General features: G+C 43.7%; 5 protein-coding genes across 5 annotated transcripts; 1 reads left to right on the top strand and 4 right to left on the bottom strand.

Moving 5' to 3' along the window:
* Nucleotides 1-14,005: 14,005 nt before the first annotated feature.
* LOC120379911 (olfactory receptor 13A1-like) lies at nt 14,006-14,941 on the bottom strand. The gene has a single exon (XM_039497427.1). The coding sequence runs from the start codon at nt 14,939-14,941 to the stop codon at nt 14,006-14,008; it is 936 nt and encodes a 311-aa protein (XP_039353361.1).
* Nucleotides 14,942-21,291: 6,350 nt separating this feature from the next.
* Nucleotides 21,292-22,224, bottom strand: LOC120381083 (olfactory receptor 13A1-like). Its single transcript, XM_039499148.1, has one exon. It carries the CDS (start codon nt 22,222-22,224, stop codon nt 21,292-21,294), a length of 933 nt encoding a protein of 310 aa, XP_039355082.1.
* An 8,574-nt stretch (nt 22,225-30,798) lies between these two features.
* Nucleotides 30,799-50,199, bottom strand: LOC120380743 (olfactory receptor 13A1-like). The gene is made up of 2 exons (XM_039498674.1): nt 50,064-50,199; nt 30,799-31,747 (listed from the first exon to the last, which is right to left on the bottom strand). The coding sequence occupies exon 2, from the start codon at nt 31,729-31,731 to the stop codon at nt 30,799-30,801; it is 933 nt and encodes a 310-aa protein (XP_039354608.1). The 5' UTR covers nt 31,732-31,747; nt 50,064-50,199.
* Nucleotides 46,591-50,165, bottom strand: LOC120380742 (olfactory receptor 13A1-like). The gene is made up of 2 exons (XM_039498673.1): nt 50,064-50,165; nt 46,591-48,214 (listed from the first exon to the last, which is right to left on the bottom strand). The coding sequence occupies exon 2, from the start codon at nt 48,196-48,198 to the stop codon at nt 47,263-47,265; it is 936 nt and encodes a 311-aa protein (XP_039354607.1). The 5' UTR covers nt 48,199-48,214; nt 50,064-50,165; the 3' UTR covers nt 46,591-47,262.
* Nucleotides 50,200-69,893: 19,694 nt separating the features above from the next.
* On the top strand, nt 69,894-70,823 carry LOC120379910 (olfactory receptor 6F1-like). The gene has a single exon (XM_039497426.1). It carries the CDS (start codon nt 69,894-69,896, stop codon nt 70,821-70,823), a length of 930 nt encoding a protein of 309 aa, XP_039353360.1.
* The last annotated feature ends 983 nt before the right edge of the window (nt 70,824-71,806 follow it).

Below are 71,806 nucleotides of genomic sequence, written 5' to 3'. Positions count from 1 at the left end.
TAAAGTGAATAAATGAAGACTCGGCACACCACTTCTCTAAGGTTGCCGACCCCTGATCTAGTCCAACCTTCTGCTCAAAGCAGGACCAACACCAGCTAAATCAGCCCAGCCAGGATGTTCTCAAGCCAGGCGTTAAAAACCTCTATGGATAGAGATTCCACCACCTCCCTAGGTAACCCAGTCCTGTGCTTCACCACACTCCTAGTGAAATAGTGTTTCCTAATATCCAACCTAGACCTCCCCCACTGCAACTTGAGACAATTGCTCCTTGTTCTGTCATCTGCCACCACGAGGAACAGCCTAGCTCCATCCTCTTTGGAACTCCCGTTTAGGTAGTTGAAGGCTGCTATTAAATCCCCCTTCCCTCTTCTCTTCTGCAGATTAAACAAACCAGTTCCCTCAGCCTTTCCTCATAACTCATGTGCCCCAGCCTCCTGATAATTTCCGTTGCCCTCTGCTGGACTCTCTCCAATTTGTCCACATCCTTTCTGTACTGAGGGCCCCCAAACTGGACACGATACTGCAGTTTTGTGGCCTTACCAGTGCTGAATAGAGGGGAATTATCACTTCCCTCAATTTACTGGCAATGCTCCTACTAATGCAGCCCAATATGCTGTTTGCCTTCTTGCCAACAAGGGCACACTGCTGACTCATATCCAGCTTCTCATCCACTCTAATCCCCGGGTACTTTTCTCTAGAACTGCTGCTTAGCCAGTTGGTAACCAGCCTCTAGCGGTGAATGGGATTCTTCCATCCTAAATCCAGGACTCTGCACTTGTCCTTGTTGAACCTCATCTGATTTCTTTTGGCCCAATCCTCCAATTTGTCTAGGTCTCTCTGAAACCTATCCCTTCCCTCCAGCATATCTACCTCTCCCCCTGGTTAGTGTCATCTGCAAATTTGCTGAGGGACCAATCCATTCCATCATCGAGATCATTATTAAAGATGTTGAACAAAACTGGCCCCAGGACTGCTTGATACTGGCTGCCAGCTAGACATTGAGTGTTGATCACTAACCATTGAGTCCAACAATCTAGCCAGCCTTCTATCTATCTTATAGGCCATTCATCCAATCCATAATTTTTTAATTTTCCGGCAAGAATATTGTAGGAGATTGCATCAAAAGCTTTGCTAAAGTCCAGGTAGATCACATCCACTGCTTTCCCCATATCCACAGAACCAGTTATTTCATCATAGAAGGCAATCAGGTTGGTCAGGCATGACTTGCCCTTGGTGAATCCATGTTGACTGTTCCTGATCACCTTCCTCTCCTCCAAATGCTTCCAAATGGTTTCCTTGAGGACTTGCTCCATGATTTTTCCAGTGACTCAGGTGAGGCTGACTGGTCTGTGGCTCCCCAGGTTCTCCTTCCCTTTTTTTAAAGATGAGCACTATATTTTCCAACCATCCGGGATCTCTCATGATCACCATTAGTTTTCAGAGATAATGGCCAATGGCTCTGCAATTACACCAGCCAATTCTCTCAGCACCCTCAGATACATTAGATCTGGATCCATGTCCAGCTTTTCTAAATGGTCCTTAACCTTTTCTTTCATTGCTAAGGGCTGCTCACCTCCTCCCCATACTGTGTTGCCCAGGAAAGCACTCTGGGAGCTGACCTTGTCTGTGAAGGTTGAGGCAAAAAAAGCATTGAGTACCTCAGCTTTTTCCACATCCTCTGTCACTAGGTTGCCTCCCCCATTCATTAAGGGTACCACACTTTCCCTGACCTTTTTCTTGTTGCCAACATACCTGTAGAAACCCTTCTTGTTACCCTTCACATCCCTTGCTAGCTGCAACTCCAATTGTGCTTTGGCCTTCCTGATTATACCCTTGCATGCTCAAGCAATATTTTCATACTCCTCACTAGTCATCTGTCCAAGGTTCCACTTCTTATAAGCTTTCTTTTTGTGTTTAAGCTCACTGAAGATTTCACTGTTAAGCCAAGCAAGTTGCCTGCCATATTTGCTATTATTTCTGCATATTGGGATGGTTTGTTCCTGGGCCCACAATAAGGTTTTTTTTAAAATGCAGCCCACTTTCCTGGACTCCTTTCCCTCTCATACTAGCCTCCCAGGGGATCCTGCCCATCAAATCCCTAAGGGGGTCAAAGTTTTATTTTCTGAAGTCCACGGTCTGTATTTTGCTACTCTCCTGTCTTCCTTTTGTGTGTGTGTGTGACTCAATGCACATGCTAATTGTTGTATCTTCAATAAACATGGTGTATTGCCTTTCCCCCTGAAAAAGATCCCGAGTGCTTCTTAGAAGCATAACATTTGTGGTGGAGAATAGCAAAAGGGGGAAGACATACCCTTTGATTGTAGAAAATCCTGCTAAAAGGTATACCATACATATAAAGTGATCGATCATTCAGGTGTGCACCCCTCTGGTCGTAGAGGTGCCGAGCAATAAAGGGAGGATTAGACTCCTCCCTCTAACCCGTCTGTTGCAGAAAATTATACAGTTAAGATATATGTTTAAACTGTTTGTACAAACTGTCTAGGTATATACACCCCCAGTCGTAGAGATACTGGGGCCTATAGGGGAGGATTAGAGTCCTCGATCCTTCCTGTCTGTTGGGAAAAAATTGCCTAGGTGAATATACCCTCGGTCGTAGCAGGATCGAACCCAAAAGGTAGGGGTTGCATCCCCCCTCCTGCTCTGTCAGGCAGATTTTTTAGTAGATATAGATTTTTTGTGCTTTGTAAGTTCCAGCACGAGTGTGGGCACAGAAAAGTTATAAAGATAAAAAAGATTCATAAAGAAAATATGTTCAGGCAAAAAGAGTCCCTTAAGGACAAAGCTCAATAAGAGCAGAAGAAATTGCCATTCATACAGGAAATTACTCCTTTTAAGACAATTTTGCAAAAGTTTGGGCACAGCCCATGGACTGAACAAGCATTAGCCAATGTGCATACTATAACTGATTTGGCAGATGGATTTGCAATATATCTGTTAGTCTACAGGCCATCGACACCGATAAAAAGAGACTCGGCTGCAAGTTGTCTATTGTGGGAAGAATTCAATGAGGCATTCCTTTGCTTGGCTAGCTGCCGAGAGGGGAACGCTGCACTGCATGAGAAATTTGGTGTATCTGAACAAGAAACTGTAAAATTGAAAATACTGGCCACTGGGTCCAAAGCCAGTTAGACATTCTCAAAGATACCCTAAGAGAAGTTAAAATAAAAGAGAAGAGATTATCTGAACAGGTAGAGGAAAAAGAGAAAACACAAAAAGAGAATCACATTTTACAGGGAATGGTAAAGAAATTAACTTTAGAACAAGGAAATCCCTTGTCAATCACAACCGCTGTGAATCTATTGTTAAATGTCTCAAAACAAAACTGGGGTTTGCAACCGGCCAAATAGTGTCTGTGGTGGCAGGAGAATGGGAATCAAGCCCAATATGGCGAGATCCCTGAATGGGAGGGAAAATGGGACCCTAGTGAAGCTTGGAATGGAGATATGTGGGATGAGCCCCAGGGATTGGAACCTATTCAACAAAACCCTATTGCAGCAATATGACGAACTACAGTCACAACACCCACAGAGTGTGGGGAAGAACCACTGTCCCTGTATCAGCCACTGACTTAAAAGCCATGACTGATAGTTTGGGACCCCTAAAAAAAGACCATTTCTCCAGATGGTGCTCTAATGCATTTTTGCTCGCAATAAGGGAAGAGCTGAACACCACTGAAGGGTGGTGTCTGCACAGCTTCAGATATTCGGGGAGTCCGAGATAGGATTAGAGTCAATGAGAACAGCAGCATAGTGTCTTTAATGGGACTTTTGGGGGAGCAAATAGGCAGGCACAATTTCATAGCACAAGCCATAGCCACAACCCAAAAGCCCAATAAATACCCCGAGAATTATTTAACCCGATGGGGTCTGAGGCAGATAATGGCCGGCTTACCATCATTGGGCAAGGCCACAGCACTGGATACAGTGACATTCACCATAGAATCCTAAAGACACTGTGCTGTTTCCCTAACCCCCTACTACTCTGGAAGACTTGGAATTTGGCAAGAGGGTCGCCCAGCTACCCTAGGGGAACTAAGAGGCTTGGTCCAAACAATTACTACCCATTCTGGACCACAGTCCACTATAAAAAAAGAAAGAGCTGCTTATGTAGCTGCATTAGAACCAGCAGTTACATACACCAATGAAAGCGGAACAAAGGGAATCAGGGAATCCCGAGGAAGATATACTAGAGGCCACTCCCATGGATGGGGAAATCGGGGGCAACAAGGAGATCAGTTATACCCAGACCTCTGGCAATATCAGACAGCCTCCTCCCAGCAATCAAAGGAGGGAAGTGAGCACACAGAAAATGAAGTTCGCCAGATAGCCCGGGGCAAACCGAGAACAGTGGAATGGGACCCTCAAACTAGACCTAGTCAGGAAGGCCATGAGGTTGAAAACTCCACCAACAGAGGTGACTAACATAACTGCTAGTATACCACCTCTTCTTCCTTGATGCAATGCTTCCCGGACCCACACTCTTTTCTGGGACAAGAATAGAGAGGCCCACTGAATGAGGAACCCCCACCACCAGTAGCAACACAGAGGTGGAGGTTCATAGGCATGGTCTCCTGGAATCCTGAGGGACGACTATGTGTGTACATTAAGCAGGGTGGATATACCCCTAATAGATATAAGAGCTGCTGTATTCTTAATGAAAACAACCCCAAAAGCAGGAAAAGATTAAAACAGGTAGCTTTGAAATCCTTTCAAGGGAAACCTAGTCTCAGGTGGGAATGGACCCAAGCCCCCTTTTTGTTACAAGTGTTTTTTTACATTAGGGGATTTGATCCATACTCCTGATATGGTTGATGAAATTATTCTGGGATCTGACTGGTTGTTGAAAAACAATGTGGTGATTAATATGCCTAGAGGTACTCTTTGGAAGTTAGAAATTCCTCCTCCACATTCAGGAAAAATTGGGCAGGATGTTATATGAACAAAAGGAGGAGAGAGTCCAGTAGCCACACTTCAGCTGAACAAGCTGAAAAGTGGCACATACAATTCCCTTCAGTATGGACTCTAAAGAAAACAGATTGCAGTAAAATTAATGCTTGTGTTAATTGTGTGGGAATTTTGTGCAAAAACAAAACAATACCTTAGGGAGGGGAGGCAGATCAGCAACCAGTTAGAATTAGAGCAACAAAAAAAAACAAAAAAAAAATAACTCTCCTTTAACTCCTTTTGTGCTAAGGCAGACAGCCAATCCCTGCTCATAACAATTGATTATAGAAGAATCAATAAAGAGCACCATTCCCATCCTATTGCTGTATTTATGTTGATATGACATCAAACAAAAGTGAAAGTGAAAGCTACAAAATTTCTTGATTTGGGCCACTTGTTTCTTTCTTTTTTACACTACACTCCCGGACTCACAGTTTGCCTTTACAATAAATACAATAATAATAATGGTTTGTTTTGTCAGTTGCCCAGGGATATCACAGCAGCATATTGTATATATTGTACATATAGTTGAGTCCACAAGAACAAGAAAGGTTTTTTATGTTGTAGATGATTTTTTGATATTTTTTTGGAAATGGAAATAAACTACAAAAAAAAAATAAAAAAAAAAAGTAAATTCAAAAATCAAAAATGGGTTAGAATAGTATAAGGCTAAGCTCAGTTGGTTGCTCCTCTCCTGGGCATTGTCATTGGACAAAGGGACAAGAAAGAGGAGAGACAGGTCGATCAGGGGGAGGGTAGGCACTGGGTAGAGAAATCCCACTCTTCCAACGCCCTTCTCTGAGTTCTGTTCTTATTTTTCTTAATTTTTTATTAATTTGGTGAAATAATAACTCACCCATTGAAAAAACTAAGAAAAAAAAAAAAAAAGAAAAAGAAAAAATGGGAATGGAGGAAACCCTCCCCCCCTTTAACAACCTCTCAGCCTCTCAGCTCTGCCTCCCTTTTGCATTTCCTCCTGATTTCATAGCCTTTTTTGGTGGCCATTTGGGCTAATGTTGTTGCCACACTACTGTTACAAAAAAACAAAGGAAGAAGAAGGGAAGCAGCGGAGCAATCAAAAATTTCCCGGAAAAGAAATAAATTTTGATAAATTTGAATGCGACTGTCTAGAGCCATCTCTGCAGTACAATCTTTTAGGCCCTCCACAGGAGACTATCTCTATCCACACCACAACTCCACAGCTCTCAAGTACATTTTTTTTAGAGGGTGATGGGAGGTCAAAAAAAGTCTCAACTCAAAAAACAAATGGCTTAATTTTTATTTATTTGAGGAGAGACACAGGAGAGACAGTGTCAAACCGCATGCTATAACACAAAGCCCTAAAAAGAAGGAAATGGACATGAATGTCCAAGTCACAAGCAAAGAAAAGAATTGCTTTGGGAGACCACTCCAACAAGAAGAGAATTAGATGTGTGGGTGAAGAAAACACATCTTCTTTATTATTGATAGCAAATAGGTAGTAAAAGGAAAAGGATGTAGGAAGTGCATAAAAATTAGAGAAGAAGTTTATAGAAGAAGTTTGGGATGGTGTTTTGGATACAGTTATGGGGTATTTGAAATAGTAAGGATGGCATAGAAGGTAGTATGGAAATATTGCAATTATAGAGAGTATTGGGTAACAAGATCCTAAGTAGATAAAAACACTGGTATGGAATGGTGGGAGAGGAGTACCTGGATAGGATAACAACAGCATGACATAGCAGTTGTAACCAGAGGTCAGAAAAGGAACATCTGTGCTGACACAACTAAGCCAACAGATGGCACTGCAGACTGCCCTAACTGAGTTCCAGGAAAAATAGAAAGGCAGGAGTTATTTAATGTATCCCATCAGTTTATGCATGAAGGAGTGGAAGGGACTTTAAGAAGGCTAAAGCAAGAAGCAGAGTGGGAGTGTATGGAAGATTATATTAAAACATGGGTGCAAAATTGTGTGTGGTGCTCTCAAGACAAGGTTCGTCCTCCACACTATCAACTCATGATGCACAAACAAAGGCTTGGGCTGTGGCACAGAGTTCAAATTGATTTTATTGCTAAATTGCCAAGGAGTAGGGAAGGATTCCAGGACTTATTGGTAATAATTAATTCCGTTTCAGGATGGGTGCAAGCATTTCCCACCAAAAATAACAGCACCAGGGTGGTAGCCAAAAAGTTCTTTAATGAGGTAGTATGTACATATGTCACCCCCGAAAAAATACTGACAATGGGGGAGCCTTTGTTGGAGAAATATTTACAATAATGATACAAACCTTGGGAATTAAACAAAAGCTCCATATACCATACCGACCTCAGTCTTCAGGCCAAGTAGAGCTCATGAACTGCACTATTAAGAAACCGCTCCAGAAGGTATCAAGTATCAGAGGGGTAGCCGTGTTAGTCTGGATCTGTAAAACATGCATCTGATGAAGTGGGGTATTCACCCACTAAAGCTTATGCTCCAATATGTCTGTTAGTCTATAAGGTGCCACAGGACTCTTTGTTGCTTTTTCCCGAAAGTAGTAAATCACAGAGGAAAAGACTGGCTGGATAAACTGCCCAGGATTTTGACTGTCATCCAGAGCAGTAATAGACCAAGGACAAAAACTCAACCCTTTCAAATTCTGTTTTGACATCCAATGCGACAAATGATTGATCCTAGTTACCTGGTACAGGGGAAGAAGAGAGCTCTAATAGAACCCAGCATGACTATTTCAATGGCTCAAACAGGTACAAGAAGATAAAACCACCCTCCAGTATAGGGTTAATCAGGTCATTGAACACATGAACAACAAAATTCAGAAACAAAGGCCCACAAAGGCAGCCCTGTGGGAAACGAGACCAAGTCATGTACCTTAAAATGGGAAAAAGGGGCCGCTCACTGGAATCAAAGTGGATATGCCCTTACTCCATAGTGGGCCGCCTAATGTTAAATTCTCTTGGCTGCTGTATAAACAACAAATAGAATTAGGAAATAAAACTGCCTTGGCCATAGGATGTCCTGAGATGCAAATTCTTAGTTTAGCATCACTTGAACACAAAATGTTTTGGGTAATACCTGAGAATGTTCTGGTATTAACACATCTTTTAAAACAACAGAAGAGGTCCTTGTTTGACACCTACAAATATGAATGGATGCAATATATTTCCAGCATGGTTAAGCCTGGTTCGTTATTGAGTGAGATTATTGTTAAAATTTCTCACCAACAGTCTGTGGAGACAGAAATATGGAAAGTAAGCCCATTCCCAAAACTGACCATAGGATCCTTCTGGCTCCCCCAGGTTATGGGTCAGTGGATCCCATGTGCTTCTAAAGTTAACTGGGTCTGGGTGGAGTGTGGTCACTGTCCCTGTTCCACACTCCCTGGTTCAGATCCCTGGTATCCTGTTGCCTCCTGATTCTGGAATCAGTGTCCCAGATCCCCTGACCTACTCTATTTGCTTAGATGCATTCCCCAAGAGTTCCATCCCACCATGGTCTCTCTGAGCTTCTAGTTTAACCCCATCAGGGAAAGCATGGCAGGAAAGCAAGGCCAGGCAGAGGGATTTATTAACCAGACTCATTTTACTCTTAAAAGCACTCAAGAGTTTCAATAAAAAAAAAGATACTTGTCTGATCTCACTCCTTCTGGGAGTCTGAGGTTTGGAAGGAACTGAGCCCAAGTACAGTTCTTCCTGGTCTATCCCTCCTTCTCTTCCGGCTTAGATGATGTGATGGGCAACTCCTCGATCACAACATTGTGCTGCTCCTACGTAGGGGTGATAGATGTGGCAATTTCCTGCAGTATCCAGAAAAAATTGATTAGACTGTGTTTAAGTCTCTTTGGCATCCATTGCATTAAATGCAAAGGTGATGGACTATTGTGAGTCTTGGGAAGTATTATGAACTTCAATGGACAAGAATGGACTTTTGAACAAACAGTGTCAAATGATTTCCCTGGGGAATTTCTAGGAGGAGGTGACTGCAAATTTCTGCCTCTGGTTGTGCAAAAGCCCAGCCTTTTGAAGCTACTCCCTGAGGAAATGACCATTCCCGCTGATTACCTCTTCCCAGAATCTTAAGATCAAAGGCCCACACTGTATAAAGGAAAGACTGACCTATGCATGCAGGTTTTTCTTCTGAGCTAAAACTGCTATGAACTTGTTACCACAGAAAAAACCCTAGATGGAGTTTGAAGGACTGAGGTGGGGTGATTGCTGGTTGGCTCATTAGCATCTGCATAGGTTCTTTTATTGTTTTAAGATGTTTCCTCTGTAATGATTTCACCTGAACAATAAATGTGCCTGCTTAGAAAGGGCTGTGTGGTAATTTATGACTATGGGCATTTACAGGCCTTTTAGGGCTTGCTGGAAATAACACAGGATAGTCAGGGCCTTTTGCAGCCTGGAAAAACCCTGGTCAGGAGGGACAGATATTTTGAAGAGAGGTGTCTTTCTCTTGAAAAACTAGTCAATTTCTATAAGTTATTATTAAAAGTTTTAATCTCTTAATAATAATGGAAGATAAATATCTTTTTTTTAGCTCTAGTACTATATGAACTTGGCTTTATTATGGTACTTACCTGCTGGAGCTGTAGTGATGTGAAAAACAGCTGTTCAATAAGGACTTTGTCTAACATCTGAGTTGTTACACTATTGGGTGAACAGTTTGTTTTATGGGATTTTCACAAGTGCTTGAGCAGGTTGTGCACCTGGGGCCAGAGTTTGAAACATGAGTTAAGCACATGGGGCCAGATTTTTTATTTAAGCACTCAGTAAGATTTTCAAAACTATCTGGGGACTAGATTTACAAGAGGATTTAGGCATCTAACTGCCACTTTAGGCACCTAAATCCCAGAATCAGGCCTCACTGGGATTCACAAACCCCCTGAGTAGCCACCGCCATACACTATAGGGACCTTTGCCAGGCACGATGTTTTTGCACTGTAACCCTTCTGCTATCTGGAGTCAGCAACAACAAGGGCTGGGTTCAATGTCCAGGGTCCCTCTCACCAATATAACACAACCCCGCCTCCCCTCAGTAGTCGGGGAATATTAAACACACACACATGGGTGCCTCTAGGAGGCAACACTTCCCTACTCACAAGTACTGAGTCTGTGTACAGCAGAGAAAAATTTAATGAAAAGAGGAAAGGAACATGGCACCAGTTTGGGAAAACCCCACAACCATGATTCAAATATATCCAACCATGAGCAAAACTCCCTCTCCAGGGGACTTTGAGCAGTGGCATTTGCCTCCATATCTTTCACCTTATGGTGTGAAAAGCCAACAGACAAAGGTCCCTTTAAGATGCCACTTCCCTCTCCCTCTACTGCCCCCCTACTCACAGCTGCTGTGTTTGACCTGTGGAGAGAGTTCAGAGGTGCATTCACATGAGTTCACCTTCCAGCTGGGCGGTTGGAGGGCGGGGGGGTGAAATGTCCAGCAATGTCTTAGCTGCCACGCACCACTGCAACTGTCTCACAATTGATGCCATGCACTCTGCCTCGCTGCCTGCTGCCACCGCTGAGCCCTCGTTCATCGTCCCTTCATTCGCTCCATCGCGCCATCGTATGCTCTGTCACTGATGTCCCTGCACCTTCATGTTCCGCTGACACCTGTCTCTCTACTGTGACCTCTGTGAGTATGTCTCCTGGGGTTTCACCCAGCTCTCAGTGATTTCAGCTCTCAGCCCGGGCAACCTCGCTGCTAGTGAAGGCTGCGCTGTCTCCTCCACAGAACTGTTGTCCCACAGCCAATCTAAGCACTTAGACCTGATTATCAGCGATTTCAGCTCTAGTGGTCACTTAACAAAACAAAACACTCTCAATGGAGCCTAATCAGCTCTGCCTTTAGACAGGGGAGTGGAGCAGGTCAAATGGCTCCTATGACTCTTAGGCAGAGCTCTCACCACCATGCAGAAACACCTGTCCCCTCTCTCTCTCTCTCTCTCTCCCTTTTACCCATGCGATCTGGCATCCAGGCCCCCTGCCTAGTGAGTTCAGTCCAGTTGAGGGTGACCCCCTCAGTCTGGAAAGGCTAATCAAAGTTCTGCTTCCCTTTATTTGTACAATCATAATGTAACCCTTCTGCCAGGCTGAATTGATAGCAGCAAGGGCCGGGTTCAATACATAGGGGTCTCTTCCCTACAACGTAATGCAAAACCAGCTTGAGCCCCCACCAAGTGACCTGAGAAAATCTTACACACACCCCTGGGCACCTCGAAGAGGCAATACTTCCCCTCTCGCAAGCACAGAGTCTTGGTGTAGCAGAAAATGGTTAATAACATCAGATAAACAACATAGCATTAAATTGGGAAAACACCTCAACTAGAGTTCATAGACCAAACCATGAGCAAAGACCCACCCCAGGAAATTGGGCCGTGTCCTCTTCCCTGGGCTCTTGAGTCCTGCAACCCCAAAATCACCCCAAGACTCCAAAGTCCAATACCCCAAATGTCCCTAGAGTCCAGCAACACAAAGATCACCCACAGTCCCCAAAGTCCCACAACCCAAAAGTCTCTGTCCCGGGTCAGTGCAGCCCCAGAGTTCAAGAGTCTATCTGCAGGGGTTTCCCCCCACCAGCCTGGGTAGAAAGGGGCACCTTACGTGGTTCGGGGCCGACTGCCCTGCCTCTCCGTGGGATTCTGCTTCCACCTTCCCCATGAACTGCTCAGCTCTGCTCCGCTCTGCCAGCTGCTCTGCTCCACCAGCTGTCCTGTGATCCGCTCCAGCTGTCCCCGCAAACTGATCAGCTCCGCTTGCTCTGTGGGCCGCTCCTATCATCCCACAAACTGCTCTGCTCTGCCAGCTGCTCTACTCCACCAGCCGTCCTGTGATCCGCTCCAGCCATCCCCACAAACTGCTCAGCTCCGCGGGCACTCCAACTGACCCACAAACTGCTCCACTCCGCCTGCTGCTCTACTCTGCAATATAGCTTCAGGGTCCCCCACTAGTTAGCAGATCTCTTTAGAGATTTCAGCTCTTAGTAAGTTCAGCTCAGAAACCTGTCACTTAGATTCCTAAGGAATAAAAAATCAGCTCTAGTATTCAACAGTGGAGAGAGGAGGAGGTGCAACTGACACTTCTGGCTCACACAAGGAGCCCACTCCCTTGTCTAGCGAGTGCCACTCAATTGATGGTGAGATCCCCTGTCACAAAGCAGTTTCACAGTTCCTCATCCACACAATCAGGGTGACAACACTCCACACCTCTCGCCCCAACAACAAAGGAACTGAGGATCCCACAGCTGCCAAAGCAACCATCCAAGGCTTCCGTGGGCTATGCCAGGCGGGGTGGGTGTGCCTATGTAAACACGATCAGCCCATGAAATTCTTTTCCACACCCTCCATAATATACCACCAGATGTCAGGGTAGAGCTCATCCTGACTCTGCTTACAAGAATAACAACATTTACTGAACCCTGCATTCAATACTAAAGTGATTTTTAACCCAACACCAGCCAACATCGATCACTTTGGCAACACAACTCTGTCTGCTGGATCCCTAGGCAAAGTATGGAGTGTTCATGTAAACACAGTCTGGTCCTGAAGCCTTTTTCCTCCAGCTCAGAGGAGATCTCATTCAGACTTTGCTTACTGTAGTAAAAATTCCTCAGCACCTCTGCTGCTGCATCTGAGCATGCACACCGCTGCTCCAGTCAAGGTGTCCAGAGCAATGCAAGAACTGGGAGAAGAGAGATGTCCTATGTCTATGCCAACACTTTGTCTCTCCTCTTTTTTATCTCTCTTCATTTATCGTTAGTCTAGGAAGAGTCTGTCTACAGTGCTGTGGGACTGTGACCAAAAAGACAGATAAAAGCAACCCCTTAACAGCCGGACCCTGGTTTGCCAGGTGTAGGGGTGGCTAATCACACTGTATGCTGTGCCTGGGTTTCTTTAGGCTGAGGTTGCAAGTGTGAGTCAGTAAAGGAATGAGAAGCAGCATTGCCAATCTTTGCTGTCTTTTTCTGTCTCTTTTCATGCCTGTTTGTCTTGTTTCATTATCGGACTCCAACAACAGCAGATCATGGCCGTCAAAACTGATGTTTTCTCTTTTCTAAGATTATCTTTAAGACCATTAAAAAACAACCTCTAAACAGAGGTTTTGCATATGAAAGTCTCTATATATCTAAAAGGAAAGAGAATAAGGGAAATTGTTGCAATGAAATCCTTCTTTAATACATTATTTTAAATATCTCTGAACTGTTTTTGTTTGTATGTTTCATTTTCTGGGACTGTAATAAAATGTTAAAAAAAGAAATTCAATGATGGCTGTTATAATAAGTCAGCAGCAATAAATGGACATGAAACCCCTGACCTCAGTGAATTGTTTACAGTTGGAACAGTGAGCAGCAGTTTGATTAATATCTTATACATTGTTGGGATTGAGACATTACCTTACTAACAAAACCTGTCTTTTTTTTAAAAATAATTAGATGATAGAAATTCTTGAATTGAAATCTCTGATCTGAGTCCATGTCACGTGGAGTGGAGACCTTAAGAACTCAACAAATATGTGTTTGAGAGGTTTCTGGGGTTTAATGTCTCCCAAGGAAATAAGGGACAGAGAGAAAGTCAGTTTGATATTTTTTATCATATTTCCTCATGGAGGCAGAGAATGGAATATTGTGATTCTATGAGACTGCATTTTCCATAATGTGATCCACAATGAGTCAGATTTTTATCAGTATTTCAGAACCTAAAGGGTTTTCCTGGAGCACCTAACATGCATTGAAATCAGTGAGTATTGTGTGCCTAGGTGATTTTGAAAATCCCACTGGGAATCTAAATACCTTTAAAGTTCTGACCCAAAATGACAGCCCAGCTAGTGTGACTAGTACATTCCATGGGGCCTGATCTCCAGCTATTGTAAATCACCATAGCCCCACTGCAGTCAATGCAACACATTCCCACCTGGTGTAAATCATTGTAGTTCTATTCAAGTGAATGGACCATAATGAAAATTTATGTCTAATGAAGTTCATAGTTTTGCAACAACTTACGCCACCTGTGGACCTGGCTTAAAAGGAACAAAGCAGGTGATAATCAGGTTCACGCTTGGAAAAATTAACTTTCTGTGGTGAATGGAAGGATTCTCTTCATGGCCACTTTGACCTCCTTATTGCGCAGACTGTAGATCACAGGGTTCAGGATGGGAGTGACTAGGGTGTACATTATGGCCATCTTCTTGCTTTTATCCAATGGGTTACTGGAGGTTGGCTGGATGTAGGTATAGATTACGGTGGAGTAGTACAAGGTGACCACAAGCAGGTGGGACGAGCAAGTGGAGAAGGCTCTCTGCTTCCCTTTGGAGCTCTGGATTTTCAGGATGGTGATGATAATGAAGCTATAGGACACGATAGTCAGAAGGAAGCTCCCCATGGCCAGGAAGATGTCAGCCATGAACATCATGATTTCGTTGAGGTAGGTGGAGCTGCAGGACAGTGCCAGTATTGCTGGGAACTCACAGAAGAAATTTTGGATTAGGTTGGGCCCACAAAAATCCAGGCGCAGCAGAAGCAATATGTGGACAAATGAATTGATGGTACCAACAGCCCAGACACTGACTGCTAAATGAATACAAATTTCCTTACTCATGAGTTTTACATAATGCAAAGGGTGGCATATGGCTACATACCGGTCATATGACATGACAGTGAGCAGCAGAAGCTCCGTCACCAGCGACGATGTAAAGACAAAGAGCTGGGAGATGCAGCCTCCAAAGGAGATGGTTTTCTTCTCCTGCATCAGGTTTTCCAGCATTTTAGGTACAACCGAGGAAGTGCACAAAATATCAACTAGGGCTAAATTGGCGATGAAGAAGTACATGGGAGTGTGAAGAGGTGGGTGGATGACAATAGCCACAATGATCAGGGAATTGCCCATGACGACAGCTATATAAAGGCACAGGAATAGCCCAAAGAACAGCCCCTGGTGGTGAGGATAGTCAAAGAGCCCCTGCATGGTGAACTCGGTCACTCTGGTGTGGTTACTATGTTCCATTGCTTGAGTGTTCCTTCTGTAGCAACAAAGATTAAAGTCTTGGTCAGGTATTGCATGAGAAACTACAGCAATATGAAAAAGAAAACAAGAAGTCCTTGTGGCCCATTAGAGACTAACAAATTTATTTGGGCATCAGCTTTTGTGGGCTATAACCCACTTCTGGATATAGGATGGTTTCAGTATATATCACACATACAATATAGAAAAAATACAAAAAACATAAATGTGTTAGTCTCTAAGGTGCCACAAGGACTCCTAGCTGTTTTTGCTGCTACAGACTAACACGGCTAACCCTGTAAAACTGACAGCAATATGTCAACTGAAGCATTGAGAGGGGCCGATGGGGGGAGGTGTATTGGATAGATAGATAGATAGATAGATAGATAGATAGATAGATAGATAGATAGATAGATAGATAGATAGATAGATAGATAGATTGTATTGGGATAGATAGATCTCTTGTCATACTGTAAACACTTAACACAGCATATAAACAAACTTAACTACATTGAAATATATTAGCACAATAATCTGTCTCAGCTACTGAATCCATATTCTCCCAACATTTGAGTGGAGAAGGGAGAACATAACACACTTGATGTGCTCATATACAGGTGCATGAAGTCATTTGGGCTGTTTACAAAAACTGCACGTGAAAGGAGTTCACAATATGATCTTAAACATCATTCATACACCAATAGTCTTATTAATAACCAAGATTCCACTTTGCAAACTAATTTCACAAATTATATCTGTTGTAATATAGGATGGTTTCAGTTCATATCACGCATACAATAGTCTCCATTTATTGTGTTCAAATGTCTCTTGTCTTATTACTAGTTTATTGCTTCTCCTGATTTTCTTCTTACTCCTCCTGGAGTAAATCAGGAGTATCTCCTTTGAAGTCAATGAAGTAACTGAATTATAAAAATGATGAAAACGAGAAGAACCTCAGAGCCAAAAAACTAACTAATCATGAGATCATATTAGAGTCGTTTCGAATCATAGAATCATAGAATCGTAGGGTTAGGAGGATCATTTAGTCCCCCCCGCCCCCGGCAAAATGCAATATTTGTTGTGTCTAAACCATCCAAGACAGATGGCTCCAGCCTCTTTTTGAAAACCTCCAGTGAAGGCGCTTCCATGACCTCTAGGCATATTAGAGTTTTTGTTTGTTTGTTTGTTTTGTTTTTAAAGTCACCCATTGTGTTACATTTCAAATTCAATTGCTTACTTTTGAGGGAACAGACTATAAGCAGTCAATCTTCCACATCTCAGATCAGTTTTATAATATTATATCTCCATTAATTTTAGTCTCAGCTACAAATAAATACAGAGGAACTTTCCTGATGTATGTGAATTTACATCAGATTTCTATTGGTCAAATTGAGATCAACATTTGGTCCTATATTCATAAACAAGTGGTGGAAATGTGTATTCCTGCAAAGAACTTTTAGCCAAATAACAAACAAAAAAATACACAGAAATTAAAATTAGCTCAATTTTACAATGAGTGTAAATTAATTAATCATTCAACTCACTGAATTTCTCAAGGTCTCTTAGAAACTTTGAAATGTCAGCCTAAAGATGTCAGAAAGCTTCATTTAGAAAGACGACTTATGAGAAAGTAACAAAGCAAGCAAGCGAGAAGAATATTCTCACCTCTCATTCAATTCTCCAATACAATGGATCAAGTTGTAATTTTATTGCAGAGACTGAATTATGACTCATTCAGCTTTATATATAGCAGCCTTCTGTTGGGAGATCTTGCATCCCTTGTGAATCTGGACAAAAGTTAGCTCTCAAACAAGGCCTCAAAGGAGAAGGTAAATGGGAGTCACCTAAATCAGTATGAATAAACTTTCCACATTAAGTTGGCAAAATTCCTTTAGCTCTTAGATTCAAATGTCTGTTCTACTGAATTGTCCAGGAGAAAGCATTTTTTCTATCAATGCATTTCTTTCTGAACATAGTGCTACCAATAGAGATGGATTCCATATTAATCAGTGAAGGTCAGTGGGTAAAATCTCAGCGTGAAATCCTGGCCCCATTAATGGGAGTTAATGGGAAGGCTGACCTTGGCTTCAATGGGGTCTGGATTTCACACTCGGATTTCTAATATCAGTGTTTCTTAGTCCTGAATCATCTGTGTTCACTCTCTGTGTTAAATGCCTCTACTCTACAAGGAAAAATGGTCTCAAGTTGCAGTGGGGTTGGGTATTAGGAAAAACTTTTTCACTAGGAGGGTGGTGAAGCACTGGAATGGGTTACCTAGGGAGGTGGTGGAATCTCCTTCCTTAGAGGTTTGTAAGGTCAGGCTTGACAAAGCCCAGCGTGAGATGATTTAGTTGGGAATTGGTCCTGCTTTGAGCAGGAGGTTGGACTAGATGACCTCCTGAGTTCCCTTCCAACACTAATTTTCTATGACTCTGTGTCTTCACTAATATAATTATCAAGCCAACTTCTGAGAACTTTGAGTAGTGTCTTCTCCGTTGGTCCTGTAAAGTCGATGGGGCAGCTTCCATCAGGTGTAAATCAGCATAGCTCCATCACAGTCAATGAGACAGATCCAGAGCTAGTGGAAATAAGGCTTGTTTCAACAAAGTCGACAGACCTGATTCCCAGCTGATTGAACAAGCCTATCTGCGTTAAAGGAAATAGTGTTAACGAGCAAAGCTCTGTCGATTTTGCTGTTTTACAGCACTTGAGGATTGAATGGAGCTACACAGGTGTCACTCCACACAATCTCTGAAGGTGGTGCTGTTGATAATATGAGAATGAGAGCCAAATCTGAGTCACAGAATAATCCTGTGTAGGAAAGAAAACCCATATTAAATTTCAGATGAGAGAGATATTTCAGGGGTAGCAGTTACATAGGGGAAAAACTTTTAAATTATATAAAGCCCATTACCGCCAAGCACTTAAGCACATGCTTGATTCTCAGCTTTTGAGTCATCTTATTGACTTCAGTCGAGTACTCACATGCTTAAAAGAGAAGCAGATAAGCTCTTGGATCGCGGCTACAACTATGATCCAAAGTTTTGGTGTCACCATACTTATGGAAATCTGTTGTGTCAATTAAACAAAGTGGATCTTCAGAAAAAAAATAACATGGACTTTCATTATTTTTTTTTTAACTGAAGTCCCCTGACTGTTCCCGGGTCAAACTGATTGTTTGGCTTAATGATTGCACTAGTAGCTGTCCCAGCTGATCGACAGGAAAAGGTAGTACTGTATAGCATCTGTAATGGGGATTGCAATAAATTGTGGTATTCTTCAGACTTATTTTGAATAAGTAGAGATTTCCTTTTTATCCTCACTTTATGAAGGATCCATGCTTGGCTTCTACATCATTACAGTGTCATGGTCCCAGACCTGTCATTATGGCTATAATCAAGGATTATAGATGAATAGATTGCAAGGTCTGAAGGGATCCCTGTGATCATCTGTTCTGACCTTTGGATAGCACAGGCCACAGAACTTCCTTGAACTAATCCCTAGAGCAGATGTTTTAGAGAAAAATATCAAATCTTGAGTTAAAAATTGTCGGTGATGGTGAATCCACCACAATCCTAGGTAAATTGTTCTGATGGTTAATTACTCTCATTGTTTAAAATGTTCACAATCTGAATTTTAATAGCTTCAACTTCCAGCCAATGGGTCACATTATAACATTCTCTTCTAGACTGAAGAGCCCATTATTAAATAGTTATTCCACATGTAGGTACTTATAGATCATGGGTTCTCAAACTGGGGGTTGGGATCCCTCAGGGGGTCATAAGGTTATTACATGGTGAGTCGAGAGCGTTCAGCCTCCACCCCAAACCCCAGCATTTATAATGGTCTCAAATATCTAAAAAAAAGTGTTTTTCATTTATAAGAGGGTGTTGCACTCAGAGGCATGCTATGTGAAATGGGTCTCCAGTACAAAAGTTTGAGAACCGTTGTTCTAGATTGTAATCCAATCACCCCTTATTCTTTTATTTGTTAAGATAAATCAGTGATCAGCAACCTTTGGCATGCGGTTCGCCAGGGTAAGCATTCTGGCTGGCCAGACTGGGTTGTTTACCTGCCGCGTGCACAGGATTGGCCTATCACGGCTCCCACTGGCCGCAGTTCACCGCTCCAGGCCAATGGGGATCGCAGGAAGTAGCAGCCAGCACATGCCTCGGCCTGCGCTGCTTCCCGCAGCCCCCATTGGCCTGGAGCTGCGAACCGCAGCCAGTGGGAGCCACAATCGGCCCAGCCCACTAGGGTGCTTACCTTGGCGAGCCACATGCCAAAGGTTGCCAATCCCTGAGCTAAATAAATGGAACTGCTTGAGTCTATCACTACAAGGCATATTCTCTTATTCTTTAATCATTTTGGGGCCTCTTCTCTGAACCCTCTCCAATGTATCAACATCTTTCGTGAATTGTCGGCACCAGAACTGGACATGATATTGCATCAGAAGTTACACCAGTGCAAAATACAGAGATAAAATAACTTCTCTACAGCTGATTGAGATCCCCCGATTTATGCATCCAAGGATTACATTAGTGCTTTTGGTTATACCACCACCGTATGTGCTCAGATTCAGCTGATTACCAATCAAATCATTTTCAGTCATTACTTGCAAGGATATAGTCCTGCATCTTGCAAGTATGGCCGACATTCATCATTCCTAATGTATACATTTACATCTAGCCATATTAAAAATGGTAGTATTTGCTTGCTCCCAGTTTACCAAGAGATCCAGATCACTCAGTATCAGTGACCCATCCTCTTCATTATTTACCATTCTCCTAAATGTTGTCTCACCTGAAAATCAATGATGATTTTATGTTTTTGTCTAGGTCATTAATAAACATATGAAATTGCTTAGGGCCAAGATCCCAATGGGGCCCCTCTAAAAATGTACCCGTTTGATAATGATTTCCTTTTTATGTTTATATTTTGAGAACTCAGTTAGCCAACTTTTATTCCGTTTAATATGTGGCACCTTCCTGCCAGGTGGAATCAGCCACAACAAGGGTCAGGTTCAATATCCAGGGTCCCTTTCACCAATATAACACATAACCCCCACGCAGTAACCAGGGAATATTAAACACCCCTCCTCTGTGTGCCTCTAGCCGGCAACACTTCCCCTCTCACAAGCGATGAGTCTGTGTACAGCAGAGAAAACTTTAAATGAAAAGAGGGAAGGAAGCTGGCCCCAGTTTGGGAAAACCCCACAACCATGATTCAAATATATCTGACCATGAGCAAAACTCCATTTCCAGGGGACTTTGGGCAGTGTCATTTGCCTCCGTTTCTCACCTTACAGTGTGAAAATCCAACACACAAAGGTCCCTTTAACATGCCACTCCCCTCTCCCTCCACTGCCCCCCACTCACAGCTGCTGTGCTTGACCAGCAGAGACCCAGAGTTCAGAGCTGCATTCACCTGAGTTCGCCTCCCAGCTGCGGGGGAGGGGGGAAGAAATGTCCATCAATGTCCTGGTTGCCACCACCAGTGCAGCTGACTCACAACTGATGCTACGCACTCTGCCTCGCTGCCTGCTGCCACCGCTGCACCCTCATTCAGGCTGCTGCTGTCTTTCGTTGTGCCACTGCTCACTTCCTCGTGCTGTCATATGCTCCTTCACCGATGTCCCTATGCCCTCACCTTCCACTAACACCTGCCTCTCTACTGTGACCTCTGGAACTTGGTCACTTGGGGTTCCACCCAGCTCTCAGTGATTTCAGCTCTCAGTGAGGGAACCTTGCTGCTAGGGCCGGCTGGGCTGTTCCTTTGACAGAAATCCTGTCCCACAGCAGATCTAAGCACTCAGACCTGACTATCAGTGATTTCAGCTCTAGTGGTTACTTAACAAAATAAAACACTCTCTATAGAGCCTAATCGGCTCTGCCTTTAGACAGGGGAGATGGGCAGGTCAGATGGTGCCTATGACTCTTAGGCAGAGCTCACACCACCATGCAGAACCACCAGTCCCCACCCTCTCTCTCCCTTTCTCCACTGTGATCTGGCATCTGAGCCCCCTGCCTAATCAGTTCAGTCCAGTTGAGGGTGACCCACTCAATCAGGACAGGCTAACTACAGTTCTACTCCCCTTTACTTGTACAATCAGGATAACAACATTTACTGAACCCTGCATTCAATTTTTTTTTAATTAAATCCAATGTTTAAAAAAAAGTATGCAATACATAGGTTGATAGAAGAGTGTCTGGACATCTGGGTATAGTGCTTAGATTATCCACAAATGCATGTGTATTGAAATCCTTAGTTCCATGAAAATTTACACCACCTTTGGACCTGGCCTACAAGGGACAAGACAGGTGAGAATGGGGTTCACTCTCTGGAAAAAATTGTTATTTTGTGGTGAATGGAAGGATTTTCCTGATTGCCACTTTGACCTCATTATTGCGCAGACTGTAGATCACAGGGTTCAGAGTGGGAGTGACTAGGGTGTACATTATGTCCACCATCTTGTTTTTATCCAAAGAGTAACTGGAGGACGGCTGGATGTAGGTGTAGATAGTGGTGGAGTAGTACAAGGTGACCACAAGCAGGTGGGAGGAGCAGATGGAGAAGGCTCTCTGCTTCCCTTTGGAGCTCTGGATTTTCAGGATGGTGATGATGATGAAGCTATAGGACATGGCGGTCAGCAGGAAGTTCCCCATGGCCAGGAAAATGTCAGCCATGAACATCATGATTTCGTTGAGGTAGGTGGAGCTGCAGGACAGTGACACAATTGTTGGGAACTCACAGAAGAAATGCTGGATTAGGTGGGACCCACAAAAATCCAGGCGCAGCACAAGCAATATATTGACAAATGAAGTGATGTTACAAACAGCCCAGGCACTGACTGCTGAATGGATACAAATTTCTTTACTCATGACTTTTACATAATGCAAGGGGTGGCAAATGGCTACATACTGGTCATATGACATGACAGTGAGAAGCAGAAGCTCTGTCACAAGTGATGATGTAAAGTCAAAGAGCTGGGTGATGCAGCCTCCAAAGGAGATGGTTTTCTTCTCCTGCATCAGGTTTTCCAGCATTTTTGGTACAACCGAGGAAGTGCACAAAATGTCAACTAGGGCTAAATTGGTGATGAAGAAGTACATGGGAGTGTGGAGAGGTGGGTGGATGACAATAGCCACAATGATCAGGGAATTGCCCATGACGACAGCTGTATAAAGGCACAGGAATAGCCCAAAGAACTGCCCCTGGTGGTGAGGATGGTCAAAGAGCCCCTGCATGATGAACTCGGTCACTCTGGTGTGGTTACTATGTTCCATTGCTTGAGTGTTCCTTCTGTAGCAACAAAGGATAAAGTTTTGGTCAGGTATTGCATCAGAAACTACAGCAATATGAAAAAAAAAGGAGTCCTTGTGGCCCATCAGAGACTAACAAATTTATTTGGGCATCAGCTTTTGTGGGCTATAACCCACTTCTGGATATAGCATGGTTTCAGTATATATCACATATATAATATAGAAAAAATACAAAAAACATAAATATGTTAGTCTCTAAGGTGCCATTAGGACTCCTTGTTGTTTTTACTGATAGAGACTAACACAGCTACCACTACGAAACCTACAGCAATATGACAACTGAAGCATTGAGAGGGGACGATGGGGTGTGTGTGTATTGGATAGATAGATAGATAGATAGATAGATAGATAGATAGATAGATAGATAGATAGATAGATAGATAGATAGATTGTATGGGGATGATAGATAGATCTCTTGTCATACTGTAAACACTTAACACCGCATATAAACAAACTTAACTACATTAAAATATATTAGCACAATAATCTGTCTCAGCTACTGAATCCATATTCTCCCAACATTTGAGTGGAGAAGGGAGAACATAACACACTTGATGTGCTCAAATACAGGTGCATGAAGTCATTTGGGCTGTTTACAAAAACTGCACGCGATAGAAGTTCACAATATGATCTTAAACATCATTCATACACCAATACTCTTATTAATAACCAAGATTCCACTTTGCAAACTAATTTCACAAATTATATCTGTTGCAATATAGGATGGTTTCAGTTCATATCATGCATACAATATTCAAAAAATGCAAACATAATAATGTATATGTTTAGGTGAAATCAGGATGCACAAAAGTAAGGACTTAATTCCGCTTTAACTCTTGTTAGTGTAAATTAGGCATAACTCCATTGCCGTCAATGGGGATGATTCTCCATTCTCTGGAATTACACTGGTATAAAACTTGTGTAAAGGATTGGGGACTAGCTCTCTCCAATATATGTGTGTGTGTGTATGTGTGTGTGTGTTGCTTTATTATTAGGAATAATATTTGCATGATTGACAAGTCCTCCCTACTGCATTACTGTCTCCATTTACTGTGTTCAAATGTTTCTAGTCTTATTACTAGTTTATTGCTTCTGCTGATTTTCCTCTCACTCCTCCTGGAGTAAATCAGGAGTATCTCCTTTGAAGTCAATTAAGTTACAGAACTATAAAAATGATGAAAACCAGAAGAGCCTCAGGGCCAACAAAACTAACTAATCATGAGATCAAATTAGAGTCATTTCGAATCATAGAATGATAGAACCGTAGGGTTAGGAGGGACATTTAGTCGACCCCCAGGCAAGATGCAGGATTTGTTGTGTCTAAACCATCCAAGACAGATGGCTCCAGCCTCTTTTTGAAAACCTTCAGTGAAGGCGCTTCCATGACCTCTAGTCATATTAGAGTTTTTGTTTGTTTGTTTGTTTTTAAGTCACCCATTGTGTTACATTTCAAATTCAATTGCATACTTTTGAGGGCACAGACTATAAGTAGTAGGTCTTCCACATCTCAGATCAGTGTTGTAATATATCTCCATTAATTTAATCTCAGCTACAATTAAATACAGAGGAGTTTTCCTGATGCGTGTGAATTTACAGGGCCAACAAAACTAACAAATCTTGAGATCATATTAGTGTCATTTTAAATCATAGAACCATAGGGTTAGGAGAGTTATTTAGTCTCCTCCCCTCCCTCCGGCAAGATGCAGGATTTGTTGTGTCTAAACCATCCAAGACAGATGGCTCCAGCCTCTTTTTGAAAACCTCCAGTGAAGGCGCTTTCATGACCTATAGGCATATTAGAGTTTTTGTTTGTTTGTTTTGTTTTGTTTTTAAAGTCACCCATTGTGTTACATTTTAAATTCAATTGCATACTTTTGAGGGCACAGACTATTAGTAGTCAATCTTCCACATTTCAGATCAGTGTTATAATATTATATCTCCATGAATTTTAGTCTCAGCTACAAATAAATACAGAGGAGCTTTCCTGATGTTTGTGAATTTACATCAGATTTCTATTGGTCAAACTGAGATCAGCATTTGGTCCTATATTCATAAACATGTTGTGGAAATGTGTATTCCTAAAAATAACTTTTAGCCATTTAACAAAAAACAAAACAAAACACAGAAATTAAATTTAGCTCAATTTTCCAATGAATATAAATGAGTTAATCATTCAACTCACTGAATTTCACAAGGTCTCTTAGAAACTTTGAAATGCCAGCCTAAAAAGGTCAGAAAGCTTCATTTATAAACATGAATTATGAGACAGGAAGAAAGCAAGCAAGCAGAGCAAGCAAGCAGGAAGAATATTCTCACCTCTCATTCAATCCTCCAGTACAATGGATCAAGTTGTAATTTAAATGCAGAGACTGAATTATGACTTATTCATTTTCATATATAGTAGCCTTCTGTTGGGAGATCTTGCATCCCTTGTGAATCTAGACACAAGTTAACTCTCAAACAAGGCCTCATAGGAGAAGGTAAATGTGAGTCACCTAAATCAGTATGAATAAATTTTCCACATTAAACTGGCAAAATTATTTTAGATCTTAGGTCCAAATGTCTGTTCTACTGAATTGTCCAGGAGAAAGCATTTTTTTCTATCAATGCATTTCTTTCTGAACATAGTGCTACCAGTAGAGATGGATTCCATGTTAATCAGTGAAGGTCAGTGGATAAAATCTCAGCGTTAAACTGGCCCCATTAATGGGAGTCAATAGGAAGGTTGACCTTGGCTTCAATGGGGTCTGGATTTCACAGTCAGACTTCTACTATCAGTGATCCTTAGTCCGGAATCATCTGAGTTCACTCTCTGTGTTATATGACTCTACTCTACAAGGAGTGATGGTCTCAAGTTGCAGTGGGGGAGGTTTAGGTTGGATATTAGGAAACACTATTTCACTAGGAGGGTGGTGAAGCACTGGAATGGATTCCCTAGGGAGGTGGTGGAATCTCCTTTCTTAGAGTTTTGTAAGGTCAGGCTTGACAAAGTCCTGGCTGAGATGATTTAGTTGGGAATTGGTCCTGCTTTGAGCAGAGGGTTGGACTAGATGACCTCCTGAGGTCCCTTCCAACCTTAATCTTCTATGATTCTATATCTTCGCTAATATAATTATCAGGCCAACTTCTGAGAACTTTGAGTAGTGTCTTCTCCATTGGTCCTAAAAGTCGATGGGGCAGCTCTCCATCAGCTGTAAATCAGCATAGCTTCATCACAGCCAATGAGACAGATCCAGAGCTAGCGGAAATAAGGTTTGTTTCAACATAGTCAACAGGCCACATTCCCAACTGAATGAACCAGCCTATCTGCATCAAAGTAAATAGTGTTAACGAGCAAAACTCTGTCGATTTTGCTCTGTTTTCTAACACTTGAGGATTGAATGGAGCTACACAGATGTCACTCCACACAATCTCTGAAGGTAGTGCTGTTGATCATATGTGAATGAGAGCCAAATCTGAGTCACAGAATAATCCTGTGTAGGAAAGAAAACCCATATTGAATTTCAGATGAGAGAGATATTTCAGGGGTGGCAGTTACATAGGGGGAAAAAAATTATATGGACCCCATTACCGCCAAGCACTTAAGCACATGCTTGATTCTCAGCTTATGAGTCATCTTATTGATGTAAATCGAGTACTCACATGCTTAGAAGAGAAGCAAATAAACTCTTGCATCAGGGCTACAACTATGGTCCAAAGTTTTGGTGTCACCATACTTATGGAAACCCATTGTGTCAATTAAATAAAATGGATCTTCAGAAAAAAAATTACATGGATTTTCATTAATATATTTTTTATAACTGAAGTCCCCTGACTGTCCCGGGGTCAGACTGATTGTTTGGCTTAATGATTGCACTAGTAGCTGTCCCAGCTGATCGACAGGAAAAGGTAGTATTGTATAGCATCTGTAATGGGGATTGCAATAAATTGTGGTATTCTTCAGACTTATTTTGAATAAGTAGAGATTTCCTTTTTATCCTTACTTTATGAAGGATCCATGCTTGGCTTCTACATCACTACAGAGTCATGGTCCTAGGCCTGTCATTATGCCTGTAATCAAGGATTATAGATGAAAAGATTACAAGGTCAGAAGGGATCCCTGTGATCATCAATTCTGACCTTTTGTATAGTACAGGCCAGAGAACTTCCTTGAACTAATCCCTAGAGCAGATGTTTTACAGAAAAACATCAAATCTTGAGTTAAAAATTGCTGGTGATGGTGAATCCACCACAATCCTAGGTAAATTGTTCCGATGGTTAATTACCCTCATTGTTTAAAATGTTCACAATCTGAATTTGTCTAGCTTCAGTTTCCAGCCAATAGGTCACAATATACCATTGTCTTCTAGACTGAAGAGCCCATTATTAAATATTTATTCCACATGTAGATACTTGTAGATCATTGGTTCTCAAACTGGGGGTTTGGATCCCTCAGGGGTTCACAGGGCCGATGCAAGGATGTTTCGCGCCCTAGGCAAAACTTCCACCTTGCGCCCTTCCCTGTCCCCCCGCCCTGAGGCGCCCTCCCCCCCTCCGCCCTGAGGCGCACTCACTGCAGCAGTTCCACATCCCCACCGTCCGTCCTGAGGCACCCCCCGCACCCCAGCTCACCCCTGCCCCAACTCTTCCCTGAGCACGTCGTGGCTCCCAGGCTTGCGGCGCCTAAACTGATTGGGCCGGGATGGGGAGTTTCCCTGCGTGCCACCCACCAAGGCCGGCTCCAGACCCCAGCGCACCAAGCGCATGCTTGGGGCGGCATTTTGCCGGCAGGGCGGCAGGCGGCTCCGGCGGACCTTCCGCAGTCATGACTGCAGAGGGTTCGCTGGTCCCGCGGCTCGGGTGGACCTCCCCAGGCATGACTGCGGAAGGTCTGGTGGAGCCGTCTGCCGCCCTCCCAGTGCACCCTCCGCAGGCGCGTCTGCAACAGGTCCCCCGAGGCAGCGGGACCAGCAGCGCGCCCCCTGCGGCGTGCCGCCCTGCTTGGGGTGGCCAAATTCATAGAGCTGCCCCTGCCACCCACCCTCCCTTACTTGCTGCAGGCGTCCCTCCCCGCACTCCCCTGCCCCAGCTCCCTCCGCCTAAATGCTGGCAGCGACCGGGGGGGCTGAAGATCCCGCCACCGCAGTCGCTGCCGAAGAATATGCCGCCCGCCAAATCCTAGCGGCCTAGGCGACCACCTAGGTTGCCTAAATGTTTGCACCAGCCCTGATCATGAGGTTATTACATGGTGGGTCAAGAGCTTTCAGCCTCCACCCCAAACCCCACTTTTCCTACAGCATTTATAATGGTCTCAGATATACAACAAAGTGTTTTTCATTAATAACGAGGGGTTGCATTCAGAGGCTTGCTATGTGAAAGGGGTCACCAGTACAAAAGTTTGAGAACCACTGTTATAGACTGTAATCCAGTCACCCTGTCATAAACAGTTAGTTAAGGGTTAAGGTTTTTTTCTACCTGTAAAGGGTTAACAAGCAGTACCTGTGGACACCTGACTAGAGGACCAATGAGGGACAAGATATTTTCAAATCCCTGTGGAGGGAAGTTTTTTTTCCTGTTCTTTGTTTTTTGGAGAGTCTCTCTTGGGAGTTGAGGGAGTCCAGACATCTTAATCAAGTCCTCCCAGGTTTCTGAAATAAATTCTTCTATTCAAGCTAGTGAGTATTAGCAAGGAACCAGTATTCTTATACTTTTATTTCTGTATTTGCAATTCTGTGTTTTGCTATAGAATTTCTTTAATTCTGTACTGTTATTGCTTTTACTGAGAAAGAAAGGAGGGGGAATTCTCTCCAGAGATTGATAAGTTTAGACTGTGTGTATTGTTCCATCTTGGTTACAGAGACAGTTACATTCTTTTTATTCTTTTAATAAATTCTTTTCTTTTCTTTGGACTTGGTTAATTCCTTCTCTTGTGGAAATTCAGGGGAAGGGGAGGGGGGAAGAGAGAGTTCCTCCTGGGTTTGATTCAAGGAGTTTGAATCAAGGTATCTCTCCCCAGGACAAGGGAGGGGGGAGGAAGCAGTGGGGAATGGTTTATTTCTCCTGGGTGTAAGAACTCCATGGATTTGGGGCTCTTGGGATCCCCAAGGATTTTGGGGAAGGACTGTGTCCCAATACACGTACATTATTGGGTGGTGGCAGCTTTTACCAGATCTAAACTAGGATTTTAGTTTAGGGGAGCCAATGCAGGTCCCCATTTTGGAACCCAACAGCTCTAAGTGGGGGTGAGACCTATGACACACCCCTTAACCTTTTATTTGTTAAGATAAATCAGGGATCGGCAACCTTTGGCACGCGGTTCACCAAGGAAAGCACCCTGGCTGGCCGGACTGGGTTGTTTAACTGCTTGAGATCCATAGGTTTGGCCGATCGCGGAACCCACAGGCCGCAGTTCACCGCTCCAGGCCAATGGGGTCTGCGGAAAGCAGCGGCCAGCACATCCCTCAGCCCACGTCACTAACCGCAGCCCCCATTGGCCTGGAGCAGCAAACCGTGGCCAGCAGGAGCCGTGATCAGACAAACCTGCGGACGCGGCAGGTAAACAACCCGGCCTCTCTCACCAGGGTGCTTACCCTGGCGAGCCGTATGCCAAAGATTGCCAATCCCTGAGATAAATAAATGGAACTCCTTGACTCTATCACTACAAGACATGCTCCCTTATTCTTTAATCATTTTGGGGCCTCTTCTCTGAACCCTCTCCAATTTATCAACATCCTTCATGAATTGTGGGCACCAGAACTGGACATGATATTCCATCCGAAGATACACCAGTGCAAAATACAGCAGTAAAATAACTTCTCTACAGCTGCTTGAGATCCCCCAGTTCATGCTTCCAAGGATTACATTATTGCTTTTGGTTATACCACCACCCTGGGTGCTCATATTGAGGACATTACCAACCAAATCATTTTCAGAGTCATTACTTGCAAGGATATAGTCCCGCATCTTCCAAGTATGGCCGACATTCATCATTCCTAATGTATACATTTACATCTAGCCATATTAAAAATCATAGTATTTGCTTGCTCCCAGTTTACCAAGAGATCCAGATCACTCAGTATCAGTGACCCATCCTCATCATTATTTACCATTCTCTTAAATGTTGTGTTGTCTGAAAATCAATGATGGTTTTATGTTTTTGTCTAGGTCATTAATAAAAATATGAAATAGCTTAGGGCCAAGATCCCCATGGGGCCACTCTAAAAATGTATCCGTTTGATAATGATTTCCTTTTTATGTTTATATTTTGAGACCTCAGTTAGCCAACTTTTATTCCGTTGAATATGTGGCACCCTTCTGCCAGGTGGAGTCAGCAACTTCCCCATTCACAAGCGCTGAGTCTGTGTACAGCAGAGAAAACTTTGAATGAAAAGAAGGAAGGAACCTGGCACCAATTTGGGAAAACCCCACAACCGTGATTCGAATATATCTGATCATGAGCAAAACTCCCTCTCCAGGGGACTTTGGGCAGTGTCATTTGCCTCCGTTTCTCACCGTACAGTGTGAACATCCAATGCACAAAGGGCCCTTTAAGATGCCACTCCCCTCTCCCTCCGCTCCCCCCTACTCACAGCTGCTGTGCTTGACCAGCAGAGACCCAGAGTTCAGAGCTGCATTCATGTGAATTCGCCTCCCATCTGCGGGGGACGGGGGAAGAAATGTCCAGCAATGTCTTAGTTGCCACCGCCACTGCAGCTGACTCACAACTGATGCTATGCAATCTGCCTCACTGCCTGCTGCCACCGCTGCACCCTCGTTCCTGCTGCTGCTGTCTTTCGTCGTGCTACTGCTCACTTCCTCGTGCTGTCATATGCTCCTTCACTGATGTCCCTATGTCCTCACCTTAGGCTGACACCTGCCTCTCTACTGTGACCTCTGCGACTTGGTCACTTGGGGTTCCACCCAGCTCTCAGTGATTTCAGCTCTCAGTGAGGGAACCTCACTGCTAGGGCAGGCTGGGCCATCTCTTTGACAGAAATCATGTCCCACAGCAGATCTAAGCACTTAGACCTGACTATCAGTGATTTCAGCTCTAGTGGTCACTTTACAATACAAAACACTCTCTATAGAGCCTAATCAGCTCTGCCTTTAGGCAGGGGAGACGGGCAGGTCTAATGGTGCCTATGACTCTGAGGCAGAGCTCACACCACCATGCAGAACCACCTGTCCCCACCCTCTCTCTCCCTTTCTCCACTGCAATCTGGCATTTGAGCCCCCTGCCTAGTGAGTTCAGTCCAGTTGAGAGGGATTCCCTCAGACAGGACAGACTAACTACGGGTTCTCCCCTTTACTTGTACAATCAGGATAACACCACTTACTGAACCCTGCATTCAAATTTAATTTTTTTTATTAAATCCAATCTTTAAAAAAGTATGCAATAAATAGGTTGAGAGAAGAGTGTCTGGACATCTGGGTATAGTGCTTAGATTATCCACAAATGTGTGTGTATTGAAATCCTTATTTCCATGAAAATTTACACCACCTTTGGACTTGGTCTACAAGGGACAAGGCAGGTGAGAATGGGGTTCACTCTCTGAAAAATTATTTTGTAGTGAATTGAAGGATTTTCCTGATTGCCACTTTGACCTCATTATTGCGCAGACTGTAGATCACAGGGTTTAGGATGGGAGTGACTAGAGTGTACATAATGGCCACCATCTTGTCATTGTCCTGCGAGTTCCTGGAGGTCGGCTGGATGTATGTGTAGATGGTGGTGGAGTAGTACAAGGTGACCACAAGCAGGTGGGAGGAGCAGGTGGAGAAGGCTCTCTGCTTCCCTTTGGAGCTCTGGATTTTCAGGATGGTGATGATGATGAAGCTATAGGACATGGTGGTCAGCAGAAAGTTCCCCATGGCCAGGAAGATGTCAGCCATGAACATCATGATTTCGTTGACGTAGGTGGAGCTGCAGGACAGCGCCAGTATTGTTGGGAACTCACAGAAGAAATGCTGGATGAGGTTTGGGCCGCAAAAATCCAGGCGCAGCACAAGCAGTATATTGACAAATGAAGTGATGGTACAAACAGCCCAGACACTGACAGCTAAATGGATACAAATTTCCTTACTCATGAGTTTTACATAATGCAAGGGGTGGCAAATGGCTACATACCGGTCATATGACATGACAGTGAGCAGCAGAAGCTCCGTCGCCAGCGATGATGTAAAGACAAAGAGCTGGGAGATGCAGCCTCCAAAGGAGATGGTTTTCTTCTCTTGCATCAGGTTTTCCAGCATTTTAGGTACAACCGAGGAAGTGCACAAAATGTCAACTAGGGCTAAATTGGCGATGAAGAAGTACATGGGAGTGTGGAGAGGTGGGTGGATGACAATAGCCACAATGATGAGGGAATTGCCCATGACGACAGCTGTATAAAGGCACAGGAATAGCCCAAAGAACAGCCCCTGGTGGTGAGGATGGTCAAAGAGCCCCTGCATGATGAACTCGGTCACTCTGGTGTGGTTACTATGTTCCATTGCTTGAGTGTTCCTTCTGTAGCAACAAAGGTTAAAGTTTTGGTCAGGTATTGCATCGGAAACTACAGCAATAAGGCAACTGAAGCATCTAGATGGACCAATGGGAGGGGGATGTGTGGGGAGAAAGAGAGAGAGAGAGAGAGAGAGAGAGAGCGATCTTTGGTGCTGCTCTAGATATTTCACACAATATATTAACAATCTGAGCTACATTAAAATATATTAGCACAATAAAGTGTCTCTGCTATTGAATATATAATCTCCTGACATTTGACTGTGGAAGGGGGGAAATAACACCCTGGTGTTCTCAAGTAGAGGAACATAAAATCAGTTGGACTATTTACTTAAACTATGGGTGTTAGGTGTCCACAGTATGATCTCAAAACATCATTCTTTCACCAGTAGTCTTATTCGTAACCAAGCTTCCATTTTGTACACTAATACATCTGTTGCGATCTAGGACATTTTCAGTATATATAACATACAACATATAAAATACAAAACTTGACAGAATTATATGTATATGTAGGTGAAATCAAAAATGCACAAAAGTCAGGATTTGATTTCCTTTTAACTCACTCTGGTGTAAATCAGACATAACTCCATTGCAATAAATGGGGCTAATTCTCCACTCATTGGAGATGCACTGGCCTACAGCTAGTGAGAATGAGAGGGGAATCAAGCCCCCCATATTTCATTTTTATGATAATCTATGTGTCAATAAACAAATGTTGCTTCATTATTAGGAATAGTGTTAACGTGATTTCACAAGCAATCCCTACTGTATTACAGATAAGTTTCCCTCCATTGTCTCTAGTCTTATTACTGCTTTACTGCTTTTGCTTATTTTCCTCACACTCCTACTGGAGTAAATCAGGGTTATCTCCTTTAAAATCAATAGAGTTACTCAATTGTAAAAATGACGAAAAAAAGAAGAGTATCAGGCCCAATAAATTTAACTAATCATGAGATCATATTACAGTAATTTTTCATATATCATATTAGAGTATTTTGTAAAATACGTGGTCACGCTTTGCATCACTTCCAAATTCAATTGCAAACTTTTGAGACAACAGACAGAAGGTTGTTAGTCTTCTACTCCTCTCAGGAGTGTCACAACATTTTAACTCCATTGACTTTTTACATTAGATTTTTTCAATCAATTTGAGAACAGAATCTCATAAATTAAATTTGCTTGACTTCCCTTTGAAAATATCATCCTTAAGAAGAAAACTTGATTTAGAAAGAAAGAAAGAAAGAAAGAAAGAAAGAAAGAAAGAATTCTTACCTCTCATTCAATCTTCAAATACAATAACCCAAACAGCAATTGAAATACAGACTCTGAATGAGATATGGCTTGTTGAAGATGATTGTTGTGACTATAGAGTAGGCTTTTGTAGTGAAATCTTGCATCCCTTGTGAATTTGTCAAAGATTTAACCCTCAAACAATGCCCTGAAGGAGAAGGTAAATGGGAATCACATCAAAGAGTAGAAATGAGAGCCACATTTGATGTACAGGTGCCAAGGCTGATTCCCCACTCTGGCACCTCGCATGCAGACAGTGAGGGCCCGCAAGGATTCTATACATTAACACTGGCCACTCCAGGCTTGTATTAAACTCCCGAGGTTACAGCTTTTCTCTGACCTTGGATTGGTAGATGCTGCCACCACCCAAATGCACAACCCCTTTGAGAGCCCAGGAAGGTGCACTTGGGAATTCCTCCCTGTGGGGTACCCTCAAGCCCTATCACCCCCCTTCAGAGAAGAGCTGAGAAAGAAAAACAAAGGAGATCAGCTGTTGCCCTCAGCTAATTAAAGAATAGCTGTGCCCTGTCTGCCTCTCCCCGGAGAACAACAACAGACAGAAAAAAAGGGGAGTCTTTTCTCAATTTTAAAAAGTTTTAGCCTTCCCATTGGCTCTTTAGGCCAGCTGCCCACTCACTTCCTTTTACCTATGCATCACACTGAGATCCTTTTAAACCCTTTACAGGTAGAGCAATTTGAGACCAGCTACTAAGAGGGATTGTATAGGTACTGGCTGGCTGGTGTCCATAAAAGGCAGCTATCCCCCACTTCATTTATCAGACTAGGATAATCTTGCATAGGAACGAAAACCCATACTGAAATTGAACAGATCAACTGTTGGATCAAGACCATAGATGTGACCCAGAGTTATGGTATCATCACACTTTTGGAGACCCATTATGTCAATTACACAAAGTGGATTTTCTGAGAAAAAAAAGGCATTGCCTTTCTTCAATACTTTCTTTGAAAAGCCATCTCGTCTTGGACATTTGTTCAACCTCACAGTATGAGTGCTTCTTGTACCTCGGTGACCAGAATGTACATTTCTAACAATACTTCTAATAAGTACTATTTTTCTAACTCCATCAAATATTCACTCATAGAGATTAAGGCCAGAAGGGACTATTAAATCATCTAGTTTGCGCTCTTGCATATCACAGGCATGATAATTTCAACCCGTTACACTTGTATTGAGCCCAATAACTTGTATTTGGATAAAGCATCTTTCAGAAAGTGCTCCAGTCTGAATTTGATGCCATGAAGAGAATCCACCACTTCCTGGGGAATTTGTTCCATCAGTTAGTCACTCTCAGTGTTAAAAATGTCTGCTTTATTTCTAATTTTAATTGTGGTGGCTTTGGTTTCCAGCCATTGATTCTTATTATCTGTTTCTCTGTTAAAGAGCCCTGTGTTATAACTTATGCATATATGACCCTGAATGGCAACTTGTGTGTTACAAATAGACACAATAGTAATAGTAGGAGTTTATGTTTTGTTATAAACCCAGGCCAGTTGGGTACAGCAGAATAGCAGAAGGCAGATATACTGGCCACTGGATTAACAGTTTTCTGTTCCCTGACTGACCAGAGCAGGGGCTGCTCCAGGATAATGAGAACACCTGACTCTAATTAACCTGCAAAGAGTCAGGTGAGGCCATTAAGTTAATGTGAGCACCTGATTCTAATTAAGGCCCTGCTGATACTATAAAAAGGGCTCACTCCAGTCAGGCAGAGGAGAGCCAGGGAGCCGGAGGAGAGGAAGGGAGGCTGAATGGCTGGTTACTGAAGACACCCTCAAACCATCATGAAGGGAGCCCTAAGGTAAGGGTGAAGAAGGGAGAAGCAGGAGAGCTGTGGGGAAGTGGCCCAGGGAAATATAGCAACTCTGGCAGTGAAAGGTTGGCTGCCAACAACTGCTACCATTAGGGTCCCTGGACCGGAACCCAGAGTAGAGGGTGGCCCTGGGTTCCCCCTTAGTCCACCACTACAGGAACATGTCCTGGGAGGGGAAGTCAGGCCCCTGTCAGGACAGGAGGCTAAACTGTTCTGAAATAAGCTCCCAGGGACAACAGAGCCTGTGGGAGTTCTCTCACCAACCTCCTTGCGGGCCTATGATTAAAAGGGCTCAGTAGATTGTAATCCTGGCACTAGAGAGAGAAAGGCTACGTGGAGGGTCACAGTGAGCCACTGAGGCTAGCATAAACCGCCTAGAAGTGCAGGACCCACAGGAGCAAGGTCAGAGCTCTGCCACAACTGGTGTCAGGAGTGAGAGCGTGATTGTTCACAGCGTGGTGGAACAAAGAGGTTTTTTACTAAACAAACAAAAAAAAACAAAAACAAAAACAAAGTGGACTGAGGTTTTTGGTTGTGTTTTTTTTTTGTTTGTTTGCACCACCATGGAGGAGGTGGTGAGAGCACTGGTGCAAGCCACAGCGGCCCAGCAGGAGGCAGGCGATGGCACAACAGGAGTCCATGATGTTACAGCAGGAAATCAACCATTTATTAATGATCCAGGCGACCCAAGATCAAGCCCTCCTGCACGAGGTTGTGGACCAGCTGAAGATCCTCACCACCCTGGCCCGGGGATCCAATGAGACGCAACCCTGAGGGCCACCGGTTGTCTGCCAAAGATGATGACTGACGATGATACAGAGTTGTATCTCCTCTCATTTAAAAGGACTGCATAGCATGAGGCGTGGCCCCTGGAGCAGTGGGCCAGCATTCTCGTCCCTTTCTTGTGCGGGGAGGCCCAGAAGGCCTACTTTGATCTGCCCACTAAGGATGCTGCTGACTATTCCTGGCTGAGGGCAGAGATCCTAGCACGGTCTGGGGTGACGGCAGCAGTATGGGCCCAGAGGTTCCAGGGAGAACAAACCTCCAAGGTCCCAACTATTTGACCTCATACACCTTGCTCGGAAGTGGTTACGGCCCGAGGCATGCAGCCGGAGGAGATTTTAGAGACTTTAGTCATGGACCATTCCATGCAGGGACTGCCGCCAGATCTCTGCAAATGGGTCTGCCAGAACGATCCGTCCACCTACGACAAAATGATCACATTGCTGGAAAGACGGATAACAGCCAGGGAATTAACCTGACTACCCAAGGAAGACCCCTCACAAAGCAAACACTTAACTCTGACCATGGAGGGTCGGGCAGCCAAACCCCCAGGAAGTCCTAGGTGGAAGAAGAGGGAGATTGAAAACCAGTTGGGAACGCAGAAGGAAGGGGAAGGCCTGAGTGAGGGGAACCCTGGGACTAAACCCCCTAACCCACGTGAAAGAGGAGTGACTAAAAGAAATTATAGGTGTAATGGGTGCGGGGAGTTGGGACACATAGCTGCCCAGTGCCCCAGTGTCGTAGAGCCAAGGCAGTGTAACCTGGGGAACGGGGCAGACCCATGCAGCCTACTCAATATTGTAGGGGTCGTAGTCACTCCACATAAATATACAAGGCAGGTAAAGTTGAATGGGGTAGAAACCATGGTACTCATAGACTCAGGGAGTGCTATCACCCTGATTTTGGGTATATTAGTGAAGCGCAGCCAGTTAATGCAGGCCAAGCGTAAAGGGGTAATCTGTGTCCATGGGACTGTTAGCTACTACCTCATCATACCAGTAAAAACTGAAATTCAGGGAAATGTCACCGGTGTGAAAGCAGGGGTAGTCCCAAACCTCCCATACCCCGTGCTCATAGGTAGAGATTTCCCTGGGTTTGGAAACTTGCTCCCACAGGAGGAATTGGAGGGATAGGAGCTCCCCGAACTTCGGGGGCTTCCGCGGCAGAATGTTACCTCCCATTTTTCGCGGAAATGTCCCAGGAGCTATTCCCTGTCCCGGGGAAAGGCAGGAAGAGCAAAAGAGAAAGAAAGGTGGCCAAGGCCTTGGGTACCCAAATCCTGATACAAGGACAGATGGTTGCCTGCGTAGGCAAACATACACGGGCAACTGAAGGGGAGGGCCCTGAGACAGAGGAGGGGTCAGAGACCACTTCCAACCCCAACCTCACGGAGCCAGCCGAGAGGGCAGAGACAGATCCCTCAGAGTGCGGGCTGTTAAGCCCAGAGAGAGAGACTTTTGGATGGGACCAAGTGTAAGACCCAAGGTACGAGAACGCCAGGAAGGAGGTGGCTGAGATAGATGGGGTAGCCATAGAGGGAAAGGCCTGGGGGCCAGGGCCTGATTTTGTGATCAAGAGGAATCTCCTATATCGGGTCGTGCAAATGCAGGAGCAAGAGGTACACCAGCTCCTAGTCTCCCGGAAACACCAGAAGGCAATATTAAGCCTTGCTCACAGTCACCTTTTTGGAGGACACTTGGGAGTGGAGAAAACCCAGGCGCAAATCTTACGCAGGTGCTTCTGGCTGGGGGTACATGAAGATATCTGGGGGTAATGTGCCTCTTACCCCAAATGTCAACTGCACAACCCTCATCCACATCTAAGAGCTCCTCTGGTACCCCTGCTGATCATTGAAGTTCCCCTCGAGCAGATCGCCATGGATCTTGTGGGGCCGCTAGAGAAAATGACCCGAGGCCACCAGTATGTGCTTGTCATCCTAGACTATGCAACCAGGTACCAAGAAGCTGTCCCCTTATGAAATACAGCTTCCACGAGCATTGCCAAAGAATTAGTGGCAATCTCTACCCAAGTAGGGCTACCAAAAGAAATCCTCACAGACCAGGGAACACCATTCATATCCAAGTTGATGAAGGACTTGTGTTCCCCGCTCCATGTCCAGATGCTGCGGACTTTGGTTAACTGTCCACAAACCAATGGTCTGGTGTAAAGCTTTAACCAAACCCTCAAGACCATGATAAGAAAGGTGGTAAGCAAGGATGGGAAACATTGGGACAACCTACTACTGTACCTCATGTTCGCCATCCATGAGGTCCCCCAAGCTTTCACCAGATTCTCCCCCTTTGATCTGTTGTATGGATGCAACCCCCGAGGCATCCTTGACATAGCCAAGGAAATTTGGGAGAAGGAACCCAGTGAGGGAAAGAACGTAATAGAACATGTACTACAGTTGAGGGACCGGATAACCCAGGTCACTCCCATAGTGAGGTAGCACCTAGAGAAGGCCCAAGAGGCCCAGAAAACCTACTACGACCGTCAAGCCAAGCTTCATCAGTTTCAAACCGGTGACCGAGTAATGGTACTGGTACCCACGGCCGAAAGTAAGCTCTTGGCCCAGTGGCAAGGGCCCTGTGAAATATTTGAACCCATAGGGAAAGTAAATTACAAGGTGCGACAACCAGGACGTCGAAAAGTAGATCAAATATATAATGTCAGCCTTCTGAAACGATGGCATGCACGAGAGGCATGCACAGTGATTCGAGAAGAGCTGCACCCAGGGAACAAAAATCCTGAACGGGTGAGGGTGTTTCCTGATCTAACGACAGCCCAGAAGAAAGAGGTAACTGAGATGATTGCCCAGTATCAAGATGTATTCTCAACAAAGCCGAGTCGCACAACCGGGACGTATCACCACATCATCACAAACCCTGGGGCCAGAGTAACTATGAGGCCCTACCGGGTGCCAGGTGACAAAAGGGAGGAAATAAAAGCGGAAGTCAGGAAAATGCTGGAGATGGGGGTCATCGAAGAATCCCAGTCAGTGGTCCAGCCCAATAGTGTTGGTGCCCAAACCTGATGGCACCACAAGGTTCTGCAATGACTTCTGTCGACTAAACGAGATATCCCAGTTTGCTGCCTACCCTATACCTCACATAGACGAACTAGTGGACCGTCTCGGGAATGCCCAGTACTTGACAACCTTAGACTTGACAAAGGGGTACTGGCAGATTCCCTTAGCCGAAGATACAAAGGAAAAGACAGCATTTTCTACACCAGAGGGTCTCTTCCAATATACGGTCCTTCCCCTTGGACGACATGGGGCTTCAGTTACCTTTCAGTGCCTCATGGACAAGTTATTACACCCCCATACCAGTTATGCTGCGGTGATTCATATCCCAGACTGGGAGACCCACTTGGAAAAAGTGGGGGTGGTCCTTGATACCTTCCAGCGAGCTGGCCTTAGGCGAACTTTGTTAAGTGCTCTGAGGGTTCACGGAGGCCAAATATCTTGGCTACGTGGTAGGAAAAGGTCTGGTAAAACCCCAACAGAATAAGTTAGAGGCCATCCCAAACTGGCCTCGGCCGAGTCGTAAGAAGCAGGTCCGAGCATTTCTAGAGGTGGGGGGGGGGGTATTACCGTCCTTTCATCCCCTATTTTGCTACAAGGGCAAGTCCCCTAATGGTTTTAGTGAAGGCCCGTGGTCCTGATCCAGTCAGATGGTCCAATGCAGCAGAGAGGGCATTCGCGGACCTACAGACTGCCCTCTGCAGTAACCCCATATTGATAGCACCAGATTTCAACAAGGACTTTATCCTACAGACAGATGCATCCGAGGTAGGGTTAGGGGCTATCCTGTAGCAGATGGTTGGGCAGGAGGAACACCCAGTTCTCTACCTCAGTAGGAAACTCCTTCCAAGGGAACAAAAATATGCAGTAGTAGAGAGAGAGTGCCTCGCTGTAAAATGAGCCATGGAAACGTTGCGTTACTACCTGCTGGGGCCCAGATTTATCCTTGTGACTGACCATGCTCCTCTTCAATGGATACAACGGAACAAGGAAAAGAACACAAGGGTAACCAGGTGGTTCTTATCTCACCAACTTTCCCAGTTCCGCATAGAGCACAGAGCAGGGAGTCGCCATGGCAATGCCGATGGCTTATCATATGTACACTGTCTGGCGTCCCAAGCTGCCCAACCCATTGGTGTTGAGCAGGGGGGAGGGATCTGTGATAGACCCAGGCCAGTTGGGTACAGCAGAATAGCAGAAAGCAGATATATTGGCCACTGGATTAACAGTTTTCTGTTCCCTGACTGACCAGAGCAGGGGCTGCTCCAGGATAATGAGAACACCTGACTCTAATTAACCTGCAAAGAGTCAGGTGAGGTCATTAAGTTAATGTGAGCACCTGACTTTAATTAAGGCCCTGCTGATACTATAAAAAAGGCTCACTCCAGTCAGACAGCGGGGAGCCAGAAGAAAGAAACTGCGGCTGAAGGGCTGGTTACTGAAGACACCCTCAAACCATAATGAAGGGAGCCCTAAGGTAAGGGTGAAGAAAGGAGAAGCAGGAGAGCTGTGGAGAAGTGGCCCAGGGAAATGTAGCAACTCTGGCAGTGAAAGGTTGGCTGCCAACAGCTGCTACCATTAGAGTCTCTGGGCTGGAGCCCGGAGTAGAGGGCGGGCCCGGGTTCCCCCCAACCCACCACTACAGGAACATCTCCTGGGAGGGGAAGTCAGGTCCCTGTCAGGACAGGAGGCTGAACAGAAACTGTGGGAGTTCTCTCACCAACCTCTTTGCAGGCCTATGATGAAAAGGGCTCAGTAGACTGTTACCCTGGCCCTAGAGAGAGAAGGGCTACATGGAGGGTCACAGTGAGCCACTGAGGCTAGCGTAATCCCGCACAAAGCGCAGGATCCACGGGAGCAAGGTCAGAGCTCTACCACAGTTTGTATTTTGTATAATTTAAACTAAAGGACAAAGAATAATAATGTAGCATGGTGTGTGATTTAACCATATCCTGCCAGCCACCCTTTTTCAATAGCAGAAAGGAATGGCCTAATGGGCCATTGGTAGAGCTGTATCAGCCAGATCTGTGACTGGGATGGGTTCAAGGCAGTAACAGATGTTTTAGGGTCACCACTTTGTAGTAGGTTTAGCATTTTATAATAAGTAAAAGAATAATCACTTCTGGGCAGAAATCTGGGCCTCAATCTGGGCCTGTATTTCTTTGTCTTTTAACTCCAGGGCTCTTTTATGGGCAGTCTCCTCCCTGGCTGCCTCCAAGCATTTTGCCTTCTTCCTCTCCTCTGTGTCCAACTCGAAGTGCTTAAAGGTCATTTCTCTTTCATGTTCTTTCTTTCTTTTCTCGGCTTCCAATCTGGCTAATTCTAGTTTCTTTTGGACCTCCCTTTCCATCATCCTACCCTTCCTGCGTTTAGCCTAGCCTAACCTGAGAGCTAGAAAGAAAAAAAAAACTTGTCAATTCCCTTGCAGGACTTAACTACTCTGCCTCCAGGCAAAGAAGAAAAAAACCCAGCTGATCTCAGCTTAAAAAAAAAAATCCAAAAAACCCTTCCTGGTTTTCAATCGGCCTAAAGAAAAAAAAAGTTTTTAAAATCCTGAGGTCTGTGCTTCTGGTTCAAATTTAATCCCACCACTGCCACCATGTCAAGGTTACCTCCCCACTCTGAACTCTGGGGTACAGACATGGGGACCCGCATGAAAGACCCCCTAAACTTATATTCTACTAGTTTAGGTTAATAACTTTCCCAAGGCACAAATTCCTATCCTAGTCCTTCACCGGTATTGCTGCCACCACCAAGCGATTTAAACATTCAGGGAGGGGACACTTGGAGCCCTATCCCCCCCCAAAAATATCCCCCAAGCCCCTTCAACCCCTTTCCTGAAGAGGCTTGAGAATAATATACAAACCAAATAGGTTAACAAGGTGAGCGCAGACCAGACCCTTGGGTTTTTAGGACACTCAAAACCAATCAGGTTTTTAAAAGAATAAATTTATTATTAAGAAAAAAGTTACAGAATCACACTTGCAAAATTAGGATGGAAGGTAACTTTACAGGATAATACATGATTTCAAACACAGAGGACTCCCCTCTGGGGCTTAAGTTTACAATTACAAAAAAACAGGAATAAAAATTCACAACCTAAAACAAAAGATAAACTAATGCATTCTCTTGCTATTACTTACCATTTTTGTAATTTTATATGTATCATTTCAGTAGGAGCTGGATTACCTGCTTGATCCTAGTTACCTGGTACAAGGTGAAGAAAAGATCTCTAATATAACTGAGCATGAATATTTTCAATGGCTCAAACAGGTACAGTAAGATAAAACCACTCTCCAGTATAGGGTTAACCAGGCCATCAAACACATGAACAGCAAAATTCAGGAAAAAAAGGCCCATAAAGGCAGCCCAGTGAGAAACGGGACCAATTTATGTACCTTAAAATGGGAAAAAAGCAGTCACTCGCTGGAATCATAGTGGATAGCCCCTTACTTCATAGTGGACCGCCTTAGCTGATTGGTATAGCACACTGAACAAAATGAAAAACTGAAATGGGTACATACTTCACAAATTCATCTGTTTACATAAATAATGATGTTTGAATTCTTTGCAGAAAAGGACATCTCAGAACCTGAGCACGAGGTGCTTCTTAACCACCACCATTCTAATCCACAGAAAATGAGACTCCAGCGTAAGGTTTGTCTTTACCTGCTTCTGGGAACTTTTAGTGCCCAGATAAGTAGAGCAATCATGGGAGAGGATGCAGCCCTCTTCATAAGCCAATATTTAAAGAATAATTCACTCCCCACCAACCAATCAATGTCCTAGATAAAAACACATTGGCACTCAAATGGCCGAGCAAAACAAAATGTAGTAGACACCATATAAGGAGCAGTTGCTTTTGGAGCAGGAATTATGAATACTGTGGACCTGGAGGTAATTGAGAATTAGTTCCTTGTCCCAGCTGCAAGATAGTCTCATTCACCAGCAGGCAGATACAAGTGTGGACTTGGTACAAATAGGTCTTGGAAACCAAAAAACAATATGGAATATGTGGCGGTAGCTGAATACCACTTTCTGGCTGCTGTATAAGAAACAAATAGAATTAGGAAATAAAATTGCCTTGGCCATAGGATGTCCTGAGATGCAAATTCTTAGTTTAGAATCACTTGAACACAAAATGTTTTGGGTAATACCTGGGAACATTAGGGTATTAACACATCTTTTCAAACAACAGAAGAGGTCCTTGTTTGACACCTACAAATATGAATGGATGCAATATGTTTCCATCATGGTTAAACCTGATTTGATATATTGTTAAAATTGCTCACCAACGTTCTGTGGAGACAGAAATATGGAAAGTGAGCCCACTCCCAAAATTGACCATGGGTTCTGGGTCAGTGGATCCCATATACTTCTAAAGTTAAGTGGGTCTGGGTGGAGTCTGGTCACTGTTCCTCTTCCACACTCCCAGGTTCAGATCCCTGGTATCCTGTTGCCTCCTGAATCTGGAATCAGTGTCCCAAATCCCCTGAGCTAATCTATTTGCTTACACGCACTCCCCAAGTGTTCCATCCCCCCATGATCTCTCTGAGCTTCTTGTTCAAACCCGTCAGGGACAGCACGGCAGGAAAGCAAGGCCAGGTGGAGGGATTTCTTAACCAGACTGTAGCAGGGTGGCCACCTGCTACAACCCTTAAGGGCTTGAAATCAGACCTGGGAGAGGGCTGAGGCTATGAGAGGGCTGCTGCTAGGAAAAGCAGCAAGCCTTGGCTGATTGGGAAACCAGCCACAGATGCGGTCACGCCCCAGTCAGGGCCCAGCTGGCCCTTATAAGAGGCCAGTGGGCCAGGAGCACAAAAAAGGAGTCTCTCTCTGTCTCTAGAGGGAAAAGGGTTTGGCTGCTGGGAAGTTGAACCAAGTACCTAAAGTGGAGCCAGGCTGGGGAAAGGTCAGAAGAGCTGGGGAGCTCTGGCCTTTAAAAACCCAAACTGCAGGCCTAGTTAGAGGCCAACAAAAGGGTGCTGTGGCTGCAGACAGGCAGCCCAGACATAGGCAGAGGCAGCAGGTGTTAACCCCCTTGCCAATGATGAGTTTACAGCCTGCAGACTGCCCCAGGGAGTGGGGTCTAGATGATGACTGGCAGTAGCCACTGAGGCAAGGTGGGGCTAGGTGGAGGGGGTCCCCGGGGAGGGGAGACCCAGGTCTGCGAGGGTACTGCCAGGGGACTGAGTGACTTGGGCCTAGCGGGACAGTGGGACATCAGCTTGCAGAGTCTGGAGATGCTAATTCCCTGGACGACCAGCAGGCGGTGCCACAGGAGTGACTCCCACCCCATCACAGACTCACTTTACTCTTAAAAGCACTCAAGGGTTTTAATAAAAAGATCCTGGTCTGATCTCACCCCTTCTGGGAGTCTGAGGTTTGGAAGGAACAGAGCCCAAGCACAGTCCTCCCTGTTCTATCCCTCCTTCTCTTCCAGCTTAGATGATGTGATGGGCAGCTCCCCGACCACAGCATTGTGCTGCTCCTACGTAGGGGTGATAGATATGGCAATTTCCTGCAGTATCCTGAAAAAACTGATTACTTTGTGTTTAAGTCTCTTTGGAGTCCATTGCATTAAATTCAAAGCTGATGGACTATTGTGAGTCTCAGGAAGAATGGACTTTGGATCAAATGGTGTGAAATGATTTCCCTGGGGAATCGCTAGGGGGAGGTGACTCCAAATTTATGCCTCTGGTTGTGCAAACCCCCAGCCTTTTGAAGCTACTCCCTGAGGAAATGAACATTCCCTGCTGATTACTTCTTCCCAGAATCTGAAGATCAAAGGCCCACGGTGTATAAAGGAAAGACCAACCTATGCATGCAGGTTCTCATTCTGAGCTAAAGCTCCTATGAACTCGTTACCACAGAAAACCCCCTAGATGGAGTTTGAAGGACTGAGGTGGGGCGATCGCTGGTTGGCTCATTAGCATCTGTGTAGGTTCTTTTATTGTTTTAAGCAGAGCCAGTGCAACCATTTAGGCCACCTAGGTGGTCGCCAAGAGCACTAGGATTTGGGGGGCGCCATTTTCTTCGGCAGCAACCGCAGCAGACGGCATTTAGGTGGATGGAGCTGGGGCAGGGGAGAGCAGGGAGAGCCACCTGCAGCAAGTAAGGGGGAGGGGGCGGCACTCAGGGGAACTCCCCACCCCAGCTCACCCCTGCCCTGCCTCCTTCCTGAGCACGCCATGGCTGCTTCACTTCTTCCGCCTTCCAGGTTTGCGGCACTTAAGATGATTGGCGTTGCAAACCTGGGAGGTGGGAGAAGTGAAGCAGCCACGGTGTGCTCGGGGTGCTCATGCTTGTGCGTGGAACAGGGGTGATCAGGGGTGGGAGGGGTGGCTCAGGGCAGAGTGTGGGCAGTGGGGAGCTGCCACGGAGGGTGGTCGCTCAGGGCGGGGGCACGGGGATGGGAGGGTACAAGGTGGAAATAATGCCTAGGATGCGAAACATCCTTGCACCAGCACTGGTTTTAAGATGTTTCCTCTGTAATGATTTCACCTGAACAATAAATGTGCCTGCTTAGAAAGGGTTGTGTGGCAATTTATGACTATGGGCATTTCCAGGCCTTTTAGGGCTTGCTAATAATAACACGGGATAGTCAGGGCATTTTTCAGCCTGGAGAAACCCTGGTCAGAAGGGACAGATATTTTGAAGAGGGGTGTCTTTCCCTTGAAAAACTAGTCAATTTCTATAAGTTATTATTAAAAGTTTTAATCTCTTAATAACAATGGAAGATAGATATCTATTTTTTTAGCTCTAGAACTATATGAACTTTGCTTTATTATAGTACTTAGCTGCTGGAGCTGTATTGATGTAAAAAATAGCTGTTCAATAAGGGCTTTGTCTAACATCTGAGTTGTGACCCCCTCAATCTGGACAGGCTAATCGCAGTTCTGCTTCCCTTTATTTGTACAATCAGAATAACAACTTTTACTGAAACCCGCATTCAATACTATAGTGATGTTTAACCCAACACCAGCCAACATGGAACACTTTGGCAGCACAACTCTGTCTGCTGGATCCCTAGGCAGAATAGGGGGTGTTCATGTAAACACAGTCTGGTCGTGAAGCCTTTTTCCTTCAGCTCAAAGGAGAGCTCATTCAGACTTTGCTTACTGTAGTAAAAATTCCTCAGCACCTCTGCTGCCGCATCTGAGCATGCACACCGCTGCTCCAGTCAAGGTGTCCGGAGCAATGCATGAAGTGGGAGAAGACAGATGTCCGATGTCTATGCCAACACTTTGTCTCTCCTCTTGCTTATCTCTCTTCATTTATCGTTAGTCTAGGAAGAGTCTGTCTACAGTGCTGTGGGACTGTGACCAAAAAGACAGATAAAAGCAACCCCTTAAATAGCCGGACCCTGGTTTGCCAGGTGTAGGGGTGGCTAATCACACTGTATGCTGTGCCTGGGTTTCTTTAGGCTGAGGTTGCAAGTGTGAGTCAGCACAGGAGTCAGAAGCAGCATTGCCAATCTTTGCTGTCTTTTTCTGTCTCTTTTCATGCATGTTTTTCTAGTTTCAGGATAGGACTCCAACAACAGCAGGTCATGGCCATCAAAACTGATGTTTTCTCTTTTCTAAGATTATCTTTAAGACCATTTAAAAACCCAATCTCTAAACAGAGGTTTTGCATATGAAAGTCTCTATATAGCTAAAAGGAAATTGAATAAAAGAAATTGTTGCAATGAAATCCTTCTTTAATGCATTATTTTAAATATATCTGAAATGTTTTTGTTTGTTTGTTTCTTTTACTGAGTCTTTAATAAAAAGTAAAAAAAATAAGAAATTCAATGATGGATATTATAATAAGTCAGCAGCAATAAATGGACATGAAACCCATGCTCTCAATGAATTGTTTATTGTTGTAACAGTGTGCAACGGTTTGATTAAAATCATATATATTGTTGCGATTGAAACATTAACTTCTTAACATGATTTGTCTTTTGAAAAAAAATAGTTAGATGATAGAAATTCTTGTATTAAAATCTCTGATCTGAGTACATGACAGACGGACAGGAGACCTCCAGAACTCAACAAACCTGTGTTTGAGAGGTTTCTGGGGTTTAATGTCTCCTAAGAAAATAAGGCACAGAGAGAAAGTCAGTTTGATATTTGTTATCATATTTACTCAAGGAGACAGAGAATGTATTCTTGTGATTTTATGAGACTGTATTTTCCATACTGTGCTCCACAATGAGCCAGATTTTTGTCAGTATTTCAACACCTAAAGGTTTTTTCTGGAGTACCTAACTTGCATTGGAATCAGTGCATATTAGGTGACAAGGTGATTTTGAAAATCCCACTGGGTATCTAAATACCTTTAAAATTCTGACCCAACATGACAGCCCAGCTAGTGTATTCCATGGGGTCTGATCCCCAGCTAATGTAAATCACCATAGCCCCACTGCAGTCAATGCAACACATTCCCACCTGGCATAAATCATTGTAGTTCTATTCAAGTGAATGGACCATAGTGCAAATTTATGTCTCATGAAGTTCATAGATTTGCAATAACGTACACCACCTGTGGACCTGGCTTAAAAGGAACAAAGCATGTGATAATCAGGTTCACACTTGGAAGAATTAACTTTTTGTGGTGAATGGAAGGATTCTCTTCATGGCCACTTTGACCTCCTTATTGCGCAGACTGTAGATCACTGGGTTCAGGGTGGGAGTGACTAGGGTGTACATTATGGCCACCATCTTGTTTTTATCCAGTGTGTTACTGGAGGTCGGCTGGATGTAGGTGTAGATTATGGTGGAGTAGTACAAGGTGACCACAACCAGATGGGAGGAGCAGGTGGAAAAGGCTCTCTGCTTCCCTTTGGAGCTCTGAATTTTCAGGATGGTGATGATAATGAAGCTATAGGACACAGTAGTCAGAAGGAAGTTCCCCATGGCCAGGAAAATGTCAGCCATGAATATCATGATTTCGTTGAGGTAGGTGGAGCTGCAGGACAGCGCCAGTATTGTTGGGATCTCACAGAAGAAATGCTGGATTAGGTGGGACCCACAAAAATCCAGGCGCAGTACAAGCAATGCGTTGATAAGTGAATTGAAGGTACCGACAGCCCAGACACCAGCTGCTAAATGGATACAAATTTCCTTACTCATGAGTTTTACATAATGCAAGGGGTGGCAAATGGCTACATACCGGTCATATGACATGACAGTGAGCAGCAGAAGCTCTGTCCCCAGTGATGATGTTAAGACAAAGAGCTGGGTGATGCAGCCTCCAAAGGAGATGGTTTTCTTCTCCTGCATCAGGTTTTCCAGCATTTTAGGTACAACTGTGGAAGTGCACAAAATATCAATCAGGGCTAAATTGGTGATGAAGAAGTACATGGGAGTGTGAAGAGGTGGGTGGATGACAATAGCCACAATGATCAGAGAATTGCCCATGAGAACAGCTGTATAAATGCACAGGAATAGCCCAAAGAACAGCCTCTGGTGGTGAGGATGGTCAAAGAGCCCCTGCACAATGAACTCAGTCACTCTGGTGTGGTTACTATGTTCCATTGCTTGAGGGTTCCTTCTGTAGCAACAAAGGTTAAAGTTTTGGTCAGTATTGCATCGGAAACTACAGCAATATGAAAAAAAAACCACACACAAAAAAAACAAGGTGTCCTTGTGGGCATATTACTCACTTCTGGATATAGGATGGTTTCAGTATATATTGCACATACAATATTGAAAAAATACAGAAAGCATAAATGTGTTAGTCTCTAAGATGCCACAAGGACTCCTTGTTGTTTTTGCTGATACAGACTAACAAAACTAACCTATGAAACCTACAGCAATATGTCAACTGAAGCATTGAGAGGGTTCGATGGGGTGTGTGTATTAGATAGATAGATAGATGGGTTATATGGGGATAGATAAATAGATCTCTTCTCATATTGTAATCACGTAACACAGCATATAAACAAACTTAACAACATTAAAATATATTATCACAGTAATCTGTCTCAGCTACTGAATCCATATTCTCCCAACATTTGTGTGGAGAAGGGAGAACGTAAGACTCTTGATGTGCTCAAATACAGGTGCATGAAGTCATTTGGGCTGTTTACAAAAACTGCATGCGATAGGAGTTCACAATATGATCTTAAACATCATTCATACACCAATAGTCTTATTAATAACCAAGATTCCACTTTGCAAACTAATTTCACAAATTATATCTGTTGGAATATAGGATGGTTTCAGTCCATATCACACATACAATATTCAAAAAAAATACAAAAAGCATAACATAATATATATGTTTAGGTGAAATCAGGATGCACAAAACTAAGTAATTGATTCCGCTTTAACTCTTGTTAGTGTAAATTAGGCATAACTCCACTGCCGTCAATGGGGATGATTCAGTGGAATTACACTGGTATAAAACTTGAGTAAAGGATTGGGGACTAGCGCTCTCCAATATATATGTGCGTATGTGTGTGTGTGTGTGTGTGTTGCTTTCTTATTAGGAATAGTATTGGCACAATTGACAAGTCCACCCTACTGCATTACTGTTTAGTCTCCATTTACTGTGTTCAAGTGTCTCTTGTCTTATTACTAGTTTATTGTTTCTGCTGATTTTCTTCTCACTCCTCCTGGAGTAAATCAGGAGTATCTCCTCTGAAGTCAATGAAGATACCGAATTGTAAAAATGATGAAAACCAGAAGAGCCTCAGGGCAACAAAACTAACTAATCATGAGATCATATTAGAGTCATTTTGAATCATAGAACCATAGAACCGTACGGTTAGAAGGGTCATTTAGTCGACCTCCAGGCAAGATGCAGGGTTTTTTGTGTCTAAACCATCCAAGAGATATGGCCGTCCATCCTCTTTTTGAAAACCTCCAGTGAAGGTGCATCCTTGACCTCTAGGCATATTAGAGCTTTTGTTTATTTGTTTGTTTTTTAAGTCACCCATTGTGTTACATTTCAAATTCAATAGCATACTTTCGAGTGCACAGACTATATGTAGTCAATCTTCCACATCTCAGATCAGTGTTATAATATATCTCTATTAACTTAATCTCAGCTACAATTAAATACAGAGGAGCTTTCCTGATGTGTGTGAACTTACATCAGATTTCTATTGGTCAAAGTGAGATCAGCATTTGGTCCTATATTCATAAACAAGTGGTGGAAATGTGTATTCCTGCAAAGAACTTTTAGCCAAATAAAAAAAAACAAAAAACAAAACACAGAAATTAAATCTAGCTCAATTTTCCAATGAGTAAAAATTAATTAATCATTCAACTCACTGAATTTTACAAGGTCTCTTAAAAAACTTTGAAATGCCAGCCTAAAAAGGTCAGAAAACTTCACTTAGAAAGACGAATTATGAGAAAGGAAGAAAGCAAGCAAGCAAGAAGAATATTCTCACCTCTCATTAAATCCTCCAATACAATGGCTCAAGTTGTAATTAAAACACAGAGACTGAATTATGACTCATTCATCTTCATATATAGTAGCCTTCTGTTGGGAGATCTTGCATCCCTTGTGAATCTGGACAAAAGTTAGCTCTCAAACAAGGCCTCAAAGGAGAAGGTAAATGGGAGTCACCTAAATCAGTATGAATAAACTTTCCACATTAAGTTGGCAAAATTCCTTTAGATCTTACATCCTAATGTATGTTTTACTGAATTTTCTAGGAGAAATCATTTTTTCTATCAATGCATTTCTTTTTGAACATAGTGCTACCCATATGGATAGATTCCATATTAATTAGTGAAGGTCAGTGGGTAAAATCTCAGCGCAAAATCCTGGCCCCATTAATGGGAGTCAATAGGAAGGCTGACCTTGGCTTCAGTGAGGTCTGGATTTCACATTCAGATTTCCACTATCAGTGATCCTGAGTGATCTCTCTCATCTGAGTTCACTCTCTGTGTTAAATGCCTCTGTGTTTTCACTAACATAATTATCAGGCCAACTTTTCATAACTTTGAGTAGTGTCTTCTCTGTTGGTCCTGTGAATTCAAGGGGTAGCTCTCCATCGGGTGTAAATCAGCATAGCTCCATCACAGTCAATGAGACAGATCCAGAGCTAGTGGTAATCAGGCTTGTTTCAACAAAGTTAATGGGCCACATTCCCAACTGAATGAACCAGCCTATCTGCATCAAAGTAAATAGTGTTAGCAAGCAAAGCTCGGTTGATTTTGCTCTGTTTTACAACACTTGAGGATTGAATGGAGCTACACAGGTGTCACTCCACACAATCTCTGAAGGTAGTGCTGTTTATAATATGTGAATGAGAGCCAAATCTGAGCCACAGAATAATCCTGTGTAGGAAAGAAAACCCATATTGAATTTCAGATGAGAGAGATATTTCAGGGGTGGCAGTTACATAGGGGAAAATCTTTTAAATTATATAGACCCCATTACCACCAAGCACTTAAGCACATGCTTGATTCTCATCTAATGAGTCATCTTATTGACTTCCATCGAGTACTCACACGCTTAAAAGAGAAGCAAATAAACTCTTGGATCAGGGCTACAACTGTGATCCAAAGTTTTGGTGTCACCATACTTATGGAAATCCATTGTGTCAATTAAATAAAATGGATCTTCAGAAAAACAAATTACATGGACTTTCATTAATATATTTTTTTAACTGAAGTTCCCTGACTGTTCCCAGGTCAAAATGATTGTTTGGCTTAATGATTGCACTAGTAGTTGTCCCAGCTGATCGACAGGAAAAGGTAGCATCTGTATAGCATCTGTAATGAGGATTGCAATAAATTGTGGTATTCTTCAGACTTATTTTGAATAAGTAGAGATTTCCTTTTTATCCTTACTTTATGAAGGATCCATGCTTGGCTTCTACATCACTACAGAGACATGGTCCCAAGCCTGTCATTATGGCTGTAATCAAGGATTATAGATGAATAGATTACAAGGTCAGAAGGGATCCCTGTTATCAACTATTCTGACCTTTTGTATAGCACAGGCCAGAGAACTTCCTTGAACTAATCCCTAGAGCAGATGTTTTAGACAAAAATATCAAATCTTGAGTTAAAAATTGTCGGTGATGGTGAATCCACCACAATCCTAGGGGCTGTCTCTTACTGTGTTTCTGTACTGTGGATACTACAAAAGAATCCTGATCTCATGTAGAGGCTTTAGGTGCAATAATAATAATAATAATAATAATAATAATAAACAACATATTGAGATGGTCAATGTGTTCATATTTATCATTCTAATTTCACAGAAGCTGCCCCTGTCTGAATTTGTTTCTCTAATTGACCTCCACCTATTGGACTGAAGCAGAAATTATTTCAGAAAAGTTCTCTGTACTGTGTTATCTAAGTCAGGATAGATGATCCCTGTGGTCATTTCTGGGTTTAAAAATCTATAAATCTATGAATTATTATCTCCATATATCCAGTGCCTCTTCTGTCTCATTCCTTCTCCTTTGTTGCTCTCTTGTGATCTCATAAAGAAAACAAAATTTCTTTGCTATCATCTGCAAGCTCCATCTTTTTTTCTTCACTCATACCTTATGGTCCTGTATTTGCCAGTGATAATTCCAGAACACCAGCGCCATTGGGCACTCTGAACTTAGACTGGATCACAGTGTCCCAGGCCAGAGGCCACCTCAGATATTTGCCTTTTTACTATTAATCCACCAGCAAGCACAGGCCACAGGCCACAATCCTGGTAACCCTGAGGCCAGTAGGAGCTTGGCTTTGCTCTCCAGGGGGTCATGTTTGGGGCCCATTGTTTGGGATTGCAATGTCTGTCCAGGTAGCTGAAGGTTTCAGAGCACAGCAGTGTCCCAACTCTCCACAGCCAGTAAGGTAGGGAAAGAGCTTTATCTTCATTCCAAAGGGAGGGGAGCTGAGGCACAGATGGCTGATTCCTCAGACTCTACAATGCCACCTTCCAAGGTGCTGTGGTACCTTAGGGCCCGACAAGAATTAACAATTTAGTGTCACAACTCCCCGGAGAGGAAAGGAGAAGCCATTATCCCTATTTCACAGATGGGGAAACTGAGTCACCAGGCAGCTTAAGTGACGTGCAGTCACACAGGTAGCCCCTGGGCCCCATTGACTTGGATGGATCTATGGCTCCTTTACACCAGCTGGAAATCTTGCTCTTTGACTTGAGTGATGTGATGGTTGATTGACACCAGCTGAGTAAAAGGCTCATTGACTCCAGTGGGGCTGTGGCTGATTTACACCACTTGGGTATCTGGACCATTTACTCCAGTGGAGCTAGGTGTGGTTGATATCAGCTGGGGATTTGACCTATCGGACTCCAATGGAGTGAAGGCTGATTTACACCAACTGGGAATCAGGCTCCATTCACTCCAATGTAGCTATGGTCAATTTACATCAGTTGGGGATCTGGTCCCACTGAATCCAGTGGACCAAATGCTAATTTACACTAGCTTGCGATATGGCCCACAAGAATGAAGGTTGAGCTTTTCTAACCTTCCTAAGAGATTTGGACACATAATTCCCATTGTAGGTTGAAATCATGGCTCATTGTCCCTCAGGGAGTCTGGGACAAAGCCAGGAACTGAGAGGAGATTTCTGAGTCCAGTTCAGTGCCCGAAACATGAGATCGGCTTCATCTCCATGCTGCAATGGTTGGGCGAGGGGCTCTGGCCTGTGCTATGGGCTCTGTCCATACAGGGGCCAGATTTTAAAGGGATTTAGGGGCCTAGTGGGAATTTCTGAAGCTCCCGGGCCTTTCAAACTCATTTATTTCAATGGGTGTTAGGTGCTTAGGTACTTTTCAAAATCTCATTAGGTGCCTAAATACCTTTACAAATCTTACCCTAACTTTACACCACAGAGCCTATGCCAACAGATGTCATACACTGAGCAGGGGTGGCAGAGCCTTCCCAGAAGCGGGGGAGCCAGAGGCCCCCAACCCCTCTGTGGCTCCACCTCTCCTCTCCTCTTTCCTATGAGGCCCTGCCCCCTGGCCGAGACAGCAGTATGAGCCCAGCCCAGGCAGCTCTGGGGAACCACGGATCCTCCACCTGTCTGGGGTGGGGGGAGCCCGACAGCATCCCCCAGCCCATGTCCCCTTTCTCCCAGGCCCCTCGCCCAGGGCAGGTGGAGGGTCTGCAGCTCCTCACAGCTGCCTGGGCAGCTCTTACCCCAACCCAGCTCCAGCTGGGGGGTGGGGCCTAGGAGCTGCAGCCCAGCCATGGTAAGAGACGTATGGGCAGCTGTGTGGAGCTGCAGATTCTCCACTTGCCCTGGGTGGGGAGTCCAGGGGGTGGGGTCTGCAGCTCCCTACAGCTGCCTGGGCTCCTCAACGGGGCTCCGGCTGACAGCCTGTCCAGGAGGAGGGGGGCAGGAACTTGGGAGGAAGAGGTGGGGTGGGTTCCAAGGCAAAACATGTGAGGGCCATGGATCCCTGTCCCCCCTTCATCCCCCCCCTGCCCATTCCAGTGCCCCTGACACTGAGAGTTTTGTTAGCATGTCTTTGATGATCAGGGGTGTGGAGTTTTTAAGCGTATACCTGATCTTAGAGAAAATGTAATAAAATATGTGTTGAAAACATTCTTTTAGCCTGGAGCACCCTAACCATAAATGAAAATTGTAATCCCCCTTTCCTCCCACATGAAGAGACTTAGGAAGGTTTGTGTACATACTAATTCACTGACACATTGATTTGTGGCCAAACATTTTCAAAATTGGATGACTCAGGCGAAAAAAAAAGTCAAGGAAAGTGTGGGCCCCTTGCTGAATGAGGGAGGGAACCTAGTGACAGAGGATGTGGAGAAAGCTAGTGTACTCAATGCTTTTTTTGCCTCTGTCTTCACAGACAAGACAATGGGCCTCCCAGACAGCTGCACTCTGCAGCACGGTATGGGGAGGAGGTGACCAGCTCTCTGTGGGGAAAGAAGTAGTTTGGGACTATTTAGAAAAGCTGGACGAGCACAAGTCCATGAGGCCGGATGCGCTGCATCCGAGGGTGCTAAAGAAGTTGGCCGATGAGATTGCAGAGCCATTGGCCATTATCTTTGAAAAATCATGGTGATCGGGGGAGGTCCCGGATTACTGGAAAAAAGCTAATGTAGTGCCCATCTTTAAAAAAGGGAAGAAGGAAGATCCAGGGAACTACAGGCCAGTCAGTCTCACCTCAGTCCCTGGAAAAATCATGGAACAAGTCCTCAAGGAATCAATTCTGAACCACTTAAAGGAGGGGAAAGTGATCAGGAACAGTCAGCATGGATTCACCAAGGGCAAGTCATGCCTGACTAACCTAATTGCCTTCTATAATGAGATAACCAGCTCTGTGGATGAGGGGAAAGCAGTGGATGTGCTATTTCTGGACTTTAGCAAAGCTTTTGATACAGTCTCCCACAGTATTCTTGCCAGCAAGTTAAAGAAGTATGGGCTGGATGAATGGACGGTAAGGTGCATAGAAAACTGGCTAGATGGTCGGGCTCAACGGGTAGTGATCAATGGTTCCATGTCTAGTTGGCAGCCGGTATCAAGTGGGGTGCCCCAAGGGTCGGTGCTGGGGCCGGTTTTATTCAATATCTTCATTAACGATCTGTAGGATGGTGTGGACTGCACCCTTAGCAAGTTTGCAGATGACACTAAACTGGGAGGAGTGGTTGATACGCTGGAGGGTAGGGATAGGATACAGCGGGACCTAGACAAATTAGAGGATTGGGCCAAAAGAAATATGATGAGGTTCAACAAGGACAAGTGCAGAGTCCTGCACTTAGGACGGAAGAATCTCATGCACTGCTACAGACTAGGGACTGAATGGCTGGGCAGCAGTTCTGCAGAAAAGGACCTAGGGGTTACGGTGGACGAAAAGCTGAATATGAGTCAACAGTGTGCCCTTGTTGCCAAGAAGGCTAATGGCATTTTGGGTTGTATAAGTAGGGGCATTTCCAGCAGATCGAGGGATGTGATCATTCCCCTCTATTCAGCACTGGTGAGGCCTCATCTGGAGTACTGTGTCCAGTTTTGGGCCCCACACTACAAGAAGGATGTGGATAAACTGGAGAGAGTCCAGCGGAGGGCAACAAAAATGATTAGGGGGCTGGAACACATGACTTATGAGGAGAGGCTGAGGGAACTGGGATTGTTTAGCCTGCAGAAGAGAAGAATGAGGAGGGATTTGATAGCTGCTTTCAACTACCTGAAAGGGGTTCCAAAGAGGATGGATCTAGACTGTTCTCAGTGGTAGAAGATGACAGAACAAGGAGTAATGGTCTCAAGTTGCAGAGGGGGAGGTTTAGGTTGGATATTAGGAAAAACTTTTTCACTAGTAGGGTGGTGAAGAACTGGAATGGGTTACCTAGGGAGGTGGTGGAATCTCCTTCCTTAGAGGTTTTTAAGGTCAGGCTTGACAAAGCCCTGGCTGGGATGATTTAGTTGGGTTTGGTCCTGCTTTGAGCAGGGGGTTGGACTAGATGACCTCCTGAGGTCCCTTCGAACCCTGAGATTCTATGATTCTATGAAAAATAATACTTAGGCTGGGATTTTCAATGGAGCCAAAGGGAATTAGACACCTGACGTCAATGGAGTTTGGACATCTAATTTCTATAATCTCCTTTCAAAATGCCAGATGTAGTTCTTCTGCGGCATTGCCATAGATCTCAAAGGGGTGTGTGTGTGTGTATGTATGTGTGTGTGTGTGTTTCACTGCTGGACCCTGCTGGAAGGAATGTGTGTGTATTTGTTTTGTGTCTTTTGCTGCTGCCCCCTGCTGGAGTGTACGAGCTCTGCTTAGTGTGTATGCGTGCTCAGGTATTTAGCTGTTGTCCCCCATTGAAATCCTCAGCAGTGAGCCTTAGAGCCTGGATCTAAGGAATTGGGCTCCTGCTATAGCACTGATAACAACTGTGTAGACATTTGGGCTCAGGATCTGAAGCCCATCCCCTCCCCAGGCTTCAGAACCCGAGCTCCAGCCTGACATGCTCTTTTTAGTGCCGTAGCATGAGCCTTGTGGGCTCAGCTCTGCAGACCCAGGCTGTGAGACTGGCTGTTAAAATGCAGTGCAGGTGTACTCTCTAGGGTGGCCAGATGTCCCGAGTTTTGGATCTTTTTCTTATATAGGCTCCTATTACCCCCCACTCCCTGTCCTGATTTTTCATATTTGATGTCTGGTCACCCTAGTACTCTCCTTGGCCAGTGCTGCAGACTAGTGTGCCAACAGGACTGTGTGCATGCACACCCAGGACTGGAATACTGGGGTGGGCAGAGCTGCAAGTCACAGCTCTGCTGCATTGAGAGAGCTCTGTGTGGGGAAGGGAGTGAGAGGGGCAGGGCTAAATTTGACTATTTGTCAGCGTTGTGTTTGGGGCAGGTCAGCCAGGAAAAAGGAGTTGTAACTCATGATTATGATTATTGGCAGTGCTGGGAAGTGGCTTGGGGCCAGGAATAGTAGGGGTATTACATGACAGGGCTGAGGTACATCAGCACAGCTGTGAAGGCAACCAAGGACTGGGAAAGCAGAGGGCTATGTGTCAGGACTGAGGGGCACTGGCAGAGCTGGGGTGTGTGGGCAGGACAGCAAAGCCTGTCACAATCCAGGTACGTTGGCTGATCTGTTACTGAGGCCTAGACAGCTGGAATTGCCTTTGACTCACTGTACCTGGGCCCTGCTGCCTCAGCTAACCCAGTGGGTCTCTCTGGTTTGTTTACATGTCAGTTTCACTGCAATCCATTCCCCCTCCCCCCCCCCCCACACACACACACTACATCCCCTAGCTAGATGAGACTCTGGTGAAATTTATGAATGAAGGGATCACCCTTCACAGGAGCTGGTCAAACTGGCTTGACCCCTTTCACTTTACACATCAGGGGGCTCCTTGCCATAGGAACAAACCTTCCCCCTTCCTTTGTCTAGCATTAATCAGCAGCTCTGACTTTCCTTTCTAATCAGCTCCAATGGGACTGCTGCCGCAACCTGCATTTCCCAACAGTGTTTCCATTCTAATATCCTCCATGGGACCCATTAACATGAAAAGTAACTTTGTTTCTGGCACTGGCCCTTGATTCCTTGAGAGGTTTGTCAGATCCCCCGGCAGTGCCCAGGTCTCAGCTGGGCATAACATTTCTCAGAGAACTGATTAAGACATGAGGAGTTATAACAACCTGTGTGTCCTCCTGTAAATCCCTATAGTGCTGCTGCCTAGTTGGAGAGATTTCTCTTTAGTAGCTGTGTTACAAATGAGCACATAATGAAGCAGGGTTTTTTTTAACTGATTATTATTTTTATCCTAATCAAGAGTCAATGAAATTAACATGTTTCAGATGACACTGCTCAGGGTTCCTTCATGCTGGGGATCTGTCAGTGCAGAACTGCTATCAGACCTATAGAAACAGCTGCGTCCTTACAGACAAGCACTTTACAGCCTATGGACAGACTGTTCATTGCCACTTGTCTGGTCAGCCACCAGGGACTGAGATACCTCCTGTTACAGTCTATCCCCTCGCCACTGCTGCCCTTAGCAGACAGTCGCAGTCCCACTACAAGCCCCTTGTCAGCTTCAATTCCCACCTGCTTTGCCTGTGAAATTAGCTGCACACAGAGTCAGGATGAATATCCTTTAGCTACCAATAATCATGATAGATATTTTTTAATTACCTTTAGTGTTCATGACTGAGAAATGTCATAGAATCATAGGAGATTAGAGTTGGAGGAGATCTCAGGAGGTCATCTAGTCCAACCCCCTGCTCAAAGCAGGACCAACCCCAACTAAATCATCCCAGCCAGGGCCTTAAAAACCAATAAGGAAATGTCAGCAGCCCCTGATCACTGAAGTCCATTTCCCACAGGGATGGACCAATTAGCAGCAGATAGATAGATAGAAGCAGGTGAATGTAAACACCATTAGACAAGTAGACAGAGAGATGATTAGACAGATGAACAGATGACATCACAGATTGACAGAAGTGTAGATGGGCAATTAGAAATACATGTGGATAGATAATTGGATGGATAAAGTGCAGGGGGAGGAAAAATGGAGAGATATCTTGATGGACAGTAACAGGATGGATAATTAGGTGGATGGTTAGATTGACAGATAATTGGAGAGAGCAGTGAAAATATAAGCGCTCTCTCTCTCTCTCTCACATACACACACACACCCCAGATCGTCCCATCCAACAATGTGCTTCAAAACTGATCAAAGGAGGTCATTTCTCTAGGTGAGAACTCAGGTGACAGCACCTGCACCATGACTGTCTTCCCTTAACATGTCTTCTGAGCCTGCCAACTGGTGTTATACTTGGGTGCTGTGGTTTTCATATGACCACAGATCCACTAATAAATAATGACTGACCTAGGCTGTGAAATTCAGCTCTAGATCCTGAGTCTCACAAAGAGAATTGAGGATGTTAGTTGGTGATTTCTGTGTTAGACCCTTGATGTCCAGGTAACTTCATTCATTTCCATTGCTGCTATGAATTTGATGGGTAGCATCAAGTGATGCACAGAGAGGCCGGTCAGAGCTGTAAGATAATCACAATTTCCAACTTCTGCCACACTTCTGCCACAAATCTGGCCCTAACTCCCTTTGATTCCTTGGAAAATCTCTCCAATGATCACTGAATGAACGGGTGCCTTTCCATTGACTTCAGTAGAATTAGGCCCCAACAGAGGTGTTAGCCAATACATACAAGTTGTGCATATCATACACCACATCAATGGGTATTATGCACACTTTATTAATGTAATATGCAATATATCTATGAGCCATTGACTGATATATGTGTTGGGAAGTTATATTAACTGTATGTATTATGCTCTTCCCACAATTCTGCTTGCCCGTGTCGAGTATCCCACAACACTTTGCAAAACTGAAGCCAGCTTTGGCATTAGGAAATAGGAAGCCTATCAAAGCCAATGGCTTTGTCCTAGACCAGGTTGGGATGAATCTCTACACCCAACTGGTTTAGCATATAGTATCCAAAAGAGAGATTATAAAAGTACAGAACAAAGCAGCAAGTTTAGGAACAGTTACAAACTAGTGGGATGGATTTTAGTGTTGAGTAAAGAGCTTTGCAACTTGAATAATTGTACTATAAATACTGCCAGTTGAAATGCATCTCTTTGAAGCACACTTTCTGTGTAAGGTGAACATGCTGCAAGAATATGCTGCCAGGAATGAGGGTATATTTTCTTTTTGTATTGTACTGCTTTGATTTAGACAATACATTTAGCTCTGATTCATTGTTTGGTCTCTTGAAAATTTTTAAGACCAAGCCATGTGTGTAGTCAATCAGCTACACCTCTGAATCAGTAGATCTGTGATGTCATGAACATTTAAAGCTACCTATTCCAACTATAGGTAGGGTGAATGATTGACAGTGAGTCAAAATGGAGTTGATTCTTAGCTCTGTCACTGAACCAGCTTTTTCTCAGTGCACACATGTTGCAGATGAGGAAAAATAACATTTGCTCCCTCCATAGGGAGATTTGTTGCGTAAGTCAGATTTTCAAGATAATTGAAGGGGTTTGGTGCCCAAATCCCATTGACAGTCAATGGGATTTGGGTGCTTAACTCTTTTATGTCTCTTTCCTAGGGTGACCAGATTGCCTCGTACTGAAGTTAGGCTTACTGGCCTCTATTTGCCAGGATTGCCACTGGACCCTTTTTTCTTTTTTTTAAATAAATGATGTCACATTAACTATCCTCTAGCATCCAGTACGGAAGCTGATTTAAGTGACAGGTTACATATCTCAGTTAGTAGTTCTGCAATTTCAAATATGAGTTCCTTCAGAACTCTTGGGTGGATCTCATCCAGTCCTGGTGACTTATTACTGTCTAATTTAACAATTTGTTCCAAAACCTCCTCTGTTGACAGCTCAATCTGGGACAATTCCTCAGATCTGTCACTGAAAAAGAATGGCTCAGGAGTGGAAATCTCCCTCACATCCTCTGCAGTGAAGACTAAAGCAAAGAATGCGCTTGTTAAGAGTAACAAGAAGGGTTTCTTCAGGTATGTTAGCAACAAGAAGAAAGTCAAGGAAAGTGTGGGCCTCTTACTGAATGAGAGAGGCAATCTAGTGACAGAGGATATGGAAAAAGCTAATGTACTCAATGCTTTTTTTGCCTCTGTCTTCACAAACAAGGTCAGCTTCCAGACTGCTGCACTGGGCAGCACAGCATGGGGAGGAGATGACCAGCCCTCTGTGGAGAAAGAAGTGGTTCAGGACAATTTAGAAAAGCTGGATAAATACAAATCCATGGGGCCGGATGCGCTGCATCTGAGGATGCTAAAGAAGTTGGCAGATGTGATTGCAAAGCCATTGGCCATTATCTTTGAAAACTCATGGTGATCGGGGGAGGTCCCAGATGACTGGAAAAAGGCTAATGTGATGCCCATCTTTAAAAAAGGGAAGAAGGAGGATCCGGGGAACTACAGGCCAGTCAACCTCACCTCAGACCCTGGAAAAATCATGGAGCAGGTTCTCAAGGAATCAATTCTAAAGCATTTAAAGGAGAGGAAAGTGATCAGGAAGAGTCAGCATGGATTCACCAAGGGCAAGTCATGCCTTACTAACCTAATTGCCTTTTATGAGGAGATAACTAGTCTGTGGATGTGGGGAAAGCAGTGGATGTGTTATTCCTTGACTTTTTGGCAGCCTTCCTGCTTCTGATGTACTTAAAAATTTTTTGCTGTTGGTTTTTGAGTTTGTTGCTAGTTGCTCTTCAAATTCTTTTTTGGCCTGCCCAATTAAACTTTTACACGTGACTTGCCAGAGTTCATGCTCCTTTCTATTTTCCTCAGCAGGATTTAATTCCCAATGTTTAAAAGATGACTTTTTGCCTCTAATTTCTTCTTTTACTTTGTTGTTTAGCTATGGGGCACTTTTTTTGGTCCTCTTACTATTTTTTTTTTAATTTGGTGTATGCATTCAATTTGAGCTTGTATTATGTTTTTTATAAAAAAAGTTTTCCTGCCTGTGATGGGGTGTACCAGGTCCTTTGAGTTCCCCTGCTAGAGGCCTTGTGGTCCTGCAACACCACAGAAAAGGAGCAGTGAAGGTGGGTCTTCCAGGCCTGCCTAGAAAGACTGCAGGGAAGCAGCCAATTAGAGCACAGCAGGCTTAGTTAAAAGGAGCTGCAGGGCTTGAGAAGATCAGTTTCTGGTTGGGACCAGAAGTGGGAGGAAGGATGGAAGGCTGTGAAACTCTCTGGACAAAGAGGTTTCAAGCAGGGAACAGACAGAGAAACCTGAGGTACAGACAAATAGGAAGGGATTACATGGGAAGTGGCCCAGGGAATAGCAGCAGCAATGGAGTTAAAGGAAGCAGCATGTAGCTGCTATTTGTAGAGTGGAGGGATAGCTCAGTGGTTTGAGCGTTGGCCTGCTAGACCCAGGCTTGTTAGCTCAATCCTTGAGGGGGCCACTTAGGGATCTGGGGCAAAATCAGTACTTGGTCCTACTAGCAAAGGTGGGGGGGCTGGATTCAATGACCCTTCTAGTTCTAGGAAATAGGTATATCTCCATTTATTATTATTATTATTATCCTGGGTTGGGACCCAGAATAGTAGAAGGGCCCAGATCCATTGGCAAAGTCGCCAAAGCCCCGAGATGGGTCAAGTTTCAGGCTTGAATTTAAAGGTTTCTAGGATGGGGATGAAGCCCCTGCAGAGGGCCAAGCATTTGTTGAACTTTGTTGCCCCAGGAAGGGGACTGAACTTGAAGGAGTGACCTGGAGGGAGAAATGGGGCAATAAGAACCATTAAAGGCTAAGAGTCTCCAGGGAGAAAGCCAGGGCAATATTGCTATATAACTGCGCAAGCACAGACTTAAAGCTAGCCCAGAAAGGGTTGAGGACTTAGCCCAGAAAGAGGGCTAAAGACTCTAAGAAGAGCAGAGGGACAGGCTCTGTCAGACCTTTTACCCCGGAAGATGTTTGTTAGTGAATCAAGACTATTTGTGACTTGGCTGGATGGCTGTGCCACTGAAGACCCACCTGATGAGTTTAACAGCCAACAGGGGGATCCAGGAGCAGAGAGATCGTACAGGTTTTCACCCGACCAACAGGAGGTGCTCATGAGAGGTGTGTCCTCAATCACAATGCCATTTGTAGGCATTTCACTTTTGTGACTGTACCTTTTAATTTCCATTTAACTAGCCTCCTCATTTTTGTTTAGTTCCACTTCCTGAAGTTAAATGCTTTTGTGATGGCCTTCTTTGGTATTCCCCACTACCCTCACAAGGATGTTAAATTTAATTATATTATGGTTTCTCTTACCAAGTGGTTCAGTTATACCCACTTCTTGAATCAGATCCTGTTCTCCACCTGGATCTAAATCAAGGATTGCCTCTCCCCTTGTGGGTTCAGGACACTGAATAGGAGTCAAGAACATGATGCAGTTGCAAAACACCCTAATAGCATTCAGGGTTGTATTAACAGGAGTATTTGATGCAAGACATGGGAGATCATTGTCCCATTCTGCTTGGCACTGATGAGGCCTCAGCTGGAGTACTGTGTCCAGTGCTGGGCTCCACACTTTAGGAAGATGTGGACAAATTGGAGGGAGACAGAGGAGAGCAAAACAATGATGAAAGGTTTAGAAAACCTGACCTAGGAGGAAAGGTTAAAAATACTCAGCATGTTTAGTCTGGAGAACAGAAGACTAAGTGGGGATCTGTTAACCATTTTCAGATATGTTAAGTGCTCTTATAAAGAGGAATGTGATCAATTCTTCTCTATGTCCACTGAAAGTAGAACAAGAATTAAAGTGTTTAATCTGCAACAAGGAAGATTTAGGATATTAGGAAGAACTTTCTAACTCTAAGGGTAGTGAAGTTCTGGAAGAGGGAGGTTGTGGAATCTGCATCACTGGAGGTTTTAAAGTACATGTTGGACAAACAGCTGGGAGGAAAGATTTAGGTTTACTTGGTCCTACCCCATCCTGACTCAGCACACAGGGCTGGACTTTATGATTTCTCAAGGTCCTGTCTGACCCGACTATGACATTCCCCTGGTGTTATCTGAACTGAATATCTGCTAGGTCACGCCAATCCTTGACTCTGGGAGCCAGTCTTACCCTGCTCTGCTGTGAGAACCCCCACTCCTGGGCTGTTCACACACAGCCTCTGGCATGTAAGCTGCTCCTTGGATTGTGCAACTGAATGGCTCTAGCCAATATCTCCAGTCCCAGACACAACCCTAGGAACCTCTGCCTTTCCATCTCCAGTTATGCCCGCTGGATGCTGCAAGCTTATATGAGTTCATTAATTTAACAAAGAAATTGATATGTACCAAGCTTGTTATCCCAAGGGGAGTCTCTGACACACTTCAAACCAAACTTACTGCTTCAGGTAGAATAAACAAACAAATTTATTAACTATAAAGATAGATTTTAAGTGATTATAAGCCAAAGCACAACAAGTCAGATTTGACAAATGAAATAAAAGCAAAACATATTCTAAGCTGATCTTAATACTTTCAATACCCTTACAAACTCAGATGCTTCTCACCAAATACTGGCTGGTTGCTCTTCAGGCAGGCTCTACCCTTTCATCAGTGCTTCAGTTGCTTGGTGACGATGTCTGTAGATGGAGGTGGAAGTGAGAGAGGAAGAGCCTGGCAAATGTCTCTCCCTTTTATCATGTTCTTTCTTCCCTCTTGGCTTTGCTCCCCCACCTTCAGAATCAGGTGAGCATTACCTCATCATAGTCCCACACTGACCAAAGCAAGGGGGTGACTCATTCAAGAGTCCAACAGATCCTTTGTTGTTGCCTAGGCCAGTGTCCTTTGTTCCTGTGAGGCTGGGCTGGGTTTGTCCCATACATGCCCTGAAGAGGTGTGAACTGACCTGCTGCTCTTGGACAGTTTTTCCCTGGGCTTGTTTTAAGCCACGGGGACACATTTTAAGCCTCATAATGAAATTACAACCTATAACATTACTATAACAACAATTACTATATCATTACTATAACAACAATGATCAGTGCATCATGAGCCTTCCGAAGACACCTGACATGACAAACTTTGCATTGGATACTACACAATCATGATGAATATGGGTTGCATGGTGTTCCCACAAGGTACAGAATGTGACACTGACATTTCTATGATTCTATGATTTAGGGTCCATATTTGAAAATGAAATACTTTTGCCAAAAGAAAATTGAGATTTTTGTCAGATTTGATGTTTTCCTGTGGAAAATTTTGAGTAAAACAAAAATACGTTTTCTGCTGTAATAGCTTTTTTTGTGTGTGGGAAAATAGCTAGCTCTTCTTGGCTACCCCTTTGGCCTCCTGTTGAATCCAGGCAGGGAGTAGCCTGAGGGTATTTCCACAACCCTCATCTTCTAAAGACTAATCCCAGAACCTCCAGTTCCATAGTCTCCAGCAGGTATTCACATAACACCTGGTTAGCTTGCTCAAACTTCATCATGTGCCTTGTCTGGAGACTACAATTCCTAGCAAACTCTAGGGTTAAAGGGCTACATCTGTGACACACATATGTGCTTACCTTGCTACACAAGAGGCCTACTTCTGTGTTACCTCCTGCTAAGCATTGGGGTTAAAATACTGAAAAGCACCAAAGGGACTTTGGTGCTTAAGTCTCATTTCAAGAGTTTCTTAGGGCCAGATTTTTAAAGGTATTTAAGCACCTGGTGGGATTTTCAAAAGCACCTGGTTTCAATGAGTGGTAGCTGCCTAGGTGCCTTTGGAATACCCACTAGTACCTATCACTTTAAAAATCTTACCCTTGCTAGATATTCAAAGCTATTTAGGCTTTGCAAATTGCAGGTAGATATCCTGAGGGATTCAAAAAAACACTTAAGCAGGTTTGACACCTAACTCCTACTGACTTCAGTGGGTTTAGGCACCTAAATACCTTTCAAAATCTGGCCTTTAGACACTTGTCCACATTTTACTGTCTGTTTCAGAGACACGGCTCCAAGGTACAATTCTTCCCTGACTCGCTAGACATGATGCAGCTTAATGTCCTCTGTTACAGGAGTGCTATATATCTTGAATATATTGAAATGGAGAATAGATTAGGTGCCTGTAGATGGTGTCACGTATATGAAGCATATTTCCTTGGTTTTGTAGGACTAATAAAATTCATTGTTGGGGCTTCCTCTGTCCAGTTCTTTGGTTGTGTCGAGAAAGTGGAAGGGGTCAAATGTTGGCATTTGCCATTACTTTACAGCTGGGGAAAATGAGGAGGGGGGGGGTCTTAAATAATGCTCCAAAGCTCGCAGTGTTTAGCAAGTGTTTGGCAAAGACAGAACTAGAGCACTGGTCTTCAGGCTACCAGTATTGTGCTTTCGCCAGGTGACCAGCTTGACTCAGCGGAGTCCATTACACATTCTCTGGAAGTCTGTGAAATTCTGTTGAGATCAAATACCCCAGTGTGCTAGGGAGGTGGGGGCAGAGTACAAAACCAACCCCCTCATTCAGCCAGCGTGAGCTGCAGCTCATTAGCAAGGTAGGTAGGGGTAAAACCAGTTGGTTGGTGATGGAAAATCCCACCAATCTCAACATCTATAGCATTTGCCTGAGTCTTTTGGTTTTGAAGAGACAGATTCTCATTTATACTAACAACACTTCACACCACTCTGGCAGTAGAATGAGAGATTAAAACTGAGTGACTCATACCATGTCATGCTCATTTTAAAGCCCTTTATACTGCTACAGTGGTGGAGAATGCCCTTGATGTAAATATGAGCCAAGTGTGAAATATTCCTATATTTAAAATATATGTAGGTTTCGGTGGGGGAGCTATATCACCCTCTGATGCACCATTTTCCAGCAGGCATGCTATTGTGTGTCATCCAAAGAAAAAAAGATTGTGAAAGAAAGGACTTTTTGTTGACAGGCTCTACTGGAAGACATGGTAAGTTAAAACCACAAAACATCTACAGCTTATCCTGTGAATTATAGTTTAAAGTAACTGTATTGTGAAACAGGTTAGCCATTCTTTATAATGAGCAACCTGAAAATTGCCATTCAAAAAGTTTGTTCCCTTGAGGAGTCAACACACCTGTACTGAAAGAATCAGTGTATCTCTTTCCTTTTTTTAATGTAGTATAAAATCTAGGATGAACAAAAGGAAATAGTATTTTTTGTGAATTTTATAACTGGTAGAGCCAATTGGTAAATTACTGTTTTACTTCAAAAAAAATTGCAAAAATGAAAATATTTTCATTTTTACCCATTTTTCTTTTATTTTTTCCAGGTTTTTTCTCAAAGAAAACCAGAAACTAAAAAGGTTTCAGTTAACCAAAAGTGAAACATGTTCTTTAGTTGCCAGAAACGTCTTGTTTTCATGAAAATCCCCCAAACACTTTATTTATTTACTTGAAAAAATCTGCTTAATCAAAAAGACAATATTCATTGAAAAAAAAGTGTGGAGGGAAACTTTGCTAGCAGCTGTAATACATTAACCTGTGGAATGTATTAGTCTAGTAACTTTACTGAGGCAAATATAAAAGGATAGGTAGATGGATAGGTCGGTAGGGGTAGGTAGATTTCTAATCAGTGCCCAGAAGTGGTAATCTCAGCTCTTATGTTCTATCCTCAGCTGTCTCTGTGATTTGAACAGATCACTTCCCATCCCTGTTTTAGTTTCCGCACCTATAAAAAGGGAAAAACCATAGTGACCTAGTCACACCATTCATTCCTTAAAGCAGGTCTCTAATGTGAATTGATTAATAGCCATGCTTTGCAGATGTAAAGAGCTGCATAAGTGCTAAATATTGTTAACTGTGCAAGAATAAATTCAAATTGAAATGGAGATGATAGGCATTACAACTAAGATTTTCAAAGAAGCATAAGGGGTTAGTGTCCTAGCTTCTATTGCACTAACTCCCTCTGACCCATTGGGAAATACTAGGCTACAATGACTATCAATAATTCTTTCTTTCTTCTAGAAACTGATGGCTGTCTCAGTTCAGGCAGGACTATCCTCTGTACAATGTGGCCGAAATACCTAGAGTTGTAGGGTGGGTTATACGTTGTTCCTTAAGCATTTGGCATTGGGCAGTGATTGGAACATGATTCCTAACTAATTAGTCTATTATTCTGATCTAGCCCAGGCTGTAAGGGTTGGACTGAAAGCTGAGTCCAGGGGAAGGAAAATGGGATGCAACTTTACGATATTTCTGGGAAGCTCTTTCTTTGTTGTTTGTTTCCACCTGTTTGTCTGGCTTGTCTTTTACACTGTAAGCTTTTCAGAGGAGGGAAAGTCTTCTGTGCTATGTTAGTGCAGTGGCTGGAGCAATGCGGTCCCAACCCTAGCTGCGACCTTAAGGGTCTAGCAGAAGACATAAAATATTTAATAAACTTAATTTCTGTAATTACTTACACCAGCTGAGTGTCTGGCACATTGATTACAGTGGAGCTAAGTTGATTCACACCGGTTGATGATCTGACTGTAACTTGAAGTCTTTGAATCAAGATTTGAGGACATCAGTAACTCAGCCAAAGGTTACGGTCTATTACAGGGGTAGGTGGATGAGGTTCTATGACCTGCAATGTGCAGAAGGTCAGACTAGATCATCATGATGGTATGTTCTGGCCTTAAAGTCTATGAGACTAGAGCCAGTTGAATTTTTGGGGATGAATATTTTATTCACAAAAATAATGATGTTTTGGGACAACCAAAACTATTCATGAATTCAGGTTGAATGTGTGGAATATCTTTGGCCAAAAAAAGAAGAAAACACTGAAAAAAATCTTACTGACATTTTCAAATGAAACATTTTCACTTTTCTTCTGAAAGACATTTTGTTTAGAAATGTAGCTAGATTTATCAAAAACAATTAAACAGTGTGAAAAAAATCCCAAAGATAAAAAAATATATATTTCTGGCAGTACAATATATTTTGTTTCACTTGTAACCTTTTTTTTTGGGGGGGGGGTTTCATTTCATTGAGAAAAACTAGAATAAATACATTTTGGGTTGACCTGAAATGAATTTTTCTTTTTTAAAGTTGGCATTTTGGCCATCAAAATGAAACATTGGTCATTCACTCAGCTCTAGGCCTGATCACCAATTTATTACACATTTCCTTAGGGGTATGTTGCCCACTGGTTAGAGCAGGGAGGGCTTATACTGTCTGGTTTCATTCTCCTTGCCACAGTTTTAAATCTGGACAAAACATTGGGTGGCAAAAATGTCAGCATGTCAGTGAGTTCAATGATGTCAAGGCTCTTGCAAACACTCACCTGTAGAACACAAGGTGTGTGGGTTTGTTTAAAATAACCTGGATAACTTTGGGTCTAACAGCAGCTTTGCACATCCTTCCAATATCAGTCAGTGGACAGATGCTGAATTTGCAAACACAACCAGCATTAAAAGTATATCCAAAGAAACCCTATGGTGAAATGAGATGATGAATGGCTGAAATCCCGGATGAACTAAGCAGTCGTTACTGCCACGGACAGCAACCTCTCATCTGTACTGCTAGGCAGCTTGTAAGACCTGAGCAATTTTTATAGTTCAAGAATATCTAGACATGCACACACAGAGCTATTTGGTATAGATGTCTGTTTAATCTTGCTTCTACCTGCTACTCCTAGGCGGGAGATTCCAGGGAGTAGGTCTGTTTCCAAGGACTGGGATTTTGACAAGTGCCTAAGAGTGTGAGGAATTAAGGCCCCCAATATCTGTTGTTTATAGGACATGTAGGACCTTTTATAGCTGACAATTAACCAGACATATGTTACAGCTGTCATCTTGGTTGACTTCAGTGATTGGATCAAGGACCTGCATAAGTAAAGCCATGAATGCCTATATTTTGAGTGAAAGAACCAGGGGTTTCTAGTCGGGCCTGTGACCAGACTCATAAACTCTGCAGCTTGGGCACAGATAGGTATTCATAAAATGCACTAATCAGTGGATTAGTCACACACAGACTAGTTGCTTTTGGGAGTACTTAACTGTTTGATGCTAATCCAGGACCATGGAGATCTGTGTGCCATGAAGATTTGTTAATAAGACAGAGGTCTAGTTATTTGTTATGAGATTTTCAAAATCAGGGTCCTAAAATATTTAGGCAATAGTTCCTACTGTAACTGGGTACCTCTTGGGTGCCGACCTCCCTTAGGATCCATTGACAGTTCCATCCAAGGACAATAAAACACCCATATTTCTAGTGTTGGAATAATTAACAAGGATCAAGCCCTTATAAAGCCCAGTTATCTAAGAAAAATTAGCTCTATATGACAAAGTTTGATTACAGGTTTAACTATCTTTCTTTTATGGGTCCATTTGTTTCATCAGGTAAAACTCCCAGTATTGATGAGTGAGGAAAATCACACCAGAGTGAAGGAATTCATCCTTCTGGGATTCCCTGGGTCTCAGTATTTGCAGCTGTCTCTCTTCGTACTCTTCTTCTTCATGTATGTCCTGATCATCACTGGTAATGTGGCCATCATCTTCCTAGTCAGGACCCAGACATGCCTTCAAACCCCCATGTACTACTTCCTCTGCAACTTTGCCTTCCTGGAGATCTGGTTCACCACAGCCTGTGTCCCTAAGACTCTAGCCAATCTTGTGTCCCAAAGCAAATCCATCTCCTTCACCAGCTGCCTTCTGCAGATGTATTTTGTCTTCTCCTTTGGCTGCACAGAATACTTCCTCTTGGCTGTCATGGCCTATGACCGCTATCTGGCCATTTGCTACCCGTTGCATTATAACACTATTATGAGCAGCACTCTCTCTGTTCAGCTGGCCCTTAGCTCTTGGGTGGGTGGCTTCCTGGTTATTTCTGTACCAGCAGGTCTGATTGCCAGATTGTCCTTCTGCGGGCCAAATGTCATCAATCACTTCTTTTGTGACATAGCTCCCTGGATAATTCTCTCCTGCACTGACACCTACCTAGTTGAGATGGTCTGTTTCATCATGTTTGCCATCGTCATCCTAGGATCCTGTGTGATAACCCTGGTATCCTACATTTATATCATCTCCACCATCTTGAAAATCCCCTCATCACAAGGTCGGCAAAGGGCCTTTTCCACATGCTCTTCTCATCTCACAGTTGTGATTATATGGTACGGATCCACCATTTTTCTACATGTTAAACCATCCATAGATACCTCTTTGGAACTGACCAAAATAGTCACCATCTTGAACACAATTGTGACTCCATTTCTAAATCCTTTCATCTATACATTGAGAAACAAAGAGGTCAGAGAGATCTTGAAAAGGGTATTCAGCAGGGGGACCTGAAGTAATTGTAAGATGTCCTGATGGTCACTGATTGTAGCAGAAAACATGGAAAGAGACAATGTCAATAATTTTAATTGTCTATTAAAGTCTTAGCAAAGTTACTAGGGTCATGTCAAACTCATGTAAAACTATCATCAAAGAACATCACATAAAACACCATTATTAGTATTAATACTATTGTCTGCATTATAGTAGTGTTTAGGAACCAAGTCATGGGCCAGTACCCCATTGTACTAGGTGCTGTACAAAGATAGAACAAGAAGATGATCCTGCCCCAAACAGCTTACAATCTAAATATTTGGCAAAAGACAACAGTCTTATACTGACAGATAGATGGGGTAGAACAAAGAAGTAATTAAATGAGACGATGATAAAAAACTACTCAAATAGTTAAGTCCAAAGCAGACTGTGAAGAGTTACAAAGGGATCTCACAAAACTTGGTGCCTAGGCAACAAAATGGCAGATGAAATTAAATGTTGATAAATGCAAAGTAATGCACATTGGAAAACATAATCCCAACTATACATATAAAGTGATGAGGTCTAAATTAGCTGTTACCACTCAAGAAAGAGATCTTGGAGTCACTGAATATTTCTCTGAAAACATCCACTCAATCTGAGCAGCAACCAAAAAAGTGAACAGGATGTTGGGAATCATTAAGAAAGGGATAGATAACAAGATAGAAAATACCATATTGCCTCTGTATAAATCCACCCTATGCCCATATCTTGAATACTGTGTCTAGATGTAGTCACCCCATCTCAAAAAAGGTACATGGAATTGGAAAAGGTGAAGAAAAGGGAAACAAACATAATGAAGGGTATGAAATAGCTTCCATATAAGCAGAGATTAATAAGACTTGGACTTTTCATCTTAAAAAAAATAGATGAATAAGCAGGGATATGATAGAGATCTATGAAATAATGACTGGTGTGGAGAAAGTAAATAAAGAAATGTTATTTGCTACTCCTCATAATACAAG

This window comes from Mauremys reevesii, linkage group 13 (assembly GCF_016161935.1).
Source record: "Mauremys reevesii isolate NIE-2019 linkage group 13, ASM1616193v1, whole genome shotgun sequence".
In the NCBI taxonomy this organism is placed as follows: Eukaryota; Metazoa; Chordata; order Testudines; family Geoemydidae; genus Mauremys; species Mauremys reevesii.
This window is presented reverse-complemented; position numbering and strand designations above follow the sequence as displayed.

Excerpts from the sequence above, each read along its gene's own strand:
- LOC120381083 (XM_039499148.1), bottom strand. The coding sequence starts at position 22,224 with ATGGAACATAGTAACCACACCAGAGTGACCGAGTTCATCATGCAGGGG.
- LOC120379910 (XM_039497426.1), top strand. The coding sequence starts at position 69,894 with ATGAGTGAGGAAAATCACACCAGAGTGAAGGAATTCATCCTTCTGGGA.
- LOC120380743 (XM_039498674.1), bottom strand. The coding sequence starts at position 31,731 with ATGGAACATAGTAACCACACCAGAGTGACCGAGTTCATCATGCAGGGG.
- LOC120379911 (XM_039497427.1), bottom strand. The coding sequence starts at position 14,941 with ATGGAACATAGTAACCACACCAGAGTGACCGAGTTCACCATGCAGGGG.
- LOC120380742 (XM_039498673.1), bottom strand. The coding sequence starts at position 48,198 with ATGGAACATAGTAACCACACCAGAGTGACTGAGTTCATTGTGCAGGGG.